Source organism: Centroberyx gerrardi, chromosome 17 (genome assembly GCF_048128805.1).
Source record: "Centroberyx gerrardi isolate f3 chromosome 17, fCenGer3.hap1.cur.20231027, whole genome shotgun sequence".
In the NCBI taxonomy this organism is placed as follows: Eukaryota; Metazoa; Chordata; class Actinopteri; order Beryciformes; family Berycidae; genus Centroberyx; species Centroberyx gerrardi.
In genome coordinates, this window is record NC_136013.1 from 17,901,185 (window position 1) to 17,973,273 (window position 72,089).

At 41.0% G+C, this 72,089-nt stretch overlaps 1 protein-coding gene and 1 long non-coding RNA gene across 4 annotated transcripts; one reads left to right on the plus strand and one right to left on the minus strand.

Moving 5' to 3' along the window:
• Positions 1-8,074: 8,074 nt before the first annotated feature.
• On the minus strand, positions 8,075-15,972 carry LOC139911905 (uncharacterized). Of its 2 annotated transcripts, XR_013507291.1 has the most exons (4): positions 15,865-15,892; positions 14,881-15,159; positions 14,640-14,727; positions 8,075-8,290 (listed from the first exon to the last, which is right to left on the minus strand). It is a non-coding gene; the product is annotated as an uncharacterized LOC139911905 (long non-coding RNA). The 2 variants fall into 2 exon arrangements; XR_011784647.2 differs by lacking the exon at positions 14,881-15,159 and having other exon boundaries at positions 15,865-15,972.
• Positions 15,973-16,081: 109 nt separating this feature from the next.
• On the plus strand, positions 16,082-21,219 carry pax1a (paired box 1a). 2 transcript variants are annotated; one of them, XM_071899513.2, is made up of 5 exons: positions 16,082-16,327; positions 17,075-17,701; positions 18,752-18,885; positions 19,523-19,679; positions 20,562-21,219. In XM_071899513.2, the coding sequence occupies exons 1-5, from the start codon at positions 16,324-16,326 to the stop codon at positions 20,660-20,662; spliced, it is 1,023 nt and encodes a 340-aa protein (XP_071755614.1). In that variant the 5' UTR covers positions 16,082-16,323; the 3' UTR covers positions 20,663-21,219. The 2 variants fall into 2 exon arrangements, with proteins under 2 accessions (XP_071755614.1, XP_071755604.1); XM_071899503.2 differs by having other exon boundaries at positions 16,092-16,327; positions 19,466-19,679.
• The last annotated feature ends 50,870 nt before the right edge of the window (positions 21,220-72,089 follow it).

Consider the following 72,089-nt stretch of genomic DNA (forward strand, 5'->3'; position numbering starts at 1 on the left):
CATTTAGGAATGTGAGTTAGGCTTGTAGGTCACTCTAGCTGCATTTACACAGGAACATACACAAAAACGTGAGAATCTCTTTGTGAAAACCCTTTCTGGCACAGATATGATCTTTTCATGGCTGTTGAAATGAGAAAGCCATGAAAATTTCAGCTGGAAGCCAAAAGACTTGACAAATATGATCTTTTGAGCCTGTGCAAATCCAGCCTCTGCAGCACATCATTGTTGATATGGAGGTAGTTTATTGCCAATTCATACTGATAAAAAAATTCACGAACCTATTGCTGTCATAGGGAAGAGGGCAAAATTAGGTTTTAGTGTGTTGCCGCAGTTCAAAGAAAAGATTTCATAAATCTATATTTGATCTGATCATTTGAAGGTAATCACTTTTCATCAAGTATGCCAATGACGAAGAAATAAGGTTTTTTTTTAGAGAGCATTTCAAGTCCAAGTCTGCCTGAAAAATTCCATTGTTTGCATATTGGCCAGGAGTCTATTTATTTACCCCTACTGGCCCGTATTTCCACCTGCATGTTGGAGGTGTTTATATGTAAACTACCCCAAAAGAGAGGCGGTTCACTCCGAGGTCTCTGTTCTGTCAATCTGGGAATAAAGCTCGGTCATGCTCTCTTTCCCCCTCTTTGCCCCCCATCCACCTATCTCTGTCTCTCTCTTTCTGTCCCGCTTCGTGCCTCATCATCTATCTGTGTGTGGTGTGTGAAGAGATAGCTCAGGCAGGAATGTTCCGGAAAATGAAAACAAACTGTTCAGAGTCTTCCAATGGGACCATTTAAAACAGCATTGCAATGCACATTTGTGGCAATCACTTTTTGTGATTTTTGTGTGGAAGCATAAATCCTCAACTCTTATCTAATATAAAAAAGTCTACCATAAAATCTAAATACACGTCTCCTATAGGAGGTCTATAGAGTTAAACTGGAATCCTGTACTTTTTTCCAGTAATAAACAGTTATTTTATCCATCTGGACCATAGTCAGGTTACACAATACCAGTTGGCAGTATTACCATGGTTGGAGACGCTCTCCATAGACCGCTGTTGAAATTTTTGACTGGCTAGGACCAAAGTCTGTTAACTATCCAACTAAAGTTATCTGCCAAGTGCTGCTACCTACTTAGCATACTGGCCTACCCAAAGAGCTTACACTGAAAATAATTCTTGGCCAACCTGAGTGATATGCTAGCAGCACACACTGTAGGCTGCTGTTACTGTCAAGTCACAATATTTACACCATCATGAGCAATGTTGTTGCCTAATTTCATTACAAAAGTTACAATCATTGAAAGTCAAATTAATGGGTAGGAAATATACTGGTAAACTGATGCCACATGAGCGAGACTGGCTGCTACACCTTTGATGATATAATACTTCCGTGGTTGTTTTGTTACTTTCACTGCCAGGGGAGAGGGAGAGAGGGGGAGACAAAGCGGGGAAATCCTGGATTTCAGATTGAAATGGTCATTTTGTACTCTCCCGTTATTGAAAAGGGCCTTTTCTGTTGGTGTATGCTCTATAGGTCTAAACTGTTTGTCTGTGTAGGCTTTCAGTGTGAAGAATGAACAAGGAAGAATGGGTAATTTTTGAATTCATAGTTGAAGTTTTGGCAAACAGGAGTTAAACCTCAGTGGGCGGAGTCAAAGAACCAGTTTTTTGGAGCTCAAGTTAGCTAACTGGGAAACGTGAATGGCAAAGAAGGAACTCTGGTTATAAATAAAATAAAAACATGGCAATGACTTTTTTTTTTTTTTCATTTATTCATGACCATGGCATTCATGATCTTGAAAAGTCAGCAGGCTAGCTAACTAGCTTACCTATATAGCTATAGGCTAGTTTGAACTTGGAAGGTCAGCTAGTGTAACTGTAACTTAGTAGGCTATGGCTTGATTGCATTTTTTCAGTTAGTAGCAAAAGCACTAGGCGTCATAACATTAGCTAGCTCCTCTCTTACCTCTTTCCTTTTTCACTGGACTTCAGTCTGTTACATAGCCAGAAAAACTGTTGTTCTTTGGCTCCATTCATTGTGGTTTAACTCAACCAATGAAATTATTTCTGCCTGAAATGTTCGTATAACTAAAACTTCTATCTGTGTTTTGCAGTTTTGTTGATAGAAAAAAAGGCCAAACTCAAGCTGCGCCTCTCCAATGCTCAACGAAGACGCCACATGACCTTCCAACGACGTGTTCTCAGTCACCCGTGGCCCACGGCTCGTTAGACAGGCTGATTCTGCAATCGTGTCATCACTTTGCACCGTCTTATCGACGCTATCGCAGCTATCTGCATTCTCCCTGAGAACTTGATATGACCCAGAGTGCAATGAAGTGAAGAAAAAGTGGGGAGGTACGTTTGTCAAGTTGCAGAGACTTAAAGGCACAGTTCAAAGGGCTTTTGGGTTTCACCGCTGGTTCTACCTTCACTGTGCACAGCAGCCCAGTAAAAGCCATAAGCCGCTGGGTTTAAAGGTGCCCCACCTCTGTAAAGATATACCATGGTGTACTTGTAAGCCATTACAATTATGCCACCATTTTTTTCTTAAAACTGAAGTCAGGATATTTGAAATTCCAAAGCAACATTGTGAACGGCTCTACAAAAATCCAGGCCTCTTAATTTCCAAAAGACAATTTTTGCTTTCAAGACAGCTTGAAAAAATATTTCTTTTTTTCTAGTGTGTCAGCAGAGAAAAGAAAACTATTAAAAGTAGCCCATCAAACCTGTCCTCCAGGACTTGCTTGCACTTGTCTCGGCTCAAGTTCAGAAAAAGAGAAAGAGGGGAGAAAATGGCTAGAATGAATCATCTGAAGACAAAGAGACAGTGACAAATCCATTTTTAGCTTTAACTCAAACATCTTAGCTCCAGAATGCTAATAATGTCACGCTTGATTTAGGCAAACGGTCTCTGAAGAGTGTGTATCACTTTCAGCCGGTTCCCTCTTTGCTGACAGGTCACAGCACCACTGGAAGAAATACTACTGACGCACTATTTTAACTCCCCCAGTATTTAAACTGAAATGTAGTAGTAGAAAGTAAAGGTGTAGAAGGTGTAGTGTATGAGAGGCCGTGTAGAACCCATTTCAAACTTTGCTTGCACATACACATGTGAAACACTCATATCCTTGTGGTTGTGTTCAGTTGTACATTGTGCAGTTCATGGTGATCTGATTATCTGTGAGTTAATCTATGGAAAAGTCACTGGTAATTTTCATTGACATGAAAAAGGTTTCAATACATGATACTACTTTGTTATCAACATGTATCACATGTGCATCACAGCAGTAAGTTGAAGAACCCACTTACCTTTCTAAACTTTTTGGTACTACTTCCTGGTGTGTATAGCAACAAAGACCTCTGTTTGTTTACATTGCTGGTTATGGTGTATTGTGATTCATCTGTAGTTATAGTCCCAAAGGCAGGGTATATGGGAGAGTAGAAGGTCTGGTCTTGGCTTCACTCTGAGGTTGTGGGCTCATTTCTATGGGGAATCGGGGGTCTATTTGGGTCTGGCATCCATTCAAGCTTTTCTGGCGAGGATCCTCCTCTAATGTTCCCTTCCAAAACCATGCATTCCTTTATGTTATTGATGTTAGATCTGGTCCACTGGAGGAACCCGAGTTAACCTAGCTTTTCTTATTTTCAGCCAGATTGACCAGTTCCACACAATTTCACTGAGATCTGTAAATCTCAAGTCATCCAGTGTGAGATTCCCAACCCCCAAATGGTTGAATTTGTCAAAGTATATCTCCATCAGCAACACAAGAGTTCTGTTAAGAACTGATGTCACTAATCTGGCATGTCCAACAAAAAGTACATACACTCCATTGAATCGTTGCATTTCCAAATACCAGGGAAGAGGGAGTAACAAGTATTATCATCATTATAGCAATCATCTTCATTACAATGATAAAGAACAGGAATGCCTAGGTTTTCAGTCCACCAGCGGCTTTATACACCTATCCTTGGGTGAGTATCCTGAGTGTGCACTATGTCATAGGGAAGTCCTCGCCATTTCTTTGAGTGAAGGCGGCTCTGGGCCAGTATTCCTGCATCTACTGCCAAGGAAAGACTCAAGCCTGTGATCCTGGGAAGTGTGCCTCAGTCTTTCTATTTGATGTCGTAATTGTTTCTCCGTCTTGGACAGGAGGTCTGGGACAAGTTCCTCTGTAGGAGGAAACACTTGAGCAGGGAGTTCCATCTCTGTAGATGTTTTGGAGATGTGGCAGCAGGTTGTGGTCTGCAGCATATGGGCTCACTTTAAAACCTCCACAAAAGCCTCTCCTCTGAGATAATTGTACCATGAATTAGACGGGGAGGCTTTGATTTATCAACACAATTGTTGACAACAACTTTCCAATCCTTCAGACTTTCCATTGGCAAATCTCCCTTTATAACAGTGAGCTGTTACTATATAGCTGAATAGCATAAAATGACACTTAATTGATCACCCTGGACAAATTGTCTTTGCTGTAATGAGCTAATGGAAGGATAGTAATAGGTGTTGGCAGAATAATTTCCTCATGTTGCAAATTTCAGCAGAGGGTGTGAACCTCGTCTAATTATACCGGATGAAGGTAAGCTGTCCTTGACATCTCATAACACTACAAGCTTTCTCGCATGCTCACTGAAACCTTTGACAAACCCATAATTAGCTGTAATATTGGGGTACAGACTTCAAATGGGGAAGAGGTGGTTACATCAACACTGACATTGGGCAATCTTGGTTTGTTGTTTTACATTTTCCAAGTTGATCCAACAAAAATCTCATGTCATGTCTAAAATCACTCCACATCTGGGCTCCAACACTTATCTTTAAAAGATCTACAACTGAGTAATATTTGACATGAATAATACGCTTGCCTGTAATTGCTACCACAAATAATTAGGAGTGCCACCACAAACTGTTCATTAGTGTCAGTTTTCCATTGTCCTTCCACAGTATAGTACAGTAACAGAACAAAAGCCAAAAATGTCTGGCACACACATTGGGATGCTCTCTGGGATGTCATTCCTTAAATGATAACTCATGTCATTTGATGTGACATATTGGAACAACCAAAATGAAAATGAGACTATATTTACCAGTTTCAATAACGCTCAAAGTCCCACAACTGATGAGTGAATATGTACAGACCAAATATATGTCCTTCAACAAATGATTCAATACTTTCTTTCAGAACACACAACATAAGTTAGTACTTTTGGATAGACTGTGTGTGTATGAAGAACACATGGATAAATAAAATACTATTTCTTGACTGCATTCAAGGAAACTAGACAATAATAGTGACAATAAAGACAGAAAATGACAGAAAAAGATTTTGTATTGCGATTTTTTTTATTATTGTTTAATTTCAAGTCCACTTTTTCAGTTTTATCACACATATTGTCATGTGCTCTCTGTTTGGCCCCAGCCTACCTTCCCCGTCCTTTCACTTCCACTACTTTCCCCTCTCTCTAGTCTACATACAATGCACCTTCTGGTTGCTGCTTTCATAGGTGGTTTCTATTTCTTACTCTTTTACAATTATTATTATAAATATAATAACAAAAACAATGGAAAGTAGACCTTTTGGTATGTTTACTGACCTTTTACCGACTGTTGAAATGAAAAACAAAAATGTTGAAATAAGAAAAAATTAAAGTAAAAGTCACTTTACATAGTTACATTCACACACTCGCTCATTATTGTGGACTCTGTGAATGAGAGGTTAAGCAGCACATTTATTCAGGAAGGGGCATGCTAGGGAAAATGGGGGAGCTATGAGGGGCTTTTTCTTGGCCAGCAAGTCCAGGCTTGGTTGCAGTCCTGTCTGTCCCTACTCAGCGCAAACATGTCAGACATTTCAGCACCAGTATGAGTGAGCTAAGGTCCCCCATTCCTTTGCTGAAGGTCGGAGTGATGTCTCTCTCAACCTCACACTGTAAGCGTAAATTGTACTCAACATGTGTAATTTGTTAATTCTACATAATCACCTTTTAAACGGGATATGCTTATTCTTTCTAAATATGGAAAGCCGATGAGAGAAATGTCGGATTCCTGAAATGTCTGCAAACTGTAAAACACACATGCATATTTTGAAAGCTGAAAGGCAATGTGTCCAGACGTAACCAAAAAATAATCATGCGGCTAAAGTTTCTGACATCGGTCGACACGGGTTTAACTGCTCACTTAACCAGAGTTTGGATTCAGTTTTGAGGTCTAGACTGTTGAATCTGTGCTTACACAGTATGGCACTACAATTCACGGAGGAGAGACGTCCAGTTGATTAATCCATGTGTGTCGGGACAAACAAGTCTCCATTATGCAGACACTGGACTCACGTTATGCACCTTTCAACAGATCACCGCCATGACAGACGACCACAGGCAGGAATACATATGCATTTCAGGAAGCCAGCGGCCCTCTTATGAGAAACGTGAAAGTGTGGCTCTGGCTGGAATATATTGAGAACACCCAAAACAAACCCACTTCCCGGCCCAACTGGCATCCACACAAGGGTAGAAATAAGGGAATGTATTTATGAGCGTCTGGCAGTGGTTCAGTGAGGTCAGCACACTGATAGAGTACAAGGATGGATGCCTTTGCGTAGTTCATATCGAGAATCAGATGCTAGAGCCTGTGTGGCCTAGATCACATCACATGTGGTCTTTTACTTAGTTAATGATTGTTAAAAATTGCTGTAGATAAAGTATTTGTGATGGGTAGTTTAGAGGAGTTAATTTGTTAAATCATGAATATGAGAGATTTGTGTGAAACAGCCTCATGGTCAGGTTAGTCGCCTTGCTTTCTGTCCCTGGAGTAAGAAATACAATATGGTTACCAAACCCCCCCCCCCCCCCCCCCCCCCCCCCATGACCCACCCCCACACACATACACATACACACATTGTGATACTGCTGTGTTGTGACATCAATATTCAATCTGTCTTTGGGATTCCTTTGTCAGGACAGCACTATTATGCTGGTAACATTGACTGATATCGAGCTTGGCTTTCGGAGGAAGACACACGGTTTTCATAAGCCCATTAATCTTAAAAGGAGCAACTGTCAGAAAACATACAGTACCCCTATCCCTGACATAGAAAAGGCTTGTCCAAGGCCTTGATTTCTGGTTTGGCGGAAAACGATATCACACTGCCTCCGATAGAAGGCCTTGAGTGTCTCTTTGCAGACTTTTCCATTGTGGATCTGGCATTCTTATGCGTAGAAGCAGAGAATTACACCACAACTGCAACACAAAACAATTCAAGACACACGACTGGGAGTACAGCTCAAACAGGGTCATTCAAGGAATCGGAGCCTCTTATTATCACAGGTGCAAAGTCTCAAAGCTTTATCTAATTAAAGAAACTAATTGAAGGGCAAGTAAGGTTGCATCTGAGAGGCAACACAATTATTAAGTGGAACAAAAAGTACAAAACTAAAAATCAGAAGTTAATTATAAACATTACAGCGGCATTGTATATTGAAAAAAAGCAAGGTTAATGTCAGTTTCCACATGTGACCCAGTGTTTTCTGCTCCCTGGGCTGATATCCAAGTAGGGCAAACACGAATCAGCAGCAGCCATGTATGGAGTCTGAAGTGCTCCAAAAGTAATTAAGGTTCCTCCTCTTAATTGACAACAGACTCAGCTATGTTCCACTGCCAAACAACAACCAACCATGGAATTCCAACAACATCACAGGATGTAAAATGCTGCTCGTATTGATGCCCAGAACAGATTTCTGGCTGAAAAGACAACAAATTATAGTAATTTATGTGTTTACATACCCAAACCTGACAAATTTTCACACTCAAACTTTACTGGATATAACTATGGGCATGACCAGTGTTAATGATCGTGTGCTAATGGGACAAAAGGGATGCTATTCAGTCCAGTTAGAAAGTAAACTGTAAATCATATAAAAATGCAACCGGGGATAAATGGAGGTATAAACCATGTTTACACCTTCTTGACACTTTCAGAATTGTTCTTAAACGGTGGGACATTCAGAGATATTTTCACATTTGCTTATTACTGTCAATTTCTCCACTACTAAAGCATTACCTTAAGAAGCTGGACAGAAATTATTATTAGTTTATTAAATGCATGGTAATCATTGAAAACGCACTTTTTTACTGATTGAAATGTATAACAGTTGTCTCCCTGGGTTTTCCTCTCACTGACAGCCCCATGTGAGAATATTCTGCTCACGGCCGTAGAGGGAGCTCTTCACCATCCTTTATACGGCTTCATGATCCGGCAGCACTGGAACTGACCATGGCCTTGACCGTGTCTCCTTCACAAGTTCAAAGCAGAACAAAAACATCAGAGTAAGTAGTTATGCTTTATTACAAACTGTGATATGAATACAGTTTTATGTCAAGTGTACAAAGAGTCTAATCAGGTCCTACAGTACGATACAGTTACAGTCACTTATTATAATTCTGAATTCTTTGTGAAAAGGTGAAAATATGAAATAAATCAGAAAAAAAAACAGCCACATTTCATATTACATTGTTCCTACACTGATGTATCTGTAGAGGAAGTCATTTTACAGTATCAGTTTTCAATTTCTGTGTGATGTGCATCACAGATTGACCATTTGATCACTAGATAGTGATGGTGAATTAAAGCCATGCCTGATATGGGGATTGGTCACACCTTGAACCTTTGTCATGCAGACTCAAGTCAGATATCAGATGCTCCAACATGTGCATGTGCTTATCTCTAATACTGGTTTGAAGTTATCTTTCCATTAAGAACAGATCGGTCACTCTACTGCTCCACAGAACTGAATTCATGGTTTCTGCTTCATTTAGAAGTACTGCTTTTATCTTAATAGAGTTTATCCGTATAAGCACAAGCTCTTGTTTCAATCAGAAAATATCACTATTGTGCATAAAGGAGCATTGTAGCAGAGAGGATGGTAATTAGACTTTTAATAAACATCTAGGATGCAAGAGTGTGAGTCTTGCAGTTTGACCCATATTCCCATAAGTGTGATCCATGTACTCTCTACACTGGGTGTGAATGCTAGAACTCACTCTGCCACCAAAATGGACCGTGCATTTCAGGTGTCACTTCTTGGAGCATCTAATTAAAAATAATTTGATATTTCTCCATCCTCCCTTCATCAGATATTAATCTATTTAAAGACCCCTTTGCTTTGTTTCAGTGGTGTTTCTCTTTTTTAAATGGAGCATCAGACTGAACTTATGGATGCCAACAACACTTAGCCAGAGATACTGCATGGTGCATGTTACATATAGGATCAGCCAGGAGGACTGGATGATGTCATCCAGGGGGCTGATATGCTGTATAAACTGGTCCAGTATGCTTTTGATAGAAACAAACAAACCTATTCACTGTTTGGGTTTATTTGTGCTTCAAAGACATGTCACTTTGTTAGAACACTTTCACTTTTTAGCACACATATTTCTACAGGAGTTCATGAACAGTTAGTGACCAGTACTGGTCCCTCTGGGCTCCCATAGTCACCACTCCACAATGACTTTGGTTTTGAAAACCATGTCTAAAAATCATTCTTCTAACACATAAAGAAACACAGTGAAGCAGAGCCAGGTAATATAATTTCATTCTGTGTCCTTAGTCACACTTTTCAAGAAGTTATTTTGCCTGTTTGCAATTATTGATTTAGAAAGCTGGCAGGAAAGCCTGAATGCCAGTGGTGACAGCGGATCCTCGACTGTTTGCTACTGATCCCCTATGGAGGTGTGCACTAAAAAGTGAAAATGCTCAGCCAAAGTGAAATGTTGCTTTGAGTGTTTGTGAACGAGTGCGGAACAAACAAAAATATGTGCGCGCGCGTGTGTGTGCGTGTTATGGAAAAACCCGTGTTTCAGAGCTCTGCGAAGCTCCATCTTTAAAACATGGCAGCAGATGCCATAGTTCTACACCAGAGATCAAACTGAATATGCTAACACTCAAGCCTGTTCACGTTTGTTGATGACAGTTTTTTGAATCACAGCGGCACAGAGAAAAAATGCCCTTTATATTTTTCCTTAATATGTTTCCACTTTCAATGAAAGCCAGATTTGTCCCCAACACACAACAAAGTCGTCATGGATTCCAAGGGCAGCCAATGCTGTGAAATTCAAAACCAACTGATACCACCCATTTCAGCTGAAGGAGCATATAGAAGTAAATGTTTTTTGTGAACTGGCATACTTACAGTACGTGATGAGCACCTCATTTAATCTGATAACTTGGTTTTAAGTAGCACTAATGGAAAGATTTTGATACCCCAGCTATATTAGATGATTTATCTTTGAGATGTGAAGACTAACTGCAGGGGAGGTCAAGAGGGGTTCAAAGATTAACTTTGTTCGCACACAATCTAGCAAATACATACACAAATACACAGACTGCAGCCAAACCCCCCACCCCCCCACCCACCCCATCCTCTCTCTTTCTCACTTGCTGTCTCTATTTCTGTCTCCTTATCTCTCTCCAAAAACGAGCCAAAGAAATCTCATATTCTGCATAATCCCATGGCTACACAAGGCGTCTCCCCCCCTCCTGTAACAATTAGAAGTGTGCTCAGAACTTGAAACGTGTTTAGTAAAGGTCACAAGCAATTACCCAGCCTGGTAAAAGCTGGCATGTCTCGCATGGCACTGCTGCACGCCCTCATTAGGCGTGTTCTGCAACCCAGAGTGGGTCTCGTGGCTATAAAAGCCCCGTGCTCGCTGCCTTCCAAGCCTCCTTCTAATAGGACTGCACCAGCACTAGCACAAAGAAACTACACATCACCTCCTCTGGATCAGATAGGAGTGGACAAACCTTTTTTGTAGAGGAGGAGGGAGAAAGAGGAGGGGGGGGGGGGGCTGCTTGACCATAGGAATCAGGGGAGTTTCCCTCACAGGTTGGCTTGGTCGGTTTTCAACAGGAAAAACTTGGATTTTTTTTCCCCCATAATAAGCAGCAAGGGCTCACTGCTTTTTAGACACTGTCTTAAATGCTTAAATGTGAAGTTTATTATACTGAATTTAGCACTTACCAACAGTGATTTGGAGAAGACCAGTTTAGCTGCAACAAATGCTGAATTATTGCATGTGTTCCCACCAGAATAAACAGGGGAAAGTATTAAATAGAGAAGAGCAGCCTCTTGCTTTAGCCTGTATGATATATCCACCATGAGTGTTTGAGACCTTATGGAAATATTAGGGGTGGTAGGCCTTCTCCAGCACACTTTGTTTTATACTCATAGCCCCATGTTGGTCCTGGTGCGCTAAATGCACGCAATCTGGACCCGCTCTAATAATTTCCATACTGAGCAATGAGATCACAAAACTCACAAACACTAAATCAAAACCGTAGGCACAACGGCTCTTCAATAAAACACTATGGTTCGTCCAGTTGGGCAAAGAAAATTGAAACCATATCGGAAATAAACGGAGATTCTGCTTCACGTTGAAAGGCAAATGTGAAAGATATTGTATATTTATCTAAGCATTGATATGATGTTTACCTGATGCGAGAAAGGCTAATATAGGCCCAAAGGCTCCAGACTAATTACTTTTAATGAAAGTTGGTGCATCAAAACTATAGAAAAATTTGCAACATTTCTTTCTTTCTCCTCTACACACACACACACACACACACACACACACACACACACACACACACCTACACACACACACAAACATGCACGCTCCTATGCACACAGCTATACGCACAAGCACGCAAACACACACACGGAAACGCGAAGTTGATCGTAGCCCTTAACAATTACAAAGTAATTAATACAGCAATGTCATTTTAATTGCACTTAGAGAAAGAATCATTTAATTGAAATTTTGCTGTAACCCACTTACCCATCTTACGCATCTCCAACACACACACACACACACACACACACACACACACACACACACACACACACCCTTCAAGACAATGAGAAATAAAACGTTTTAAATTCGCCCCAAAAGACTTTAGAGACAATGCACACTTGAGGGGGAGAATCCTTTGATGACACTTAAAACCAACATCAATATTTACCGACTGGGGTCGTTGCACCTTGCGGGTGTCAGGTGTCGCGGATCCGGGCGAATCGGATGAGCTCAGCCCACAGTTTCGTTACAGGTAACTTCTGCCTAATCTAACTCGATTTGGGAGGAAAACCTACATTTTGAAGACGTGGGCCCATTTGTTTTAAAATGTCCGCAACGGAATGGAGACGTAAAGAAATTGGGATACATTGAATTTGATAAGTTCCTTTGAAAGATACTTTAGATTATATATTGGAATGTAGGCTAAAAACAAGCGGGACGATTGAAACGAAAAATAGGCCTAATCGAAATATATTTTTCTGATAGTGGATACTTGACACCGGCTGACCTATGATGTTTCCTTACTATTAAATATTATTTTAAGCTTTAAAAATATATATATATTGGCGCAGAGTGGTTGAATTAGACAACATTACACTATAAGATTACCCGTGGAAATACGTGTGCATACTAGAGCAGTCGGTGGGTTAATCTTAAAGACTCTGGGAGCACAGCTCATTCAAATTATGGAGGCAGAGAAAAAACACATCGATTTAGAAAATGACAATCATCTCTCATTAAAACAAGCTCCACAGCCTCAGGAGTCATGTGTAACTACAAAGGGAACACACAGTGATGTAATGGTAAATAAAAAGGTGGGCAAACTGTGACCTCCAGTCTGTGATCATTATATGGAAAACAACCACCAATATAAACAAAAATCAATTTTATTTTCAGAAGAAAAAAAAAGAATAATGTATGCTTTCCCCGCTTAAAAGATCCTACCGTCACATCAGATTGATATTTCTCAGTGATGTACACTATGATTTTAGGTCATAAAGATTTATGTCAGCCCTAAAAATGTGGGTATAAGCTGTACTCTGCAAATAAAAAGGTGGGTAGACTGAGTTTAGTTGGGTTTACCCTCCACTACATCCCTGATGAACTGCCAGCAGTCTCTTCCAACCCCAGTGCTGGCGCTGCGGCCCTGCGCCTCACACATACAAGGACTACAAATACAGGCCCAATGCCGTGTTTGGAAACGGCGCAGGCCTATTGGAAATGCACGCACCACCCACACTCAAATTTAAAATTAAATATGAATGACTTTGCATTTGGTCTCCGTGTTTAGAACATTTGTTTTTGTGCGCGGGCGTAAAGCGGCATGAATACACTTCGAGTCCTTGAAAGAGGTTGTTTTTGTTTGGTTTTGTCACATGACTTATGTAAAGCTACACTTGATAGGCTATATTATATATTTATAGCCTATATAGACTACAAAATATACCAGCAGTACCAACAGGTATAGTTTTTATTGAAACACTATTTTGGCACAAATTATGTAATTATTAGTGTATTTATTTTAGAGATACATTTTTTCATAATTGTCTATACAAGGAGGCCTAACGTTCATTCTACAGGGATAACCGCAACCACAATAGAAAGAAAAGGGTTTATATAGCAATATAGACCTACAAGTCTAATTCAATCTGCTTCTCATAATAAAAATAGACCATCGAAAAGCATGTTTTCCTCGTCCTGAGCATGTTCTATTTTGAACTGACTTCAGCACAGTATTTTTATCCTACGTTGCCCACCTTTACACTCTGGACGGATCTGCTGCCGCGCATATTTGACCTTTGATGTTATTTCACCCATAACGTGAACTTAGACGAATATCAGCCAACAGAATTTCGATTGCGATTTTACATATTAAAAATTATCTTCATTCTTCTATCATATTAAATATGATCTGCATTCTATCTATCAACCCTACAAACTTGAATGACTACAATTAAAACGTGCAGTCTACTAAAATTAAAATGCAAATGGTATTGCAACTTATCTGTATATGCCTTTATATCCCAGGCTATCACATCTAAAAATTAGACTTCTCGTTCGTTGCATCCCATAATATCAGAAAACTTGTTAGTTACAGTAATAGCCTACATTTTCATAGCATTTACACAGCCAAAAATAATAGCTTAAAAACATTCGTATTCAAAAATACAATATCAATAATGTAAAAAAACGGCTGTATAAGTGACATTATATTCGGTGACCTGACACTTTTAACCAATAAAGCCAGGATCAATAAGGCAAAACCATTCAATCCCTATAATTATGTAATCAAAAATAAGAAGTGAATCAACGCGCCTCCTTTTTTGACATCCATATAGAATTTAAATATTTGTTTTGTTCTATATTCCCATTGAAACATGCCTAGATAGGCCACCTATACCAACAAATATGCCCAAATAAAAGACGCAAAGGAGAGTGTGCCGAAGCTCGATAAAGCCATGCAGTTCCTACGTTGTCCAGATGAGGGAAGTTTGGGGGCTTTGACATGAGACATGAGACATGAGACATGAGACATGAGACATGAGACATGAGACAGAGAGAGAGAGAGAGAGAGAGAGGGGGGGGGGTAGGAGGGGAGAATTAAACAGATTTCAACAAACAATTGCAAAAAAACACTTATACTCATTCAGCAGCAGCAGATGAAGCTGCCTCCAGTAGCCATACTGCGTCCTGTATCACCGCACTGCAACATGCATGCTAATGAGTGATCTTCATTCACATAATATCCAGGCAAAGTGAACGTCCAAAAAGTGTCCATCACTAATATCTTACTTTAAAGTGATCTTCGTCAGCGCCCCAGACTCTGCTCCTCTGACCCAACCTGATGCTTTCCATGTGTCTTCCAGGTCTGTATAGTGAACTGGCCAGGAGAGAGAGAGAGAGAGAGGGGGGGGAGGGGGAGGGGGGGGGGGGTGGAGGGGTTTGGGTGGGGGGATAGGGACACTGCACCTTGTTACCATCGGGTCGACTGTTAAGTTTTACAAGTAACATTTTGCGAGCTTATAAACGATACCTTCTAAACTTGCACAGGAAACTCCGAAAACATGCTGTGATAATGTATGCCTCTGGAATCCAGTCGATATCCCATAGTCTGGGAGCGCTGCGATCTACAGAGGTATCGATTACATGAGTCTCTTTCCATGTTTGATGCTCCAGGATTGGCTTATAAAAGAGACTTAGGCTGCCGGCTTGGGAGTCTCTGGTTTTTGCTCTATAAGGGAAATGACTCCATTCTGCATGCACATCACACCTTCACTATGTCCACTGCTACTCGGTCAGATGGTCTATATCTCTAAATTGACATGCAGAAAGAAAAAAAACATGAAATAAATACATGGCTGAAATATATTTGTGACTTAACAAAACGACCCTTATTAAAATTGCCACATATGGAAAATTTAAAAAATATTAATGTTATTTTGTGGGATGAGGAATGTAATTATCCACTATGCCAGTCTCATCCACAGGTAGACATTTTCAAACCTATAGATATATTTTTTAATGAATAAATCCATTGCCTTGTCAAAGCATGCGCATTAAACTTTTTTGCCTTGTTTAACCATGCTGCTTTTAAATTTCCCAAATTGCACATCTATACATTCATCATAGTTGGATGAACAACATGCCACAGACCGCAAGTTCCCTTGGGCTACATTTCATGTACGTCCAGTGACAGGCGGGTAAATAATGCCCTCTAGTCGGTGATCATCGTCAAGGCATCACAACCACCAATATAAACAAAAACAACAATTATACTTTTATAAAAACATGCATCTATGCTTTCCCCCCCTTTAAAATACCATGTCATCTTATAACTCACATCAATTTGATATTACTTCTTATGATGCACAGTATCAATTTACTTTATACAGATTTATGTCAGCTTCAAAAAGTGGGTGGACTTTATTCTGCAAATAAAGAAGTTTGCTAAACTGCTGAGATGTGTTTACCCTCCACTACCATCCCTGTATGTCTCCTATGATGTAGAAATCCTTACCAGAAGGCTGCATGTTGGATGAAACGTTTCCCCTTCTGTCACTTCCCCTATGCAAAATATTCAAGGAGGTTGCATGGCTCCAACCGGATGGGGTTTGCATTGGCTGACAGCGTTTCCAGCGCAGGACGACCAATGAAACCAAAGCAGCGCCTCGGCGTATAACTGCAAAGATTGACGTGGAGGACGCGTCAAATTAATCCCAGCAAACTCCAGACTCCCCGGGATCACTCCAATTTGCTTTTATCGGATGAAGATCACTTTGGTGCCATTGTACCTTGCAGTCACTCGCTTCCAAAAAAGAGGGGGGCACGCGGCACTCGGAGGAGATTTTAAGAGGTCTATTTTTCCTCTTCTGTCGCTCATTCCTCCCTTTCCCTTCCCTTCCTTCCCTTCGCTCGGACGCATTCAGCCATTTGAAGGGGCACCTATATTTCCGAGCATCTCGAAACATATAGGCAAATGGGTAAGCCTGCGTTACCATCTGCATGCTTCAGTGGCAGAGAGCTTATGGAAGCATATCCAGGCTCACCACGCCTGCATAACGACAGAAAGAGCCATCGGGTTTATCTCCAAGTTCAGATAACGTGCAAATCATGTTGCTAAATTCACTTTAGAGGGGGGACTTTACGCGACAGATGTGGGGTTTGTTCCATAGATTATTTTTTTTCCAGCTTTATTCAACCAATGTTGTAGCCTATTTAATGCGTTAAATCCCACATTTAGTCGCACCACCAATTATCGAATATGTTTGTTTGAAGAGCTCTGGGGTGTCAATTCCCAAAGCTCGCCATTTTTTGTGTTGGATTTTGTTGTGCGCGCAGTGGAGGGTAAACCCACCGAGACAGTTTACCCACTTTTTTTATTTGCAGAATAGAGGATACCAACCATTTTAGGCTGACATACACTTTATAACCTAAATTCACAGTGTAGGCCTACATCACAGTAAGTAGTATCAAACTGATGTAGGCTAAGTTAGATTGAAGATAGGGTTTCTTATGGAAAAATACAAAATTGCTGGTTTTCTGAAAGCACAATTGATTTTTGTTGTAATGGTTTACTGCATGTCTGGCATGTAATGATCACCGCCTGGAGGTCAGAGTTACTCACCTTTATATTTACCACCACATCTGTCTGCGCATGCATGCATGTATGTTTACTCGCCTTATGCATTGTAAATGGGTAACTTCTGTATTTCTATATGCCCCTGCAGAGCAAACCTATGGAGAGGTGAACCAGTTAGGCGGCGTGTTCGTCAATGGGCGACCCCTGCCCAACGCCATACGTTTAAGAATCGTGGAGCTGGCTCAGCTTGGGATCAGACCCTGCGACATCAGCCGGCAACTCCGAGTCTCCCACGGCTGCGTGAGCAAGATTTTAGCGAGGTACAACGAGACGGGCTCCATTTTACCCGGTGCCATCGGAGGGAGCAAACCGCGGGTCACGACGCCGAACGTGGTGAAAAACATCAGGGAATACAAACAAGGAGACCCCGGGATCTTTGCCTGGGAGATCCGGGACAGGCTTCTGGCGGATGGAGTTTGTGACAAGTACAATGTCCCGTCGGTTAGCTCGATCAGCCGGATTTTACGCAACAAGATTGGAAATCTTTCCCAGCCCAACCAGTACGAGAGCAGCAAGCAAGCCTCCGCACAGGCCGGGCTCTCTTACAACCACATATACCCCTATTCCTACCCCAACGCCATGTCGCCCACTGGCACCAAAATGGGCAGCCCTGGAGTACCGGTGACGGCCGGCCATGTGAGCATATCCAGGGCCTGGCCTTCTGCACACACCGTCAGCAACATCCTCGGTATTAGAGCCTTCATGGATCCTTCAGGTGGGGAATATTCAACCAGTTTGTGCTCTAGGAGATTTTGTAGGCCTCCACGCATCTGTGCCATGCATGCGTTAGCCTGTAGGCCTTACTGTTTTCAAATAAGAGAAGAATAAATCAGTGTGAAGGCGTTTTTATTATGTTATTCAGCATGATGACTTTACTCCGTATAACCTGTTCTGGCATCAGGCAGGACAATGTGTCCATTAGACGTTGTAGGCCTCGGCTTCATCATTCAGCCAGAAAGCAGTAAGGCCACTCTCAATAGGCCTTTTCATGGGATGATGCGTTTGCAAACACCTTGCTCACCTGCTATATCCTCTCTAATCCTTCACCTAGTCCTTACAGCCAATTTGTCTTTCCCTTTCTGGTCCTTTAGTTAGTGTTTTCCTCCATTGTTAGTCGCCCTGGCCCAGTGGATTTTTTGTGCCATAAGGGCCAACTTCATGCAAAAATTATATAGCCTATATATGTATATTTATATATATTGCAGATTTCTTCCTGAATTAAATGGTTTGACGCTGTAATCCCACTTCTGTGAATATATTGCTCATTTCACGCAAGGATTAAAATGTAGGCTTCATTGGCACATTAACGTATTTTAACTTAAACAATGAATCTTAAAAAATGATTAAAACAGGAAGTTATATTTATATTAAAAATATGTAGGCTATTTTATATTGTATGTTGCTCACTTTTTTCCTTTTTAACTCCCCTGTTTTGTTTTGTTTTTTCTCATATTATCCATGAGGTCCCGATTTTGTTATACACACTTATTACGACCAGTTACGCACATTTGGCTCAAGACATTAAGTCTTGAAGTCAGGCTTATCCAAAACAAATATATTAAAGATTATCAAAATTATTTTCGATATTGTAATAAAAAATAAATATATTTCTACAGCTTACACAATACGCCATTTCAAAGCTGGCTGTATGAAATTGGATAATTTATTCTGAGACTAAATAAGACAGCTTGTTTTGTTTTGTTTTTAAGAGAAGCAATTTTGTCTTTTACACACCCTTGACATGAAGTTACTGTTTCTAAATCAGCCATTGCTGGGACGGAGGGATATGCACCAAAAATGGAGGATTGGAGTAGCGTCAACAGAGCGGCTTTCCCCGCGGCTCATACAGTCAACGGGATTGACAAATCAGCCATTGATGCGGACATAAAATACGCACAGGTAAATCATCTGCACAGCCTGCAACTTTTCACTGAGACGAGACAAATGTGCACACTTTTAATCGCTGTAACCATGGCATTTCCCTTCCTCTATCCAGGCTAAATGCTTTGTGCAGAAATAGGCACAGGCCCTAAATGTGTTTTATTTCCTGGTACGGAGGCCTAGGCCAGATTCTCAAATGTTTTCATATCAAGGACCCCCGAGCTGAGTCACATCAGGCCACAGACCCTGTTTGACAGGATTTTACCCCAGGGAGCCCCAGATGGGAATATGTTTTATTACTGTTGATTTAAATTGTACGACTGCCCAAACTTTTAGTGCTGAGGTGGTGATGAGAGTGAAACCTATAAGAATAGCCATTCCTATACATTATGTAATTGGGCTAATTTCTGTTGAATTACAGTGAAATTAAACTATTCCTCCTTTTCCTGGGCGGCCCCATGGAAAACCCCTCAGTGACCCCAATTTGAGAACCACTGGTCTATAGCTTATGCCATGCCTGTATTTTGCAACATGCAATTAAATACAAATCATGTTTTTTTCCCCTTATTTTGCGGATGTTTTGTCTGTTTTCCTGCAGCCCTCCTCAACACTGTCCAGTTATGTCCCAGCGTGTGCTTACTCTCCCTCCAACCAGTACGGGGTTTACAGCGGGCCAACAGGCGGCTACGTGGCCCCGGGCCACCACCACTGGCAGCCGCAGAACCCGGCCCTGTCCCACCCAGGCGGCGGGATGACCATGCACGCAGGGGAGATCCACTCGCCGATGGCCTTCAAACATCCAGCCCGAGAAGGTATATAGGCCTACTGGACAGGCTGAGTTACACTGCAGCAGTTTGATCCATGAGGGATAACACGGCTCCTGATATTACTGTAATTTGAAAATTGGTGGCAGATGTCGCTGCCCAGAGAGAGGAAAATATATATTTTTTTCTGATGCAGTTGCATAGGCCTACATTGAAATAATGTGATTTTATTCTGGCTTTATTGAAAACTGAGCAATCGTGTTACAACGTATATCATCATTATTACTATATATTACTATACATTTGTATGTATAAATATTAATATTGTTATGATTATGATTATTATTTATATAATTATTATTATTATTTGCTTTCTTTCATCATTTATCACACAAACGTGCCATTACGCGACGCAAGTTCGTATACTTTCTCTCTCTCTCTCTCTCTCTCTCTCTCTCTCTCTCTCTCTCTCTCTCTCTCTCTCTCTCTCTCTCTCTCTCTCTCGCTCTCTCTCTCTCTCACACACACACACACACACACACACACACACGGTTTCGTAATAAAGCAATGAGTGCAATGAGTGTAAACATTTACCAAATCCCAAATGGAGCCTAATTATATGTCGATTATTAAATATTGACCTTCCAGACTTGGCCAGCGGCAGGCCTACCAGGTGGTCTGAGAACACTTTGCTATGCATAGCTACACAAAAAAAGGGGGGGAAATGAATTTTAAAACTTTCCAAGCCTATTTTTAAAAAACCCAGGTTGCTTGCTAATAATTATGCATTTCTCTAAGATGATAGTTTGAGACAGTTCAGACCTGTGCAAGTCGAATACCTCCTGTTAGATGCGTTTATCCTGTGATGTAAATAATAATTTGGTGAAGTAAAGACTCATTTCATGAATATTTCTTCTTCGTGTGGTGCAGGAGACAGAAAACCGCCCAGTCCGCTGAGCAAGCAGCAGCAGCAGCAGCATGGAGCCTTGAACAGTGTACATGGACTCAGTCTCCCTACCTCATCATCATAACCAGGACTTTAATCGCCATAATTACCAGACCCATTTAATTGAACGCATTTCAACAACTCCAACAGTAAGTGCGAGCACTATTGATGATTCCTTTCCCCGGGTGTTTGTGCCTTGCAGTCAAGGGAGTCCAAATAAAATCCTACTCAGATGCATTATGAATACAGTAGCCTTTAACCTTTATCGGTCTATGGCCATATGAATGTAAGCTTATATGGATGTTTTGGTGTCGGTTGGTTGGTAGTTTTATTTCCCCCCCATGTATAGCCTATATTCTGTTATAGAGACTACAGGATCAAAATACATTTTTTTGTCAGTCTGTCATTCATGTTTCATGCTAAAGTCTAAAGTCAAGGGCTCGCCCTGATGATGGGACTGTTCTGTAATCCGCCATAAATTATATTCTCTTGATTGGTAGCCATGATCTGGATTCTGCAATGACTCGACGATGTGAACAAAGAGATAAATTGTAAATGTAAAATATTTGCCAAAGCTTTAATTATATATTTTTATAAATTCACTGTAAATATTCAAAAATAAAGGCTTTCTTACATCCGAAATGTTCCCATGTGGATGTGGATATTATTTCACCAGAGTCATGGCAGTCCATGAGAGGTCGTTGAGTGCACTGGGTGCTTCCTGCACGGTAAAAATGTTTTTTCCTTGCTTGGCCTAATTCATGGATGTTCACCGATGATGAGGGGATTGATATTTGATAAGATTAAAGACAGTGACAAACCTGTCTGTGCATACGGGACATTTATGTGGGGAATGTCTCTGGTGAGGCTGGCTTTCCGTTTGTCTTGGGTTGCCACCAGTGTTTTAGTCAAGTCATTTATTATGCTACTCAGTAGGCTACTCGTTACTCATTTCTAAAGCAGGCTAATGTTAGTTTATTTATCTCTGTCTGGGAACAGAAATTCGTTACGCTCCTTGTTGATACTTTCCCGTTACACCCCCAAAATTCACAGCTGCGTCCTCTCTTACCTTCAAAAATCGTTATCAGTTAGCTAACTAAAATAGCCTAAGTTTAGTTAGGCCTATAGGTTAGACTACCTGTGAAAAATCTGAGAAACCAAGTATTGTTGATGTTCAGTGTCACTATCATCCTTTGCCTTGATAAAAATCTAATTTGTGGGAATGCCACCCAGAGAAAGTAAACTTTTCTGCCATTTCTCATGCTAGTTTAGTGTGAGGACGACCAAGTGATGAAAACAAATCGGGGGTGAACAGGCCTGTAATGATATTTAGAGCAACGACCTATTGCTTGGTGATTATATTAACACTGAAATTGAAATAGTAGTTCGTTGCACGACTCGTTACTGGGGAGAAGTAATTCCTTCGCTGTAGCGTGTCATTGGGTAACGTGTTACCTCCCGACACTTCCACACGGAGCTTTCCAGAGCCTGGGCGCCTCCACTGATGCTATCTGAGCTGCTAATGGATAGTTGCCACGATGGAAATCTGAGGACTAATCATGCACTTTAATGAACAGTGCGTGCAGTAGAGGGGCAGATAGTCAAAACGCACCCACATGCAGCCTTTAGGGATATGAGTATTTTCCTATAGCCCTGTATTACGCATAGATTCACTCTGTGGCCTATTTGGCCTGCATGCGCCTTAACGAAAAACCTTCCTATAACATTCCTAATTGCACTTAAATGTGTTTGTAGCACTGAATAGTGAGTTTAAAGCGACCGTACCGCAGGCTACGTGTAATCTCATATGTCATCACTGTAATATTCCCATGATAGGCCTATTCCTATATGGAATTACAGTGTCTGATAATCAACAGTGCCAACACCTTTTTTTGTTGTTGTTTTATCTCCTATCGTGTCACCATGTTGTTCCTAAAATATTCCTATAGGATATTATAAGTATATAGGCCTAGCTGTTTTGCAGTGATGTTATGTTATGCATAGTATCCTAAAATGTATTATGGGATTATTACTATTCGTGATGTAATGGGCGACTACAGTTTTCTTTTTTCATCAGTTTTGAAAACATTCGTTCCCCTGGCCCACATTCTTTATCATTATAAACTAGTAGGTCTGCTCTGTTTTAAACTTGGACCTTTCCTTTAACTGGCATGATTCGCTCTAATGCGTTTATTAATGTAGCCTACTATTTAAAATCTCAAAGATCTCTCTCAAAATAGTGTGACCTCTCCAATTCAGCCTACTGGCTTTTTGTTTTAGATTGAAAAAGCTCATTCGAAAATGTCGTGCACGTTTTACCTCATATAACAATATGTGTCACCGATTAATCTCGACAGCCCACAATGGCAAATTATAAATACGCCTTATTTGTCAAAAATAAAACCTAATACCTTCAGTATTTTATTTCTAAATGTAACCCTAAGGCGCACAGACATTATTTCACCATGCAAACCATGAAGGACGGATTATTTTTTTTAGGAAAGAAAAAAAAAAAAAAAAAGGCTATTTTAACTATATTTGATATAGTGATATTGTATTCTATATGATTATTGAAGATTTTGAATCTTTAAAATATGTTTGATACTTCAACTATCACAACTTCGATTCACTTTGTTAATTAAGCTGGATTCTCTGTCAGGCAGCCTGGCATCACTATACTGTTACAGTGGTGCTGGGACTTGGCTGCAGCATGGTGAGGTCAAGGGGAATGTGTGTAACACAGTTGAATTGGTGACCACCCCAGTTTAGTTCAACAGAATAAGCTTGAGCATGCCTGTGGTTCTTAATAACATCAATGTAACTGTAATCATGAAGGGTTGGTATTTATGATCATATTTTTCATGCCTTTGAACCTGGTGGAATGATTCTCAAAATAATGTATAATCCAAATGCAATTTCCCCTTTCTCATGTCAGTAGGTCCTAATAAATTATAGGTAATAGTGACCTATATTTCTAAAAAGATATAGTTTTTATACCAAATGTCAGAAATATTTTGATTGTTGAAACAGACAAGGCTCAGCTGGATTGTTTACTTTATGTGTTCCTTCAAAACAGCGATAAACCTGATCAGCAGAATCATCTTCAAGGTCTTTAAGGCCCTCTAAAAACTAGTGTGCTGGTTGATTGAATGATAGCTTGGCCTTTGAATTTTCAAATTTGTGCGATATTACAGTGATCTGAGAAAAACTGTAGCTTAGATGAGATTTAATGAAAGTATATGAGAATGGAGGGAGGGTGACTTTTGAGAGTGCCATTATAACTGCTGCATTGATCTTAAAGTTGAATATCTTTCTTTAATAATTCAAATGTGTTACTGTTTTGGCTCTCAGCCCAATAAGTGATTGTGAAACAACTTTATCCCAAAGCAAGAAACCAGCAAACCAAGACTCCAGTCTCTGTTATACCAATGTCACTGACAATCATTTGGATTCTGACTTTGTGGATTTACAGGATTCTTGTCTGAACTTGTGCACCCAAATGATCTCTAGTTATTATCTTATGATCTCCAGTTATTATAGTTATGGTATCAGTCCTAAAGATGCACCATTACCTCCAGATCCCACGTACTGTCGCAGTTACCTTTTCAGTCATTTCCAACTGATTCTGCACAGAGCTTTACAGCAGTGTGACATCACAGATTTGTAGTGGTTGGACAAACTCTTCTTTCTTAATTCTGGCTGTGGGAGACGGTTGGAAATGATCTTTAACCCAGACTGAACCGTCCCAGGACAAGGAAATAAACACTGAACTTCAGTGTTATTCCCATAGGTTAAAATTAAATGATAGATTTATCTTTCCAGAGATGCCAATACATGCTTGCTGAATAAATAAAAATTAGTCCAATTTTTTAGTCCTAAAATTTAAATAAATAGGTTTTCCCCACCACTGTTGGGAGATCCACATGCAGCCAGTGTGTCTATGCATATGTCACTTATTGTATTGTAAGGTCGGCCATGCTTATAGGGCAGCATGTGTCTTTCGAAGGTGAAAATGTCTGATATTATCCCGACTGATACGGAAAATAGAATATGCAGAGACAAAACAGGATCCCGGAAAAGAGGAAGTACTTCTGCAACAGCTCACGGGGCAACGCTGCTCTACTCTTGCAAGCAAGACATTTCTGGTGCAAAGCATAAAGCACTGAGGACGGAATCGTATTGATCAGTTTTATATCCCCTCATCTGCGTGTGTTTAAACCAAGTTTGGGGAAACACCCTGGAATTTGGGTGCCCTTTGAGCTCTGTTTTGCAGGCGTCGACTCCTTCCTCCTTCACAGCGAAACCCCAACTGACTCACTATATCCAAACATTAAGATGGCCTCTGAGTGCACATGCTCCCTGGCCGGAGTCACTCTTGTTTTCCCGGATACCACTTGGGGTTCAGAAAACACTCCTTCATGGTGGTGGGGTTACTTCCTGCGGGACCTGTGCTCATCAATCAGGGGCAGCAAGTGATGCCCCCCACCGCGGCTCCAGCAGAGCCTCTGTGCTGGAAGGCCAACAGGTGGGGTCGTTTTTAGATGGATGTTTCCTACCGATACAGAGCACGAAAATATAATCACTCTAATATTTCTTTAGTATTTAGTGTATAGTGTGAGATGGATGCACCGTGGCACAGTGACATAGTAACATAATGCTTTTGGGTCCATAAAAGAGGTTTTTGTTACATAACCCCAGAATCACCAACAGGACATCTTTACCTTTTTGTGTGTTTTCTAAAATTTTCTAAATGGTGTTCTTTGTCATTTCACAAGGTAAAAACCCTTTAAGAAAGTAGAAAGGCTTTATATCTACAGGTGTTCCACCAAAAATATTTGATCGGCACTACAAAATGGTTTGTTAACCTTTGTATTGCTTGCAAATTTTGATGTAAAATGGATGTGTATTTTGGGTTATGGTTGAATCTGTGGGTTAGGTGCATCAGTCCTGCTTTGGAAGAATCCTTGAACATATATTTGAAATGCCTTAAATAAGTTGTATTGGGGTTGTAACCCCAAAAAATTGTCAAATAAGCCTTCTGATATTAACTTATGCTCATCTATCAAAATTCTACTGAGAAACACAACACTGCTGGCAGTTGAAGGAGGCATTATAATTGTTATTTGTAATGTAATTTGCAGGGCTTTCTTCACTATTGTAAGATGCCAAATTTTCAATAAAACGACTAAGACGCATGTGTGCGGATGCCCAGACTTAAACACCGAACAGCGCTCTGAACTCCAAGATCTTGAGAGTTGTACCTCTGCAACTTAAACTTGAAAGGATTCTCAAATGCCCCAAGCTTAAACAGATACTTGGAGAGATGGATAGGAGACTTTGCCTCCTTGATCCTAATGGGTCTGAAATTGAGCGCTATTAATAATCCAGGCACCAGAGAACTGGTGACGGAGATTCCTTCAAAAGCAAGAACAGGCGCTCCTATCTCCAACTGTAATGATTCATCAATGTCTGCAGTGTGTACAGGAGGGATTGAGTGTTCTTCATAGACCAAAGTTCAGTTTATGCATTTGACACTTTGCTGGGTATGATTTAAGACGTTTTACATTATCTCCACTTTTTTTTTTGGAGGGGGAAACTACCCTGGGCTCGCCAGGAGTCACTCACTCAGTGCGCTGCCTTTGCATGACTCAAAATCAACAAGAGAGCATCTCAGGACAGGCGACATAGCGAGGCAGACAGGTCTTGGAAAAAGCAAAGAAAGATACATGAGAAACCTTTTAAAAAGAGAGTGGCAACTTGGCAGCCGGTCAAATTCTGAAAAGAAGGCCGGTGTCAGCAGTCCTGATGTCTGAAATTTCAAATGAATTGACTTACCATGGAAACACGGATCATGCAAACATGAAATGCGCGGTGCTGGAACATGTGCTCGTCACAGTCTCTGACAAGCAGGATATACTTTTTTGACAGGCATGTGAAAGCCTCTGTTAGTCATAAATTAATATTCTGGTCATAGTTGCAGGTATAATGTTTACATTGTGTTACATAATTGGATGTATGGAGGGAGCAGGCATTTGGATGCATAGGACAAAGGAAAACAGGGCAGAGTTTTACAGACAATAACAAGTTTGAAAACATCCTGCATTCATTATGACATTTTTATAAACAGATTAGCAGTATCAACAATGATACTCTAGGAATTTGCAAGTGATGCATTCATATTTTTACCACCCAAAAGAAAAATACCAAAGCAATGAGTCCCTAACGATGTCATCCTTGTAATGCAATCACCATTGACTTTTTTTTTTCCACTGACTGTCCACAGGATTTCCAAGCAGGCAGAGTTACAGCTCTGTAGTCTAGAGGATGATAAATGTCTCCCTCCCATGTTCTTACTTGCTCTGCCAGCTCACCACATCAACCAGATGCTCTAAAAGCAAAGGGACAGAGACATGATGATGACATTTGGCTTTCCAAATGAAAACGTATCATTTCACATTTGCTCTCGCTGGCTCTCAGGAGATTCCGGGGCTGTTTTTGGTCCTTGGAGGACAGGCAATACAGCAATAAAGAGAATAACCACAGGATCACATTGAATTGCAGAGCCCAACTTTGATTATTACATACAGATGACTAAAGGAGCATGAAATTATGTTTGCATACACAATTAAAATTGCTCTCTTTTAAAGGACTGCCATGAAAGCAGGGGCATGTTTTTTTTTCAAACTTGAAGAATACTTAACATTTCTGTGTATTGTCAGCAATGGATATGCAAATATTAACACACAGACACGCACCATGCAGTGCAGTGGGATGCAGTCCTTCACTGGAGAATTCATCCCAAGTGAAAATGCAGACCTTCATTATGGAAATTTGTCAGCAGTTTTTCGCTGGAAGTCTATTTCAGTGAAGCTCTGGGCACGGCTAGACAGACAATCCTCAGTCCAGGAGGATCCTCTCTAATTTGCGGAGACTATAGAATTAATGTTCTGCCCGACTGCCCATCTGTGACTTATTTAAAGTGTGCTGAAACATATACTGTGTTTAATGTTGCCACGTACATGCCAAATGTTACCAGCAAGCTGTGTGGCATTAGATTTAAGGACTGCCTTCGACTTAATTTTTGGCTCAAATACTTATGAGGTGATAATAAGACGATGACTCCTCTCACAAAAATGTATGTGTGGTTAGCCACTGTACTGTCTGTTGGTTTGGGCAGGAAAATACTCCTCTGAAACTGAGCTGGAGCTGTGTACTTTCTTGGACATTATCTGTTGTTGACTTTCATGTCAGTTTAGAGAAAACAATCAGAAATCAATGCAACATGCTACTATGGCTGAGGGTATTCTTAGTTGGAAGTTATACCTGACACACTGCAATGTGTTCAAATGTTATGTGCTAAAAGAAGTCATGTATTAATATTAAGTATACAGTATACAGGTATGTGCAAAGTTCACAGGCATTCACAGAGATTGCCCTCTTCTGTTTTGACACAAATAGCATTGAGATAGACCAAAGAAAAAGGACTTGCTAAAGCACAATTAATGAATGCCTTGGACAATCACTGAAAACACAACAGCTTCTCTGAGTTATAACAAATATCATAATGACATACCGTATAGAACTCTCAGTTGAGGATCCCTTTAAATTAGAGGTCAGAAATGTATATTCTAGTTTTAGATTTCTGACTGTCAGAAGATAATAGTAACAAAGGCCTTCTCAAAACATGAAGGTCTATGTATAACTGCAAACAAATAGGCTTTCTTTATGAACTGGCAATTATATCCTAAAATGGAACCAGAAAAACATGGTCTACAACTGTTCATTCAAAGGCCTAGGCCTAAATATTAAGGCCGACATATGTTATGTAGCTGCACCAATGTAATAGACTTGCACAACTTCTCGACCGTGGCACTTCTTTTATACTGTAAGCTCAATATAAATCTTTTACTAGCAGCCTTTTAGGTGAAAGCATGTTTTAAAGAGCAAACTGAGAAATAAAGCATATAACATAAGAATGTGTTGTACCACAAGAGAACGACTCCAGGCATACAACAGTTTATTGTCGCTGTCAGGTGAAAACCTCGGATCTCCAAAATATCAACTTTTCAGGAGCTAAGAAAAGCAGCCCCATTTTTAGCGAGTATTTGACCACCATGCATTTTTGAGTTCATCCAAAAGGGTTTGAAAGCGTTTTATGAGCCCAAGAACGGCAGAGTTTTCTCAACCCTTAGAAGACCGTGTAATCATTCAATTGAGGTGAAAACATGAAAATCACCAAAACTGGAGTTACGAAGTTTATGTTGGAAACTCGTGTAGCCTACCGCACTGCCCTGATGCTCACAGTCATACAAGCGGTTCAGGTTCAGTATGAGTGAATGTTAGGTAACCCGGTGTGTGAGCGGTGCGCGGGCATCACCCTGAGTCGAAGGGTGTCAGAGCAGACAGCAGGAAGGACGCCGGTCTGGGCAACAAGGCTGAGGCATGCGGAACCTGTTGCTCTGTAGCTGAACACTGGGCACAATGGGACCAGGAATGAATCCTGTCACCATGGAGCCATTTTGAGAGATAATGCAACAAAAGGTGAAAGATAAACAAAGCTGACTGTCATTAATCAGCCTTTTGACCATGCCCTGCTCCTGCCACTCCCTAGGCGTTTGTGACAACGGCGCCAGTTAGAGCTGCCAGCCCCTATCAGTTGTACGTTTCTAAAGAAGTCGTTGGCTGATAACCAAGACAGGCTCATGTCTGAATCAACACAAAAGTACATTAACCTATTGACTTTAGCAACATCCGGGATACAAAATAAAACATATGCATTACTGTCCACCCCTTTCCTCTATTGACAGTGGCATCAGGCTCAAATGGGCAATATTTCTGCTTGGACGCTGCATGATCTGGTTCAGGATGCCTGTTCTGTCGCACAATTGACACCAACTGCAAACTTGCAGAGAGCGCCGAGTGCAGCTAGTTGTGGAGAAGCATGCATGTCGCTCTCATTGGTGTTTTTCACTCAGACAAACCCGCCTCTCCCATCTCAGCACTCACACACAGCGTTGACCCAGAGGGCGGCTGTCAATTTGGCATGGCGAAAACATGGGTGAAAATAGGATGAGGGGACTGATGCTGCTGCTCCACCGGACAGCACCACACCCAGGCCGAGGCGACTGATATGATACTATGGAAATAACTGAAGGATGATATGAAAGTAGTTTGCATGCACGAGGAAGAGGAATTAAAAGGGGAAAGAAAAAGTCTGTCAACTGAAGTTTAAATTTGCTCAGTATAGTGACACAGGAGAATATTTCATGATTTAATTCCACTACCAGCCCTATAGACGCACCATCAAAATGCAAAGCTGACCTCCATCTCAACAGAAAGTAGAATAGTGCTGTCTGAATTTTGTAGATGAGCTATTTTCATATGAGGAATGTAAAAAGATGTAAACTGTCTGACCAGCCTGCTAATGTGGGCTTTGTGTTTGTGTCATGCATAGCTGGAGATTTTGCCCCAACTGCTCATTTTTATACAGAAATAACAACAAAATTATATTGTTCTGCATATTACAACAATAAAGCCACTCTGCTGTGTACTGCAGAGGCACTGTGTGGAGTATTGTTTAGTGCTAATATGGAACTGAAAATGCAAGGCACATACTGTATATGCACTTACAATTATTTTCATTTTTGGTTCTTCTGTCAATCTGATTTTTTTTCCGCTACAAGGTAGATTGCTTCATGAAATGAACAAAATATTAAACAAATACAACAAAAAGTTTATTTGTATGATAAAGTATCACATGGAAGACCTACAATGACTGAGTTGGTTTTTTTTCTAAATGAACCAACCAACTTCTCCTTTAATATTATTAATAATGAATTAATAACTAATGCCTCTTAAACATTATATTTGGTAATTTACAGAATCATTTTTGTCATTTTCATTTTAGAACTTTTTTTTTTTTTTCTAAGAAAAAAATGCATTTTTCTCAGCATACATGTAACAACAAAAGCAATATTTTAACAAATGATTCATCAACCAAAAAGATAAAGGTTTTCTAATGTGCAAGTTCTTTTTTTTTTTTTTTTTTTTTTTACAAGATATTGCTTCATTTGCATACATTTTGAAAAATTATCAAAGGGCATTTTATTTTATTTTTAATTGGTGCCTGCCCTAAAAGGGAAACACTGTATTTCCATGTATTCTTTGTAAAGTGCTCAGATCGTTTTGTCTCTTCATGTTTGGAAAGGAATGCTGAGAGGAGCGAGAGCAATATTGCCAAAGTTTTGATAGCTAGAATTCATTCAAAGTCAAGTGGACTACTTCATGAGACACATCGTCTCCTACACAGGTAATGAGAAGAGTAATGGTACAAATATGTTTGGTTAAAAGAAGACACTGTATTACTGAAGTGTACCAATGAATACACTGAAAGGAATCGGCTTGAAGAAATCTATTAACGGCGAGACAAAAAAAAAAGAATCCACATTTCCACATTCCTCTTTTCGGCCATATTTTCTCCATGAAATGTATGGGACTCCTCGAAGGACAAGATACTGAGCTACGTGGGTGGTTCCTCTCTACTGGAGATCCTCTCAGTCATCACCCACCAGCGCACACTGAGCCAACCACCAGTCACACTTCCCAGCCACAATAGCAAGGTGGGCCTCTGCAGAAATGCTTAAACTGCATTCAATTGTCTGGTGAGCCCTCTGTCTTTCAGCTGCAGTACTATGTCTGTCATGGTGTGAAGCCCTAATGAGAAACACAATGATTTTTTGTTCTCAGGTTGAGGAGTATACTTCACTATGGAAATTTGTTTTAGTAGCTCAGTAAAGAAAGCGTGTATGTTTTGGCAAAATGCGTAGAATGCGGCTACAAGTGCTCCTTTATGTTTGAGTTGAAGTTTTATCCAAACAATTATTTCCATGCTTGCAAATGCCTTAGTGTCCAGCTAGACATTTAACATAGACTAATACCTTGTACTGTAACAAATACTCACTGGATTGGGGTTAATATCACTTAACTTTGATTCATTTTGCCAAAGTAAATAAAAAAAACTGTCAAAATATATGCATGCATTCATGTTTGCAAGCATGCTTCTATAATCTGTACTTAAGTTGCTTATGTAATATCAAATTACGGCAGTGACAAAATTGTAGCTGACATCTTGCTGTTTTAGGTTCAAGGCCTTTTACACTGAAATGGAAATTGTTTCTATTGACAGTTCAGTGACCATTTAATTATTCTACATTAACAGTGATATATATAATGTAACTTGACAGCAGGGTTATGTGTATCCCTTAGTAACATCAAGGCAAAATATTTCCTTTTTCATGTTAGTTCATGGGAAATGGCAAAGACAGCCCATTAAGCCACCTCCACTAGACAGAGAGCGGCTCTCGGTGCCGTACCGCGTGAGGAAGACAAAAGGTGGGTGTCAGAGTGATAGAGGAAGTGCTTGTCTTCTCTTCCTGCTCTGCAGTGGCACAAGAATGGGGAGGATGTCTCTGTGTACACCAGGGCTATCCATTACCGAGCAACAAGGTCTCAGGTACTCTGTAAGTGAAATCCAAGGCTGTCTGTCACACCGAAGAAAAAACAAATAAACACGCACATGAATTCGTCAAGGCTTCACTTAGGGTCAGCATGTGCCAAAGAATGCTGAGGCTTTGTCCATTAAAAACACGACACTGTATGGATATACCATTATGCCATCTTGGGTCCACCTGCGAATGAAAACAGAGGAATTCTTGGCGGAAGGCTTACATTTCCCCCTACAGAAAGGCTTGTCCCTGCCAGACTGACTGGCCGACCCAACGAAAACACAGTGGAAAACGCAAGGTGAAGCGCTTCTGTGCGGCTCTGTTAGACTCTAAATCCACGGAGTGGCAGGGTGAAAATCTAAACAGCAGAGTCCGCTTATATACAACTTACTTCAAATCAACACTATACAGCTTGTGCGCATGCATATGGACAGACAGATGATAACATGATTACTGAGAATTCCCCTGACACTTATAAAAATGTGAATCCCTCCAATGCACATTTGTTGTTATAATTGACAGGGAGTTCTGCACATGTAGTGAAGTGAGACACAGGGTGAGAAAATCAGCATGATCCTAACTCTAACCCTAATCCTAACCCTAGCCTTGACACCCATTCTCACCAATCTGCACTTGGCAACATTATCAAAACAGTCATTTTTGCATCATTACAACACAACATTATAAACTACAATTACGAATTTGAGTCCATGTCTCCCAATGATATTGAATAGGGAAAGGGGATTTTTCCAACCTTTATTTGACTAATAAGACATTCATGAAAAAATGTACACGCATACATTGCAAACATCCTGTACATGCTTTGCATTGCATGTATCATCACTGAAATTACTGAAATTCTGTACATAAAATTGATGTGTAATATATCACTTTTGTTCACTAGTTGTACTGTATGTCTGAATATTGGTCAAATAAAGTTCTTCTGGAAATGTAAATGGTCAAAATGAGGGGAAATGAAAGTTCTAAAAATGAGCAAATAATCCAAATTAGAGTCTATAAAACATTAAGGGACTTTTCATTTGGTTTTTTTCACGTTGTGCTTTTTCCTTTGTATTCCTGGCTGCAAAGGTTCAGGTCCGGGGTTCTCCCTACATCCATCCTTCCTCCTGGCTCCGGCAGTAAAGCAGTTGTCTCCACTTTCATCACATGAAACTAACAGCGAGGTCAGGAGAATCCAGTTTCTCTATTTGGTGTTGATAGGGGGGATAAAGGAAGATTGATTCCCTCAGTCTCATCATCGCAGGTGTTTGCTTTTATGACCGGCGTCCTCCACAAGCAGTTTCTCATTACACTCTGGTGAGCAGGAGGACCTTCAAGTCTCCTGCATTCCGACAATGCTCTGAAGAGTGTGTAATTTTGGAGACTAAATTTAGGGGGAAGGCAAATCAGTTTTTATTCAAAGCAGACCTGACTCAAACAGAGATTCACCACACTGTGGTCAGACTTCAAACCGACTCGTTACTTGCCTTTTTCATGTTCAGACTGCTGCAAATCTCCAATCCCTCTGAACACAGCTGAAAAAAAAAACAGAAACAGACTGTTGTTGATTTTGTTTCCATCTTTGTGGGAGACTGTCTCCTTAATAATCTGCACATTTATGGTGAAGAAGCAGCTGATCAATAATTTGTCAGCGCCGATCTTGTTTTAACCTAGGTTATTCTTGGACTTTATTCGAGAACATTAACTTAAAAATGTCTTTTGAAATCACTACCAACACGTGGAACCCAGGTCATTTTCGTTGTTAGGTGCCTTGCGTTGAATTGGTGATTTCACCTCAAGCACATGTAAGTGATTGATGCACAGCAAGCTCAGAAGTGACGTCTTTAAAGATGAAACTGAGATGAAGATGAAGATAGGTTCAATTTCGTCATTAGAGTTAATCCATCAACAATGCCACAGCACTGAATAAAGCCAGGGGTAAATGAGTGTGTTTGCTCTTTCTTGGAGTAAATATTAGTTTGTCCAGATAATGCTATAGGCTGCTGAGGGTTTCCACACTGCTTAAGTTACACAGATGTCTGCTCTTTTCGACCAGGGGAATTGTTCCCTAGTCTTTATTCTTCTTTCAAGCCAAACATCAGTAGCAGTCTCAAGTGGCTGAAAGTTTTAGTTGATAATCCGGTCTGTCGCTCAGACCCACAGAGAGATTAATGGGAGGGAAACTCCTCCCTGGCAAACTTCCCATTCAATCAAAACACATGACTTGGCTTGAGAAAGATTTCTGAAATATGGAATTAAAGTATAAATTCTTGTTTTACTTTGTATTAGTGTAAGTATAAGGGATATATCAGGGGAGTTTGTCGTTCAGAAGAAAGGAAAAAAATACTATTCACTAAGAGTACATAATACTATTTTAAGAACATTCAAACATGCAGTATCAATTTGTATTGTTACTGTTCATTGTATCTATAGTGTTCAAGTTGTAGATGAGGTTGTGAAAATAGCATGTGTTTTATCATCGTTAGGCCGGGTTACATTTACATTACAAAAACAAACTGTCAACCACCAATCTCATTCAAAAGGTTCAAACCCCAAATCTGACTGTTTTACACACAATTTCTTTTACTACAATTACCAGCTTTGATAATGAACGTGTCTTTTCTGCTCTGAGGAGTATTAGTCTGAGTGATATCTCTTCACTGGAAGTCATCAGCTGTGAAATAAGGAGGTGGAGCTCAGAGGGAAAGGGAGCCCTCTACTGCTGAGTCCTGCCACCAGTCAGCTCTGCTCTGAACACACAACTCTGCACTCACAGTATGACTGATCCAGTCTCTCCTCTGTCTGTCTGATGAACCAGGAAGTGTTTCCTGCTTCATTAGGACAGAAAGGGCGTGTGTGCTACTCTAGCAGACCGATCAGAGATTGCACAGAAAGAGAAATGTTGAATTCGTCCTCAAAATATAAGCAGACGTGACAGTGACAGTGACAGAATGGTAATCTGTTCGTACTTTCATTAAAATCTCATTACCGCAAAATAAATGAGCCTGCTTTCTAACTTAAACATGCGATCGCTCGACTGTGAAAATAGCCAACAAAGCTGAGATCCAGCTAAACCGCACTGACGCATGAACTGTTGTATGATCAAATCTTGCAGATTTCCAGCTGCAAGATAGGCAGACTGCTCAGTAATGGAAAAATATAGTGTCTAGATATGACATTCACAGAGATAATAGCAGCTTTATGCTAGACTGCGTCCAAAGGGAGTTGAGCATGTCTAATTCCTCGCAGCGCTGCCTTGATCTTTTGTTGCGTCTGTGAGGTATTTTGTGTTTATTTGTTATGGGACGTTGGGCAATTTTGTATCCCCGTGAACATGATTGATGACTGCAAAGGCCATAGTCTCTAATTTCTCTCAATGACATCTAAGGAGCTAAAAGGATACCTGTGTGGCTGTTTGAAGTTCTCTTAATTGCAAAGGAACAATATAGAACGACGGAGAGCAAAGCCAATCCTAGATGCTACCCAATGATCTCGCCTCGTTGACTGCCCTTGAAAACCCTGCTCTCGCCTCCGTCCCGCCGATAACCATCTTTAATGAATAGCTGTGTGCTTCAAGGAGCGCTGGCTGATAGGGATCGTTTCGGGAACGGTGGGGTTCAGGTCTCAATAACAATCAGGGAATTCCATCTTAACCATTTGGATGTCCTCCATCATGCCACACACTCGGGGAGATTGCTCTTGCAATGGACCTACACCAAAATAAAACTTGGCACAGCGGAGGCATTCTTGCCCAACTCAAAATAGTCCGAGTCTGAACAACCCCCGGACTCCCTCCCGGCCCCGGCATCTATCTGCTGCCAATGTGAACGCTGACTCTTTGTTGCTGCGCTCTGATCTCAGGTGGAGATACTGCAGAGCCGCGGTGGTGATTGCCTAGTAAAAAAGGCGGGATGGCGACCGGGGGTACAAGCACAGCTCCCTGTGAGTGCGTCTGAAAGGCCCAAATTGAGCCATTTTGCCCCGTCCTCCAGGGAGAGCCCTTATCGTCGGCAGGATCCAGAGACTGTGTATAATTTGCAAAATACTATGCTGATACTGCAAATGAAGTTTAATAGCTGTTGAGGCCCAGTTAAGCTTCATAATGTGTGTTTGTGGTCTTTTGATAACCAGTAGCAGAGACGTTTGCTTGTTGAGCAAAAAAAAAAAGAAAGAAAGAAAGAAAGTCGAAAAGTTAAAGCATCAATCAGCGGGTGTCTGCTGTCATACTTGGCTGATGTTTGCGGGATGGCTCATCTTGTCATGTCAAAGTAATTAGACATGATGAACAAAGGGAAACTGCTCTGTACTGTCTACTTTCCCTCGGGGCAGACGAGCGCTATAATTACTCAAGTCTCACTTTGACAAGCTGCCATTCATTTGATTTATGTTTCTTTAATACTGTGTTTTGTAACACCCAAGGCACTGTTTGCTAATTTCGGTGTAAAAAAGGGTTGTAATGAATTGAGACACATGGACCTATTACTGTAATCATGGCTGGTGCTGTCATCGCAATGATTAATCTTCCCAGCAACACTTAAGAGCTTCTTATCTGAACAGAAAACACATCTGCCCAATTAATGAAGCTGAATCACAGAAAATGACTCTGCAAGGATATTTTGTTTGTAATTCTCAGCAAAAACATTTTAATGAAAAGATTTTATGAAACATTACATACACATATAATGATTACTGTGCTTTACTCCATTCATTCCATTCAGAAATCCAGTTTAACTATCTCTCACACACTTTGTCAATGCCTTTTTTGATGTCTCCTAATAGGTTTCTCATATATCCATTACAGACCGGGTTATCTGAGCAGATAAAGCAGATGAGACTCTGCTGAGAGAGGAGCTTTACAGGGTGTGACGGGTGCTGACCTGCCCTCAACAGGTAAGGAGCAGATAGATGTCTCACTTTAACCTGCAGAGCTCATGAGGCCAAACTCTGATCTAATGATCCTAGTTTATCTGATGACCCTCAGTTCAACAGAGATACCATATAAAGTTTGCTGATTACGACTAATTGAAAATCAAATGTCTCCCTGATGCCAGTGGATTATAGAGGTGAAAAGATGGTGGAAGATACTAGCAGCGATAGATGATCCACTCAAGATGAAGCACCTTGGGCCTGCACGCGGCCGGAGACGGGCCTGTGCAAACACAGTGGGCACCGATCATATTGCAAAGGACTTTACTTCCCATTCCCATCCGCTAGTGAAAATGGATATGTTGTTGACCTGTCCGGCCACACAAAAGCCATTCCCAATACTCAGGTGAGGTAACCCTCCTCCAGCCCGAATCCCTTAACCAAATATTGTGAGTGTCCCTCTTTATATCCGAGAGTCTGTGTGTTTACCCTCAGATCCGAGGGATTAGCAGATCAACACTGCACACAGCTGGGGGGGACTGCCAGCTCCCAGGTAGACAGGGAATTGCAAGGGGAAATACCAGTATCATTAAGTGTTTCACTCTTTTATTGTTAACACTTTCTGACTTTTTGACCATAAGAAGCCCATGAGCTTTCACAATATGTAAATTAAAGGGATCTTACCCCAAACAGCAAACCTATAAAATGAAAATAAGATATGTAATATAGAGACACAGTTAAGAAAATGGGCAAAAAAGTTAAACAGTGAAATGGATAACTAGTCCTTAGTATTTTCATCTATTTTTTAGTTTATTAATGTTATGTGTAATTCATGTACTGAGATGTTATTAATTATCTGCTAAAAATAATTATTGTGAAATTATCTTTATTTTCAACATTTTGCTAGAATATTTATCTTGTAATTTATGTAGTCAAAATGTGTAATCTAACACAAAAGAAGTCTCACAAAGTCGTTTATAAATATGTAATCATTTAACAATCCCACTAATTTAATCTAAATCCTTGTGCAACATAACTGAGCCAGCCTCCTGAATCCAATTAAATGCTTTACCCCAATATTACCCATTCAGCAATTACTGTTGTGACTTGGATTTAGTTCTGTAATGACCCAACCGAGTTGGCCTGCATTTCAATACTGCACAGCAAGCCAGATGGGAGCGAAGATCCTCCTCTGCGGCTAGAGGAACGGAGCACCAGCCAAAACGAGAATTAGAATAAACTTCAACATGTCAGCACATCCTCATATCATTTATTTTCCACTGGTTTGGATGGATGTGGCTAAGATGATTGCTTATGATTTTAGAAAAGTCCTACGCACATCCCCACGATCTTGTATAACATGATCTCTCATGTGCTCAGCTAGTTTTTTTGGAACAGCTGTGAGTGACTGGATTATCATCTCAGATATTTAAACATTCCTGCCCCATCTATGTGATATGAACTGTAAAGCCATACCACATATTCACTGGTATTCTTACTCTACTGTCTTTTCATATTTTTATTTATATTCTTTTCAAGGGTGATCATCAGCAATTCCGTGAAACAATTTGAAAAGACACTTTGCATATCAATTAAAAACAACACCAGAAAAATGACAACCATGCAAGAGCGTACTTTATTCCTATAGTTCCCCTTATCATCAGTCTTCTACTCAGCCAATGAAAAACTGCCTTGAAGAGTGTGCTTTCTCCAATCTCAACACATCTGAATAGGCTGTGGCTGAACTGATTGTGCAGGGTTTTCCTAAATGGGGGCACATTGACTGTGTGCAGTGGAGGGAGGTATCTCAATCTATGAGACATCCACATGGGTGGTATACAGAGAGAGACGCAGTGGAAATGGTATCTCAATCAGTGCCACACTCATTCTCTGCATGCTGAAAGGCAAATAGACTGACTCATAAGAAAAAAAAAGGTTCCATGTACAACACAAAAAATGATTTCTGTTCAGCACATGAATCAGATATATTTCCTGGTTCATCACGGTTCCTTTCATCCTTCATCCCGTGTCCAAACCTTCATCTCACCGCCACAATACTCAATCATCCCTGTGATTGGTTCAGGACTTAGATCCAGTCCCACCAGCTGCTGACAATGCAGCTCTACCTTAGCACTGAACTTGACATCTGTCTTCATAGGGAAGCACAATAGTCTGCCTATTTCCAGCCGCTGACCCCTGCTGCTGGCCCAATGCAGATGGAAAGCGTCTGCGTCTAACAGCTGCCCTGCAGAGGTGAATACAGACTCTTTACCTGGCATCGGCCTCTTTACTCCAGCAAAGGATTTTAAACCTGCGCTAGGCAACTCTGCATGATGGCAGCGAAAGGCAACTGTTCATCATTTACAGTGACGTCAGTAAACTGCACACAGCACGCTCATGTTTACCAACCCAGCCAGTCTGTGATCCTTTATACCAAGATACTGAAGGGAAAAAGATCTAATGTTGGTGAGTCCAGCTTTCTCTGGACAGAACGCTCAATACAGTTTAGGAGAAAAGTTTTGTATTTCGCTCTTATGTTTTGATTTGTTACTTCCTGTGTCCATGACACCAGAATTTCATTTGGGCAAATAGGGCAAATCTATGGTATCTAAATTAGGGAGGATGGGACGCTGTTTTCTATTGCAGCCCCACTTTGTGATTTCGGCTAAGACGAGTGCGTTTTTACATACAAAATCTTGCCTAGCGCAGCTTTAAAACAGACTTTAGCTGTCTAAAATTTGGGGAATACTATGTGGGAAAATGGCACATGATTAATATTATTATCTACATTCACGCCGTTTTGCAATCCAAGACTCTTGAGCTAATCTTGAACATGAGGTCCGACTGTGTACTGTACCAGTGTAATTGTGTCAGCACTTATTTAATATGATTGCTAATCCATGTAAAGAGTCAACTGAATGTGCTTGTTCTATAGTGTTGCATGCAAGATGAGATGACCAAACTTGGTACTGATATCTGTTGGAACACACCAAGCGGTCAGTGTTGTGCTGTAAATTTTTTCCTTTACTCTTGTGGTGAGCTCTTTTTTTCCAAGGACATTTAGCCTAATCCGCTTCAGCTGCCTTCATTCAGAGTTGGTAAAAGACGCCCCGGCACTGACTCTGTTGGTGAAACTGGGAGACTGGTTTTCATAAAACATAAATATCTGTTAAGAGTCTGGGTATGATCCACTTTTATGAAATGATGAGTAACATTTCCTTATTGTCGCTCGTGCCCCATGCCCCCGCTGTGAGACATTGTTGCCGCAGATACGACTGTCATTAGGTTTTGCGACAGAAGGATAGCAGTGCGCATTGAAGTCCTCATGAGAAAAGCCCACCATCTCCATTTTCACAATAGCAAAATTTCCACTGCCTTTCGAAATACAAACCATGCAGTGCAACTGAATCTCCCTCTTAATAAAACAAATATTTCATTTGTTCTCAACAATTAAATATGAAGTGTTGCATGATTTAGAAAGTAAAAACAAAACAGATGATATTCCAAATCTTTCCAAAGTTTTTATTATTGAGTTATGTAAAACATTTATACAGAAATGAAATATATTGAGTATTTGTCTACCGTATATGCGTGACAGCTGGATGGACAGAAGGTTTGAGGCAGTGTGTAGAACCTCAAATATTTATTTCCAATATTAATGTGAAAAACGTTTGTGGTAACAGCATAGAGTTCTTTATGTTTTACATGGAAACGTTCCAGTCTTTACACTTTGCGTGTTTTGTCATCATTTTTCATTTTGAAAGTGTTAAATATACACATCTATCGAGGCAAGCACTTCCTTTTCAAAATAACCAAATGATGCGGCATCTTCATCATCTGGGATTTGGACATTTGGACAGCTCATTCCTTTGTGCTTCCTTCTTGCTGCAGGCTTTCTCTTTCGGATGCAAACTGCAGAGAACTGGGTGCAACACTGCTGGGTATTCTACCAGATGGATACTCAGTATGAATCAGGGCTAAGTCTCAGCCAAGGCCTGAATGTGTGTGTTGGACTCCACATTGCATATCTGGAGACCACACAGGTTCCACAAGCATGTCTAAATCTCTCTGCTGCCCTCTATCTTAGTCTGAACATCTCCCTCTGGGATCGGGGTCACAAGTTCAATACCAGCGGGGAACCTGCGCCATGACTAACACATGCCGTTGTGCTGCTAATTACCCTTCAACATCTCCTCAGCCTCTACTGAAACAACTGTGACCAATAGAATTTGTTTCTTTTTTATCACAAATGAGGAAAACTTCTTTCAGCTGCATAAATGCGATTGGAAGAAAATTTGCACCAGTCAAATCGTCCAAATTCTGAGAGAAAGTGGTTAAAGATATTCATACCAGTGACTGACCCACCATTCATACAGGAGTTTAAAGACGCAGTGTTTTACATCAGCGCTGCTTTCAGCTCCTGACCGACGTCCGTTGTCGACAACATGTGTTCCCAACCTGCCGCCTCTCCCATATTATCTCAATAGTGTTTATCGACTGCGGGAGAAGAAACTCAGCAGTGTGTGAAATGGCCCCCAAGCCAGCGATTGCACACCAACAACAGTGATCCCCAGTCCATCGTATTCCTGCGCAAATATACAGACAAACAGATGATTTCATTACCTATGGAGCTCGGTGTCTGGGCAGCGAGGGAGAGGGAGGAAGGCATAAGTGATCTCATCCAACGTGCTGAAGCCTCGCCGTTATAAATGAGTTTGTCATACCACCATGGTTGGCCATAAATGACCTCACCAGACGTGCTGCTGTAATAAACTAAACTAATAAGAATGTGCAGGAAGAAAAACACTGCCTGCAGTGAGCGCGGCTACTAAGGACCCGAGACCTGGCCGCTAGAAACATAAATCTTGCCCTGATAAATCTCGATGGACGGCTGTCACTTGACGTGCGCGGCGACACGCATGTGGTAAGAAGGGGGTCAGAGTGAGACGCACACCCTGGACATCCGCAGTCATGGAGGAAAAGCCCCCTCTACTGTGAAAAGAGACTTCCATATGTACTTGTACCTTCTGTGGCCCTTTAACCTAGAACAGATGTCATCAATAAATACCCCTGACCCATGGAGGCATTTCCAGCGTGCAATCGAGGCCTTTTCTTTTTTTTTTTTTTTGTAGCGTTCAGGACTGGCTTGTAGGATTCTGGCTGGTCAACACCTGACCAAACTGCGAGCTTTACAATACAGATGTATAAAGCTTCTTTTCGTGTAATCTTGGGCACAGGCGTTTGAGAAACAGCGACACATTAAAAACTCATTGGGTAAAGTAACAGCTTAGCTTACATACACTGCCAGCTCCCGTGGGAGCAGTGTGAGAGCCGCTACAATCTGCCTCCTGTTACAAGGTCTGGTACTAAGTTATGACCTATCGACTTGCCGTTATAATCTTTCCACAAACATCTGTAAGGAGAGATTTACATGTCCTCTTGTGATTTATTGCTATGTGTCTTTGGTTTTCCTCTGGCTTTGAAACTGGGACTGGTACCCATAAAATGTGGCATCTCCATGTTAGTGTGCGGTGTGTCGGAGTAAATTGATGATGTTACCTTTGTCTGTTGTCAGATATGCAGGGCCTGATATGCACTATGCTGATTAGATCTGGGGTGCTGAGAGTAATACTAACTTTCAGACTAGTAGCTAACCACATAGTATCATCACTAAAAGTTGGACTGTGATGCTCACTGAGCTGCTGCATCTGATAGTCGTCACAAATGGTGCATTTCAAAGGACACAAACTTCCCCGTGAAGCGACTTCCACTCTCTGTCTAAGGGTGGTCTCTCTGGATTGCTCATGCGAGGAGGCTAAAGACACGTTCACATGCTATCACACAATATCCAGGTCAGATAAGTATGATAATCGATTCAATATGTAAAATGTTTATTTTGTGGAGGAACCTCAAACAAACTGAACCAATATTTACAGAGAAACTGCAGCCAAATATTCTGCCTCTTTCCCAGACATTACAGCTCCCTCATTTATCTTCTATTCTCCTGAGCAAAATGTAGACAAGGAAAGTAATGCCTCTGAAGACTTGAGGGTCTTGAACAGTTTCTCTGTATTATTTTTAAGTTTTTCACAGACTCTCTGACATTTTCCCCAAAAGTATTAGCCTCTCTTAGAATACAGTATGTCAACGGTCAACAGAATATGCATAATGTGCTACAATTTGTAATAATGCTAATCATCATCACCATCGTTGCCATCATCATAAACGTATAGTGATATATTTAGTCATTTAATTTCCTTTCATATAAATATACAACTATATTACTATGTATATTACCAGTAATGGTTCTGCAAATAGCAGTGAAGAATCAATTAGCGGTTAAAGTGATTCTTCAAAGGTCTCCTTCTTCAAAAGGCTTTAAAGTAGCAGGGTATTTTTAGAGCATATGATATCATCAATGAATGAAGTGAAGGCATTCCCTTGTCATCAGACTGTACTGAGCACCAATCCACTATGCTAATCTAGTTGCCATAAACTGTACTGCAGCTGTATTACCTGTAAAGGAGGAGTATCCTTTGGAGGATCTTGGCATCTCTGGTGACTGAGAACACGCTGAACTTCGGAAATTGCTCCTAACCCTCTTCCTTCTGTGACAGCGCATCCTAACATCGCATGCTAAAGGCGGAAACCTTGGTGGTCCGTTGTTGGTCACTATTAAAGCTGCATTATTTTTCTTCCTCTTGACCCTTGGAAATGTCTACAACACCAAGATGCCCTCTCTTGGAAATAGCAGCTGTGTGTAGTTACATAACAGGAAACAGCTGTCAGAGGCAATCCCAATGTCTGGCTCTTTAGGTCTGGGCCTGGACTCCTGTGCAGGTTGTGGTGTTTGTTTTGAGAACATGCTTGGTTCTTGCTGAGGCGTCCTGGAGTCAATGGGCTGGAGGAAGACCAGGGTTCACAGAGAGACGCTGCGTGTCTGGGAGTCAGATAGCAATATGATCCATGAATACGTTGCACCTCTGCTGAAATGACATCACTCTCCTTAACATTAATGTTTCTTCTCTTTCACCGAGGGAGGTAACTGCTGGTATTTTACTTTTTATTAGCATGTTCACAGATGGCTCGCTAGACGGTTGCAGAACCAATGAGTTCTCCAAAGCTCTTGCAGTGACTCATTGAATTTTCATTCCAAAGCTTAAAGTACCTGTCCCAACAAGCTCCAGGAGGGCAATATCGTTTCGGCTTCCTTCACTTACATGGAGAGGTATGTAGGTATGCATGATATAGTTGGGAAGGTTCAACATATATCCAAAACAAAAAATGATAGCATGAAATGTTAAACTAGGCTTCACATAACTTTGCACGATGGCGGCTCCAAATGGCAGCGACAGGTAACTGTTTAAACAAGCAATAGTTGCAACCACGTACGCGCATGCATACATGCATGGGGAAATTTTTGTGGACCAACCAACCAACAGACCAACCGACCGACAGAGCAAGCTATAGAGCTGCTGGTTGCAGCTAAAAATTTTAACTTCAATACCCAGAAATCATGTGACATGATGTCAGTAAACTGCACACAGCACGCAGGTTAACCAACCAGGTTGTGATCACTTTATACTAAAGAATACCATAGGAATGAGAGAGGCAATAGATCTAACATTGGTGAGTCCAGCTTTCTCTGGACAGAAAGCTCGCTCTCTGCTGTTTAGGATACAGTTTGGATTTCACTCTTATGTTTTGATTCATCACTTGCTGTGGGTGGAGAAATGTTCAGACCTGCCACCAGAATTTCATTTGGGCAAATAGGGCAAAATTAAGGCATCTCAGTTGGGGGGCATGGACTGTTCTCTGTTGCAGCTCCATTTTCTGATTTAAGCTGATAAGACGTGTGTATAGTTACATCCCTAACCCTAACACTAATCCTAAACCTAACCCTATACCCTAACTGTACCCCAACCCCTATTCCAGCTCTAACCCTAACCTAAGCAGAGGAACAAAATGTGATAGTGTAATAGAGTGAAAGGTTTGCCTTTAAAATGTATTCTTTCTCAACAACAATATAGAGGATAAATAAAGATATAACAAAAAATGGCAGCCAGCCCGATTAGTGTGACAGTAACACAATTTCCCACAGTGTATGTTCAACACCCCAGAATTTATGATGCAAATAACACGCAACCAGTCAGTACCTTTCCCCACTTTAGTTGGACCTCAAAGAAACCAAATCACTCCTCTAGACTCTTCTCTCACGACTCAGGCAGCCGTTATGTGTGATGGAGAATTCCTAATGAGAGGCGAAAATCAAACCGTTGTGTAATCGGACACTGTACTGTACACAGTAAAGATTCTCTGACTCGCTCGCCCCCAAACAGCTTCAGCACCTGATCAAAAGTCTGCTGAAGGCAATAAAAATTCCTCACCTACAGTTAAATTTATGGCAGCACTCATTAGGTGAAATAAAACAGATTAATGCAAGTGCAATTAAATGTGACCTATAGGTTTAATAATGAAGTGGAGTCTACTTAAGCATGTCTTTTCCATTCTCTCCAGCCATCCTGGAGTCCACATAAAAGTGTTTTTAATGAAGGTGTACACTGGAAAAGGTGGTCAAGGAGACTGTTGAGGAGATCTTAACTGCCCTGTGGTTCAGTTTGCAACCTTTAAATAGAGCAGCTCAGATGAGGGCACCAGTGAAAAAAGTGCATAAGCCTCATATGTTGTTTGGTTATTCTTTTTTTTGTACATTTATTTATACTTGTTTTCTACATCTGTGCTATAGTTCAGTTCAAATCAAAACAACTGGAGTTGTTCACAGTTTTTATTTCAGTTTGAAATGTTCTTCAAACCCCAAGGCTCTAAGTGTCAGTGTGAGATTTTTCTGTTGATCTTGAGTGTTAGTCCACATCATGTTCTCCCACAGGGACGGGGTATTAGTTCAGAGAAAAGGAAGCCACTACCTCATTATGCTGCTAATTTTAGGCACCAGGAAAAGATGTTTGGAAAGTCTTGGCCCGGGATCCAAAATGCTGGAGTGGTACCCGCTCTGCTCGCTATTCCCAGCGGTGAACCAGGGGTGATTTTGGTACTTGAGTGGGCTCAAAGAAACAATTTACAACATATACACTGGAACTTCAAAAGTGTCTTATCAGAGGCAGGCATCAAACATGAATGATTCCATATGAAATAGCAACTTTGTGTTTACCGTAATTAGGGGAATATTTTTCCATTAGGGAAGTAAAAATAAATTAACATGGCTTTGGTTGAGAAGCTGACGTGTAACGACATGTTTTTTCTCCTCAGTAACAAACAACGTGATGCATTAGATTGTCAATTTTGTGAATATAAGATGAATAATGAAATAGTTTAACAATATAATTATCTCAATAGATTATATATTTCAAACTCCTTCCACCTTCCTATAGTATATCTACTGTAATTTAGATAAATGTACAATGACTGTATCTTTGCTAAAGAATCAGATGTTGCTCTTCTCAGCCATCTATTTATGGAGTGTTACAGGGGAATAAAAACTTGAAAAGCATGTTGAGTGGCAGAACTCTCTTAAATCCTGGCGTCGGCTCTGCGCTGACCGTAAACCTGGCAGGAGCTGTGGGGAGGGATGGAGGTAAACCTAACAAACTCATATTAAACATGATGGTTGATTAATTGCAGATGAAACAAATGAAAAGGACACTCGGACATTGGGTTCCAAGTAAATGGTCTGAAGGAGCAGAGCTGACTCGAGAGATGTGGCGCCGGGCAACTCATAAAAGCCTGCGATGGTTATTAAGTCCTGACCAATGAAAATGTATCACGGTATCTTCAGAGGACATCCTGCAGGTTGGCACAAGGGAGGAAAAATGAGCTTTCTGCAAAATAAGTTTTGCCTGCAAGTCTAGGTCAAAGTTAGGAAAGTTTGTGCGCAGAGAAAAGAATTGTGGTTGTAACATGAATTGTTATAATAACGCTTCAAAATGCTCCAATTACAGCTAATCAAAGCGCTATCAGACTTTCCAGTGAGAAAAAAGCTGCATCTGAAAAATAAAATAAAAAGATTTTGCACAAAGATATGATTTCAAATATTTATTTTGATCTCCATATATGGAGACACAAAGGAGTATCTGTGGGAAATCGCTGGACTAACCTCTTTGAAGGATCAAGCAAGTCGGAACCAGCGTGTAAATACACAACATGACCTAATGTGGTACTTCCATGGGACGGTGAAAAGAGAAGTGTTTGTTGTTCCGTCGAAACATCCATTTACAACACTGTACATCAGGATACCCTCCCTGCCCAGCCTCGGACCACCCACCCACACAGTGTTGAAACACAGTCAAGGAACGGTCATTAAACTGTTTCCCCAGGTCAGTCAAATCAGACTTGTTAAAGCTGTGAACTGGGGGAAAGAGACTCTGCTGGAGGCCGTCCAACCAGCTCCAGCCTCAACACACTGACCCTGATTGATAATATTCCTGTTCGCTCCGACTACAAAAGCTCCAGCTGCATCGGCCCTCGTCATTCTGTCATCTGCCTCGTGTTGTGATGTCTTTAAATGTAGCGATTGTTTATATGTCTGATGTTGTAATGTCTGATACGTCTTTATTGTCCGAAAATAGTGTGTGTGGGCGTGTGTGCGTGTCTGTGCATGTGTGTTTCAGTAACCATAATAACAGTTGTTGTTCCAATATGTAATTTAATGCTAAACATGCCGAGATCCTTCACTCTAGAAGGTTCTGATGAGCACTTTGAATAGGATTAGACAGCAGAAAGACTTCTTTGTACAAGTAGTACAAGTATTTAGCAGATATATGTCAGAGAAGACATCATGTCAACATGTCAGGCCATAGAACCACCTTGTTAAAGTAATAATCAGCAACATTTTCATATAAATAAGTAGATGTTTGGCTACTGTCTGTGGCGTATTGCTTAGTGATTCAATTCATTCCTAGTTGATGAAAGCTTTTATATTTACTGTTCTAAACATTTGGTGTCAGGTTGGTCTTTCCTGGGAAAAATCGTCTGCCACACAGGAAGTGATACGTTTTACGTTTCAGGTTTGTTTGGAATAAGTAGAAGAAGAAGTGAGTAGTTAGCATGAGCAGCGATAGCCACCATGGCTGAACAGACAAAGAAAACCTACAGAAACTCAAACTTCATCAACAGAAAACCCAAGGAAAAAGACGTTGCAGTACTGGACACACAGTTTAATTGACAGGTGATCTGTGGGAAGTGCAGTGCAGAAATACCACAGATACAAAAAAACAAGGAAACTTGCAGATCACCACTTTAACTGATTTCTCATGTGGCCTCCCATGTCAAACCCTGAGATCCTCATGTGTGCAGGTTGTCGCCTGCACCGTCCAGATTTCCAGAGTTGGGGCTGCGAAGCGAGAGTGGTCACCAACAAAGTCCATAAATCTCATGTGAGCTAAACAGAGCTTTGACTTACAGCGGCCCCGGGACATGGCTTTTGCCGGAAGAAAATGACATGTAAAAATAGGCCGGAGTGTCCGTCTCAGAAACACTTCTACATCCATAGCAACAGCAAACAGGTCAGTGAATATGCTCCGCTGCCATGTTGCAATAACCTTCTCTAGACAGCCATAATACATTTTCTTACCCTCAAAAACAACAAATGACTCCCAGCACTCTGCAAAGCTAAGCAGTAAAGGCTTGATTATGATTGGATAAATGACTATAATAACAACGTGGCTGCCAAAATCAAGCTGTGGATATTCACAGCTTCAACAATGGCCGCCATGATTGGCTCAGAGGATCATAAATAACAAGGTGGTTGGATATCACAACGGTATTCAAAGCTTACCCTGACACAGGGAGGAATCTGTCCTGTGTTTTGGCTTTGTACCTGCTGAATAGAAGTCATTTTGACTATTGCCCTGATTTTCACACAGATAAAGTGAGAATGTTTGCATACTTGGAGAAACCAGTGAGACGATTAGTTAATTGGGATCAAAGCAGGTATGGCAAGGGCCACCAAATCTGTCTTTGCATGAGCAGCAGTGCGCGCAGGTGAAGTGGAGTTCATGACGTCACCTTGTCAGCTTCCCTCGCCAATGAGGAGTTCACACGACACAAGATGAGACTCAGCATTCACATACTGTACATATCTGAAGCTCATTGTCTCATTCAGGGAGGGAATTAACTGAAATTTGGCGTGTATTACTTCAGCAAATGAAAACGTGCCATTGCATAGGGGAAGGCCTCGATGTGAAGGAAAATTGAAAATAAATATGGCATGGATTTAAAGTTAAAAGGGAAGTCAAAAGCATAAGCGGTGAAACCAATCCAAGCAAAGTGTGTTACCAAATCATAGTCTTGTTGCTTCTGTTTTAAAGCCAATGGCTTTGGAATGATGGATGAGCTACACGTTCAATGGGCTTTTTTCGCTGTTGGAGGAATTTCTATCTGGCAGTAGCAAAATCCATAAATAGGTGCCGGTTTGAGATTGGTTTCTCTCTACGTGGTGAAGTGTGGGTGGCTTTTTGGAACTATACTTTAGTTTAAGCACACAAAAAAGGCAATGAAGAAAATCTTGTGCGGCCACATTTTTGGTTTTCATTTTTTTCTCTTTGTAAATGCTGTGTGATATTTTTCAATTTGATATATAACAAACATGTGTAGGATATCCCTTTTAATGCCTGAGCACAGTGCCCTTTCAGTGCTGTTTAACCAAAACAGGCAGACTGACAAGAACATGGGCAGAACATTGGTAGATGGTTTCCTTGGTTGTCTCTCTCTCTCTTTGATTTTTGTATATTATATGTTAACATGCATTCCTACAAGGATTCCATTGGACTGAGTCTCATTACTCTGTGGTGAGTAGATCTGAAATGTAGTCGACATCTTGCAAATGTTAACGTTTAAAAGTAATCTATCGAGAAATTGAAGAAAATCTGCTACAACCACAGTAACAAATAGCTGTTAATAGTTTTTATTGAAATAAAACTGTGACCACAGCATTGCTGCCTTTATCGAACTCCGTGCTAATTTGTGAATATGGTCACTGATTTCATAAGTTAAACTCAGGTAATGCAAATGAAACATATACTGTAGTCATGTGTTCTCTGTTTATTAGGCTCAGTTCAGTCTTTGGTTAACATACATGTGAGCCAAATTCTGATAAATATGCATTACCAAAAGTCAAGAAATTTCCTTTAAAGCATTTTCAAGCTATTCTAAAAAGTCAGCTTTGCAGAACACTGGCGCCGCACTATAATTGCACTTACTGTACCTGTGTGTGTAATAGTGTTTTGTTAATGTTGAAGCAAGGGGTGGAGGCTTTTTCTCAGATGCTGTTATGATAGCATTGTGCTATGAAAACATTTGCATTGCACGAAGATGAATAGCTAGCCTGGTGCATTTTTGCTGAGATCATAAAGATACTTCATATCCTGTAAAGAGTAGACTTAGGGATTTATAGTTCAGGTTAATGCACTGTGGCAGTGCAGATTATTTTTGCATTTATTTCTGTGCAAAATCCTCGTTGTGACATTGTTGGAAGATTGTTCGAAAATCCTATTGAACTTTAACACTAATCACTTTTAAGACAACAGTAAGAGCTGCTGTGATATACAACGTGCTATACTGTCAGAAAGCAGCAGTGTCCGTGTGGACGGCTCAGTGAGTCAGACTTATACCTCTACAGCATATTGATATAAAAATGTATCAACTGACTAGTAGAAAAATGATTTGATTTGAATGAACAAGGATTGCAAAACCATGGAATTCCCAGAATCTATTCCCATCAAAGCTGCGTGGGCAGAGTTTATTTTAATGTAAAGGGGGATGATTTATGAAGACTTGTGAATAAATTCCTTGGCCTTTGCATCACTATGCAGGTGATCGCTCTGCCAAGACATTCAGTGCAAGAAACAGCCCGCAATATGGGCCAAAGATAAAGCGATTTTTTTCTTCTTCTTTTTTTTGCTCCAACTTCAGCCGAAGGTGAGAAAACTAGCTACCAGCATTCCTCTTGTATTTGTAAGCAGAGTTCTTTAGGAGAGATACGAGGTCTGCAGAAGCTGGGGGTTGTTATAAATTACCTGGTGATGAAAGTGATAATCCTTGTCAAAACAGCTCCCTGCTGGCATGGGCAGAATCCACATCGCTGCCCATCTTTCCCTGCAAAGCTTTGTCACATTTGATTAGATCGTGATCTGGATGTGGTTGACTTGGGGGCAAAAGACTGCAGTCACATAGGATGAATATTAGTTAGCACATGCAACACCTAGCTGCTGTGTGTCCCTGCCGCCTCCGTCCCGCCAGAGGGAGAGACACTGTGTACCGGGAAGAACAAAATGTCGCTCTTTTGATCGTGGTGGTGAAGGGTTTTCAGCAGTGCCATGTCATCTCAGGCAACTTATTTGGCATTACATTCGATTTTTGATTAAAAATGTTAACATACAGCCAGGAGTTTATTAATCTGTGTTTCCAAAATATGTTTTACAAAGATAATGGATAATCTGCCTATTTGCCAAGTTTTAAGACACCAGTAACTATTGACTTTCCCGGGTCAAAGCACAGTCTGTTTATTTTAGAGACTTCCATAGTCCCTTAATTGTACAGTAATGTAAATGGTTGTCACAAGTAAGGATTACAGTGCAACATATCTTTTAAGGACTAATTACCTTGTTTAATATAATGTACCCCTAAAGCATTTGTAAACCACTATACCCAAACACATTAAAGGCTAGGTTGTACATTTCCCAAATCCAAACATCCAAAGATTTTTTTTTTTTTTTTTTTCAAATAGCCAGACAGTTAACCACGTAACGACCATGATAAGTCCACTTTATCAGGCCACAGAAAGAGCTTTGAGGATAAGGCTCTGCAGATAATAATTAAGATGATACAGTCAGTCGGAGCTTGCAGAGGGCAACTTCATGTTTAATTGCTTAAATCAACATGATAAGATGCTCTTTAAATGTCTGTGCTGCCCTGACAAAGCACGCTGACATTGTGAACAGGCATTTGCTGTTTACTTATTCAGGCCCTCCATTACAAAGATCAGATCAACTACTAGAATCAAGATGTAGAACAATGTGCACGTAGGATTTGTTCGATAAACGTAAAAACGCTGAAATAAATGTTGCATAAAATATTAGATTTGATTGCACTTATCTGTATCATTGTTTATTGCCTATGAGGCTGCAACAAAATAAATTACAAGTTTATTCAAAATGAGGATGAAATCAGAACTAAAACAGTCATCTCATTCCAGTCAAGCTTTCCTCCTACTCATCAGACTAGACTGCTCAGCACAAACACAATCTCATAATCATTACCATTACAGATGAAAGCCAAGGCCCAATTAGAGTGGCTCCAATTGCTGCAATTAAATAAGTGTGGTTGAATGATAATATCTTTTCCCCCCAGAAATAAAAGAAAAAGACGGCAGCATTAAATAATCATACAATCAAAAACAATCAAGTCTGACTTTGAAGTCGCTGTACTACCAAATCTTAGGAATACATCTGGTGTAGAAATGGTGTTTCGGGCTCAGCCGACAGGCGCCGTTGGACCACTGTGTCGCGGGCCATGGGGTCGGGCCGATTTATTCCAGTACCATAGGGTTCCTTTTAGGTTGCTGAGGACACTGGTGTGTGTTCCCACCCACAGAGCATTGCAGCAGACCGCCAGAGTCCACAGCCCTTTCACAGCCGTCCAAGACTTGTCCCATGATCCCATCCCTGCATCAAAACCAGCTGAGTGTATGTGTGGCGTGGTAAGCACTCGTGCTCAGACATAATTTGCAGAGGACTCCTACTCTTGCAACCAATTGATCACTATGTAAACAAACATGAATGGAAAAAAAAATGTATTACTTCACTCAAAGAGAATTAGCCACTCTATATATATCCAAAAGGCAACGTTTAAATAAAATACATACACTTTCAGTAATTTATATAACTTTCACGTTTTGGATTGTGTATCTGCCTTGTCACTTCATCTGTGTCAGTTGAGTTAGTAATGTCGTACGCAGACAGACTGTCCATTTCACAGCTGAAGAGCTGCTCACAGGACAGTTTTCCAGCTGGGCTGAGATCCAGTGTAGTTCCCCTTCACCCAGTGGACTTCAGAAGCACCGATGCGTGCCAAACAGAATACACCCTGATTACTCCGGACTGGGGCGGCAGATATTTCTTCAGTTGTTAGACATTACTGGAGCAAATAAACAAGGCAATGGATTTACCATCTTACATCAACAAAATGCAGAGGTGGACCTATCTCAATAGGACTAATTATCATTAGGATGTTGTGCAGCTGCAGGAAATGATACAGCAGACATTTTTGGTGCAGGACTGATGTAGATATTCTTTCTTTTTGATCTTTTTGGGACTTTGCAGTGCCACTTCAGGGACAGATAGAGAAAATGATATACAGTAGGGCAGGGGAAGCACAGTACAAACTTGGTTTAATCATTATAGTGAGCTTACTCTCTCTTGATAAAGCTTTCATTGGGCATTTAATCTTAACAAAAAAAAAGAAAAGTTGAGTAAATCCTATACTGATATTTGCGGGCTGATGTGTACTGTTATTCATAGAGGTGAACAGCGCAACGGCCACAGCATGTTATCTCTTGTTACTTCCCTAACTGGATAACCTTGCATGGCACCTTCCTCTAAATGAACCATAAATAATAAACTATCGCTCATACAGAAACTGAGCACACTGAATCATTATCCATGTAAGCATTAAACTGACTTCAGTATCAAAACGAATTCATTGTGAAAATAAATGAAAAACCTCCTTGCAAATAAATGTCATTATTGAAACATTAGTAATAGGGGATCAAGGCAGGAAATCTAGACTTTTTGCACAATAGCTGTGAAGGCAAAACATCAAAGAGATAATATTAAGACAAGTTGGTTTGTCCAACTGTCTCATACTATGAATAGCTGGCAAAACCAGCGGCAGAAGAAGCACAGACTACTCAACTAGAGCACTTGAAGGGCATTAAAGGACAGTCGGGAGCTTTTGAGCTGAATCTGGTCCAGCAAGATGAGATTCGATGTCAGATTAAGAAGACCAGAAGTTGAAGTTTATTATTCCAAAGGTTGAGTGGGTCTAATCATAGGCTCCAGTACTTAGGGATTTGCTGCTGCTACTGTAGAGAGTCCAGGCTAAGCAGCTATTTTCACTGTGTTTACATAAACTAGCCAGTTACTTGCACAGTTTACTTTAGTACCAACATGTGGGTCACAGTGATTTAATAATGTAGTCCACTTAATTGCGTAATTGAGTTATTTAAAAGATTTGTTTATTTTAACCGCGGCCATATCCAAAGAGACAGAAATTGTCATGGTTTAAATCACAGAACATCAAGTTTTAATGGACACTTACAGATATAAAAGGAATAGCAGAAATAGTTTATATATCAGGTTGTCTGGTTAGAGACTCAAACAGAGAGGCGATTAAAGTTGAAGACTTCCAGATAATCTTTTGAATTATGATCCAGAATTTACACAATGACCTAGATACAAATACTTCAAAATCAGTGTTGAAACCTTCAATAAGCAAAAAGATATTATGAAAATGTAAAACTCAATAATGATTCGTTGAACTGCAACTGAGTCATACCATAACCTGTATGAACTAGGTGAGATATACGACATTCTATATTGATAACAGTGGGGAGCATATTAACGCACACTTTACGCAAAATTTGATTTAGCTGTTACTGTTCCTTCAAGTCCTTCCTTGGAGTGAACACTCAAGTCAATACGGGGGATAATCTATCACATATTATGAACTTTGACAGAAGTGTGAAGGAAATACATCAAATTGCCTCGGGGGGAACTCATGGCCAACTTAACCACAAACAGACCGTGCCCGAGTTCTCACAACAGGTATTTGTAGAGCCAATAGCACAACTGAGAGGTGAAAGTTTAGGTTAAGTTACTTCAAATGAGAAAGTGCTGTCACGAGCCTTTCATGTCCTCGACTCAGGCGCTCTGTGTCGCTCTGCGTGGTGATAGCCGTGAAAAACTGTTTTGATGATGATGTCACTACAGCCTAATCTGATTGCTCTTTTTTCGCTTTGCTACAGGGCACTTCTCCTACATCCTGTCAGAAACACAATTCAATATGTAAACATGCACCCACAAACCAGCACGCACTACGCTAAGGTTGGTTATACATGAGTTGATCCAGCTACAGTATAAATAGCATAAGCCCTCACTGTACCTGCTTTGCAAGTCAAACTAGCATGCTAATGTCTCAGACACTCTGTCTGGTCGTTACTATGAATTAAACTCCACTGCCTGATGTAAATCAAACTGCCGACTATATAATATGATAATTCTTTTACATTAAAATATACTGACCAAGAGGCCTTATGCATCACCAAAAAATCAATTCTCTTGGCATAATATTTCCGGAATAAAGAAGAGGTGGTTGGAGGCAGTAACAAATAATCTGTAACCATACTGATTCTACATTTTACCACGTCTTAATAGAATGCGCCAAGTTTTTGGGAGATGAGAACATGGGCACCAAAATCATCCACATGTCCCCGGTAGATCATTCTCTCTGTTTCTCCATGCTAACATTTTAGCATACACTGTGTTGAGTGATAGTAGGCGACTAGCATTATGTCAAAAGTGAGAAAATTATAAGTTGTAGCAGCTCCAAAGCTAAATAAGTAATTTTAAATGATATGCGACCAAGTCTGGCAGTTCTGTTGTTTGGTCACATTCACATTAATTATGATATAAAAATGATGTACTGTTTTGAGCTACCAGGGACTACTTCCCCTCTTTCCAAAGGAAGTGAAGGTGGTGAGCGATGGGAGACTGTGTGCCACTAAAAATCACTGCACAGCGCATGAATACATGGTTGCTCACCTGAAATAGTTCCAAAAATTAGTTAACGATTATTTTATTTTTTATGAATCTACCGGCCATAAAAGCTAAACCACTAACAACTTTTTATTACTAAAAAGTCAGTCTTATGACTTTGGAAAAAGCTAGTCTCCTATCATTCAGCGTAGTGCATGCTAATGTGTTAGCATGGAGCACAGGAGCAGACGATCTACCAGGGACACATGGATGATTTTGGTGTCTATGTTTTCATCACTTAACGGGTAATTTGACCAATGGCCCAATCCCCCCAAAACTTGGTGTGTTCCTTTAACAGTGAAGTGTGTTTGAGCTGGCAACACTGTTGGGAGCTTTCAGCACCTCCTCCAGTGCCATGGACACTACTGAGCCTCTGACTCATTCGGTTTCACATAGACTTTGGTATTTTTAGAGAGATTTAGGGTCATTACATCCAGACACAAGCATGGCACTTCTGTTCAGTTAAAAAAGAAATAACCCCAAAGACACCAAACCCAACAAAACATTCCTCCTGCAATATTTTGCCTTCAACTTCCTCAAGTCTAACAGTTTCCTGCCACCCCTATAGAGAGTCAATTTTCTTTGATTGTTTATGTCTTTTTTGATTATTCCTAACCTGCTTTCCCCGGTGGTAAGGTACTTCCTTCCTGACCCCAAGCAAAGTGTTTCTGTGTGTAACTGTCTTCAGGGTTATTTCTGAATGCGGCCCTCTTCAATGCTGAAAATTTCATTACTGCCTTGGCAGGGAAACATTTGAAAGCGGAGTGTTGTCTTGACTCAGTTTACAGTTTTTGTTGCAAAAAGGTAACCCAATCTTTCATCCTTAACGAGGACATATTTCATGGTAAATGCATGATCACTTAAACAGTTCACCTCGCCTTATTCAAATCACATTTTGCCTGATTGGGACAACTGATACCCACACATTTCAAATGTATAGAGATGTTTGAAGGCCAAAGGCTTAACATGATATATGGTATAAGAGGAAATAATAAGAGTGTGGTGTAGCTGACATACTGAGAGCATATTCACTTCTGAGGTTTGCTTTGGAGGGAGCTGGCCTGGACTGACACTGTAAATGTGACTGAGGCATATGGAATCTGTCTTCTTGGCTCCATTCCATTTTCACATACTCTTCTTCCACGCTAACAAGGTGCGGCGTTGGCTAAATTTAGCCCATCATTTCTATGTCTTTTAGTAGCACACGCAGAGGAAGAAAAAAAAAACATACACCCCGGCTGCATCATGATCTGGTATTCATTTGATAGTTTTGAACATGATATGGGCAGCACACCTGGTTTTGATTTTGCAGCTTGCATGCTGGTCAGAGTTGGCTTGTTTTATTGGAAACCTTGTTCATATATTCCCCGCCCAGTCCTTTTTGACCTCTGACAGCTCCCATGGGGCTCATGGGTACATCCAGGAAGCACTGCGCCGCTGGGCTCTCTCCACACTGGCAGTATGATTACATAGATGATACTCGGGAGATTATTCAACAGTTCGGGTTGCATTTGCATAGGCTTCCTACGTACTCACTCTTGGTTCCATAGAAGAGGGAGGGCATGCTGACTTGTCGTTGAACCATAACAAACAGTTTGACTGTGTTCCTGAAGATAGGTGTGGCTGTTGCGTCACATGCTAAGATTACTAAATATTATTATGCAAAGCACCACGGTGTTGAATGTGTTAGGTATACATAGGTACATAATCCTGTGTGCTAGCTACAAAATGGGACATTTCTCCAATGGTCTCCACTGTAGGTGTATCATATATTAATGTAGATACACAGTAGAGATTTTATGGGTCATATTATGTGGCTTGGATTGCTTGAGGGTTTAAATGTTCTTAAAAATATTCAATATTATCTATATTATGAGAGACTGTGTGGAGGTTGCTGTGATGCAATTTGTGATCACACACACTCACTATTTTATTTTACCATACTGTTATGGTGTTGTGCTTGCACTAAATTCACAGAAAGCACATCCTTTTTTTGTCCCAATGTCTAATGTTGTCTGAAGACTGGTATTCAGATGAATCTGATTTTTAAATCTGAACAATAACTAATAAGGAGAAACAACCAAAGACAAAAGTATTCTTTGATTATCTCACTTTCTTTCATTATAGTTTGATTTTTAGAATCAAGTCTAAAGCTTTTTTCTTCACTAAATACCACAGATACGTTTTCAAAGGCATTCAGGATTATTTGCATGGAACTGCAATGAAGTAAAAATCCTTTTCAGTAAAGTTCTGTGCCAGCCAAACGAATAGTGTTACAGCTTAGAAAATAAAACTTCTGAAAGTTTTTACCTTTTCAGTCTTTTGAGGTTCTACAAAGACAAATGCTGAAGTGAAAGTGAGCTCAGATTTTAAACAGATCTTTTAAAGAGGGAGGAAACCTAAATCTCCTGTTGTTGCCTCCCTGTGCTGCTGCATAGCAAGAGAGCAGAGGTAGTAAACGCTCTGCAGACATATTGAAAATGACACTGTGTACTTTAGATAAGGCCCACAAATCCCATATGATTACACTGATAGCTATTAAACCTTAGAGATATTTTTGGGGGTGGAAAGGGAGGGCAGCTATAAAATGCATCTTATTACATACAGAATGACTTCGTAGAGAAAAATGTAGATTATGGCATCGTCTTCTCTATAAGTTTGGTTTGTTTGGTGGTATAATTTCTTGTTTTATATGTGGCAGATAAAAGTTACCAAGGCTGAAGTTTGGTACCGTTTTTATACTATATTGCTATTTTTCATCTTACAGTGTAGCACACAATTCTATAATATAGGTAATATATGTTATATTTGAAATATAGAAAAATATTCTTTTGCCACAAAAATGACTGTATGATTTATTAACCATCACTGCAGTTCTTCGACTAGAGCTTGGCCAGTTCGATGTTTTTGCCGAGGATGAAACATACTAAATCATTTGAGGGCCTGCAAAACTCCATCGTGCAATGCTTTCGCAGAACCCCACACAAATCCATCTGAAAAGTGAAATAGTAAATAATAGCCTTGGACTTAGTTAGGATAGACCCTGACATTGGGTCGTTGGTTTGCTTCAAACATGAAGTTTCTTTTCCTTGACATGGATCACTATCCTGATGTAAAGCTGGCATTCTGTTTTGATTTAGACTAATAATTTATTGCATCTGGCATCAGGGTCTGCACAACAAGACCAAAGGCATAGCACAAGCTTTCAAAAAGAACCTGATATTTCTGCACCCTAATCAGTTTAAGATGACCCTCTTCTTTGTAAAAAGCACTATTTGCTAGATCTAGCAGACAAAACATCTTTCTAGACTTACAGAGCCATTAATATAGATATAATCATAGGTCTCTTCCAGAGGATTTTGCCCTCAGAGGCAATTCCTCTCTAGTGAGTGCCTGACTCCCTTCAAAGCCAAAGTGTGACTTACAAATGACTTGCTGAGAATGAGTGACGGAGGACATGAAAGACGGCTGACATTCCCCCGATGCGTGGAATATTAATTATACTCCAAAGGTTTCACGAGACATGAGCACATGCACTGAACATACCCACACACCATAGTGCAATATAGAAAAACTCTCTTTTTCAATTAAGACCGAGCCTGAAGTTCATATTCTTGACAGAAATGGTGGCTTGTGATGGCTGTCGATATAAAAATGCTCATATCATCCCTACAAGTGGATGTTAACAGCATTTGCATAAGCAAACTTGAAGCAATCTTCTTTCAACTTAAGTTATCATCATTGTTGCATGAATTTCAAAACTTTGTATTGAAATATTATGCATCACATCCTCACTTTATACCTTTATACATTTACAGTTTACATTACATTAAAAGCATTAATTACATTTTTAATAGCTGATTAAATTGTAAATGCAAAGTAAATTTAAGCAGCTTTACTACTTTTGACTAAACATATCATGTCCTGGTCACCTGACAACCAGCTTCTCCCCTCCTGCACAAATTCAGCAGATCAAAATGAAGAGAGACACATCAGAATGACACAGTCAGACGTGGACCAGCTTCCCGGCCCTCGAAGCAAGTTCAGAGCTGCCTTTTGAAAAACAATGGCGCAACAGCTAATGTGGCTCATTGACACGCTTGGCTGGCCGTGAATGGCCACATTTCCCCATGTTAAAAGACAACTTTAGAGCCAAGCTTAGTGGAGGTGAGACTGTGTCACTTCTACTGGCGCCTGGCCTCACCTGGCTGCGTAACTTCGCCAATGTCTTGCCAACAACCTCCAAATACACACTCCTACTGTATATGTCTGAGTGCTGCCAAATAGACACACACACACACTAATACTTTCCATTTATTCGCCGGCCTGATGGTTTACTGTGATACCAAATTCCCTAGAAACATAAATGCTTTGGGGGAATATATGTGTATATGCTATATGTTCAGTATTTTTGTAAAATTAGGATAAATACAATTGCATATAACATGTTTCATTTTCATTGTCATAGCTGACGTGTCTATTATTAAAGAGGCATGTCGTATGTGGGGCTTTTATTTTATCCACCTATTTTACACAGGATTACGTAGAAAATGCAAGGACATTGTAGACATGGCTTATTAAATTTGTATATGCTTATTTGTTTCATTCAAATATTTCTGTGTGGGTGGGTGAGGGGTCGTGGGTGCGTATGTGAGTATGAATGGATCTGTGTGTGCATGTTTAAATGCGCGTGCATGTGTGCGTGTGTGTGTGTGTGTGTGTGAGATACAACAGGGAGTGTGCTGGCCCTTGGTAACCCACAAAGAGAGGGAGCGGTGGGCCGTGGGCCACAGACGTTGGGCGGCACTTGGCTGAATTATACAGCTTGGTGAGATCCACTGAGTGCGACCCCACTTGCTGAAAGGAAACACACAAATAAGATCTGGTGTCTGTGTGCCAGGAGGACCGAGACTGTCTGAAAGTGAGCCTATATGAACATTTACAGTTCAGGAAGCTCTTAATTCGATTTCACTGAATTTACCCCTCCCTTCCAGGTATACTGTATTATTACATGTAATACAATGTGCAGCCGAATAGCGTAAAGAGTAAAAACTTAATCCAGTTGCATTACATATGTTATGTTATATGTTAGATTTAAAATAATCAGTTTGGCTGGGTTACTGCAATTTTAATTTGATACAATTATTTTTTTAGTGTTCGGTGGAAAGGGAAATGGTGGGAAATTAAAGATATTTTTCTGTAGCTGTATGTAGGATTCGAAGGAAAATCATTCAAGCGTTATATTTTCCACTGCCTTTTATTATATTGACCTATTTTAAATTAATTGTTCTATTTCAGAAAACCCCTGCTCCACCAGAGCTGCACACCGGATGCAAACTTCCAACATGCCTTGGAAAAAATGTTTTAATTGGTGTTTGTATATTTACCTAGCTGCAAATGAAGCATTGAAATGAAATAATGTCTTCCACTTGTGCCCCAGAACAACCCATAATGTGGGCAATTAAGCTATTAACTTGAAAGAAGCAAAAACCAGGGGTGAAGTGGAAAAAAGGGGAATGTATTAGGCAAAGCAATAATAATCTTTACATGTACCTGTTGGTGTTTTGAACTCACAACACATTAAGATTTGGATTCACACGAAAGACAGTTTTCACACTTATTGCAGTTTTTAATTCAAGACATTAAAGGGGTAATTAAAGCAAATTCACCTTGGTTGAATTGTGAACGATATGAAATATTAAGCAGTTATTGTGCCGCATTAATGACTATCCTACCCCAAATACAGGGTACTGTACCCTCTTCATTGCATTTGTTACAGTCCTGCAACTGGCGGTACTACTAAACCAGCATCAATACTCCCACCTGCTGGCCAGTGTCTGTCAGTGTGCGGCCCTGCAGTCCTGTTGCCCCGTCCCCACCCCCCACCCCCAACCCCCCCACCTCCAGGCTTCCCTTCCTGCTGCAGGAATGGTAAAGTGATCTGTCGCTCCCTAAGTGCTTTTTGCTGTCAGTGGTGTTGACGTGGGATGCAATAGAAACCCGACTGAGGCCACCTTGATGGCGGAGAGGCAGAGAGACCTGTTGGACTCCACACACAGCATCAAGTTGTTCTGTTGCAAAGATACAAGCAAGTCAGTTGATTACATTTCTAGATGTGCGACCAAATAATTGATACTGTGAACAGAAGTGGCATTCCTCCTGTGTGTTGTCCAAATCAAGTCACCAGCTTGACAGCGAATGCACTTTCCATCAACTTGATAACATCGCAGTATCAACTGCAATGCATAAATAAAGATGTTAATATTCTGGCATGTATTGTAAATGTGTGTTTTTGTTTCCGTCAACCTCCATCCTGAAAAACAGACATATTTCAGGGCCCCTTCGGAGCGATGGACTGTATGGGAAAATCCCCCCCAACTGGAGGAGGAAGCCGCGGACACAAACAGAGGAGAGTTGGGGGCTACCTGCTGTTTAAACAGATAGCAGGCCTGTGTGGCCGCGTCCGCGAAGGCCCCCCGAACTTCGCTCCACTTCAGATGTTTAAGAGTCCCAGCGAGGGCATTGGAGTTCTCCTGAGAAATAAGCAACTACTTGTCCAGAACAGCCTTTGGATCCCAGCGTGGACCGCCAGCAGCGATGCAGAACCTCTGCTGATTGGTTAACGGACATGCAGAGCGTCCTCCAGGGAGCTGATGCTTGGGTGGTTCAGGAGATTGCCAGGCCGCTGCGCAATTAACTCAAATAAGCTTGTGGCGAATTAGCTAATGTGTGTCAGACCCTCGCTGAGTATACACATTAGGGGGAATATGGACTGCGACAGTCGTTGCAGGAGATATGAGAGTTACAGTAGTGTACTGGATGGACCAAAATAAACTGTACAATAAATAAAAAATACATCAGCTTCACAGTCTCTTGCTACTGTTTTTCTTCCGCTGCGTTTCTGTCTGTTTCACATGAGAAGCGACAGGTAAACGATGGGAATAAGGATAAGGAGATAAACGTGTTGCTGAGTGACGGTATAGAAGGAACCCTCTCACTTCAGAGGGAGGCTGCACCAGCAAAACACCTGCAGCCCCGACAGGGGAGGCCCTGAACTTTGTACGCTGTGTGGGGGCCGGGGCCATGACTCCTTCCACACATAGCCAATGACTGGCCAGGGACCCAAAAAAGCAGTTGTAAAAATAGATGCAAAAACAATACCTGCCCGGCCATCTCAGAGGTCTCCCATGCGGAGAGAGAGGTGGCTGGAGATGAATTGATACGCTATGGAGAAAACGTATCAATGCAGATGAACTCGTTTGCAGTTTGGCCCACTGGGTAGATAAATAACGAATTCCTAATCTCTGAGTTATATCCTCATTTTGATATGATTCTATACAAAATTAATGGTGGACTTGAGAGTTTCATCTAGCATTAAGTTACTATAGGAGTTTCTCTGTTCAAAAAACAGATGTGCATAAACCCTGCATCCAAATTGGCTTAACAGCCCCCTCTAGCCTGCTCAAGCCTGAAAGACAAGTCTTTCTTTATGAGGAGTTCACAACTTTGAGGTGAATAGAAAAATAGCGTATTATTGATTTGCGGCCACCTCGTAGCTATGGCCACCAAGGCTCATTTTATTACACCCATTTCTGATTCATGGGAAATCTGTATTTATTTAGAGACACATGAATGTGTCAATAAGCAAAAGTATTAATTGGGAGGCACCCAACCTCCCCTAGCCAGTAAATGGGTGTTATTGCAGGAGCCCTACCCTGCATTTCCTCTCACTGACCGTGGTACTGAGCTAATCATAATATATTAACTGACCATACAGGAAACCTCGTCCTACTGTGCAGCTTTAGTTACCATGTATGCCCTTTGGTTTTTAAAGGCCCTTTAAGGTCATGTCAGTTTAGATGAGCATTTCCACTAGTCCATTTGTTTGTGGATGCCAGACGCCCACGCCATCCACCCCCACTGTTGAACAGAGACGCTTTCACCCTCAAACTCCACCTCTAAAAGAAACAATTTCATAGAGACGCGGTGACATCATTTACACGAATATGTTGTTTAAAATCCAGGAACGTCCCGTTGTATATTTGATTTGGCCGCGGCCACGCTAGCCGACCAATACATCACATGTCCTGGGCTACGACTATTTAATGTAGAATCTCCAAAACTCACAAATGCAGTATGACCAAATGTTCCAGTGATGTACCAGTATACTAAACAGGCCATATATCTCGCTCCGCTCTCCAAACAGAAATAGATTTCGCTGAATTGTTTGATAAATTTGGCCCAGGTTTTCCAGCCATGCTTATTGGAGCTCCTACTGTTTTTCTGGCTGTTGGTGGCCTAAGCCCTAATCACCCTCAGTTCCCTCAGAGGCCATAAATTACTCCGATGAGATGGTGCTTTGTGTTCCTACTGCTGGGGAGCGGGGCGAATTCACAGCGCCATATTTTGACAACCCGTACTTTAAATCATTGTTTTATGACAGATGGGAAAACTTCTGCACTTTCACCGGCCTGATTTATGTTCATTTGGGTCTGGAGGACACTATAATTTGCAAGTAATGTGAAAACAGATGGATAGAGAGATACCAAAGGGTAACACTGACCTATACATTCTCAGTGCAGCTTACAAATGGCATCCATATGCCTCGAGAACTCTTCCAGTTACATCTCCATTACTGTGTGTGTGCGTGTGTGTGTGTGTATGTGTGTGTGTGTGTGTGTGTGTGTGCGCGCTCTCTGCAAAAAAAGATGAAGGAAAATAGAGAAAAAAGCCTGTGAAAATTTAGCGGAGGAGCAGGTTTTTGTCGATGGGAGTTTAATATGCCAACAAATCATTTGCAGCATTTATCAACAGCAAAATCAATATTGTAATATATTATGTTACTTTTACACAGCCTTGTTTTATTGTGGCTACTCTGCATCTATGCAAGTGACAGCAACTCATTTGGATATTTTTAACATTTAAGAGCAAATACTTTATTTAATTATTTGACCTAGATTTATAGTCCAGCTTCCCATCTCAAATGAGGCATGAAAAATGGAAGTGAAATCATCTAAGCCATACAGGACTGGATTTCCTCTCTGGTCAAATGTCAATTCAGAGAAATTACAAAGTTGGTCTGCTTCATTTCCAGCGCCTCAGGTCACAGAGCAAGGTCATACACAGATCGCTTAACAAAGCTGATTTTCTGTTCTTTTCCAAACATCAAGATCACATCGGACACACTTTGTGGGGCAGGTTTGGGTTTCATCACCAGCCTCCGGGCTCAGGCGGCAGCAAACTGGAGAACTATCACCCTCCTAGCTGCTAAAGTGGACCTGAAAGATTGTTTCCTTCAGAAAAAAAAAATGTCCCACTGGGCTTCACAAAACATCAGGGCTAGGATGTAAAAATGTTGTTATTTTTATGGAAGATACCAAGCAGTTATTACTGAGCTATGATACTGTCAAAAGCCCAGTTTGTCAGATCACATGTTCTTGCACAACACATATATCTTGGAAAAAGATAAAATTTCATCGAGTCTATTTGCAGACAACAAAACAAAACAAACCTATGGCAATCTACGAGGAAACAGAAACCTCAGAATATATCACGCACGGCTTGTGAGCCCTGGATGACTCGTGTTTTATGGCTTTTCCAATGAGGCAGGACAGTATGTGAGTGAACAGTGTCTGGCGGAATCATTGTATTCCAGCGAGGAGGAGCGGGGGGGGAGAGGGTGGGAGGGGGGGGGGGGGGACCACCCACACGAAGTCGGCGATGAAGTAAATACTGTTGCATGTCGGCGTCCCCTCCCCTTTACTCACAGAGTAAACTGTGGTGGAGCTGCGCGGGCCTCTGATATCTCAGCTTGCCTCCAGATCGCGGAGCAGCGGCTGCAGGCGGAGGAGACAGTCACGTCAGCCTGGTCCTGCTGTGGATCCCCTGCTATCTGCACCACACCCCACCCCCACCCCCACCCCCACCCCCTCCCCCTCCCCATCCTGGTCAGGCAGCCAGCTAATAGTAGTCGATGTCACTATAGGCTGCCGGGTTGAACTTGGCAGATCCCCGATCCTTTCAATCAGAAGACAAACCGCTCACGCCCCTCTGGAGCCGAAGGCGAAGCGAGGCCCCAGAGGGAATGAGGTGCCTACTGACGCCCCGTGTCACAGGATGACGCCCTCGGTTTTCTTCCCTCTAATACCAGACATGAGGTGGAGTGCATCATGGGAGGGTGCTGCACGCTCAGTCAGTACCAGTGGACTTATTGGTAACCTTCTTACCAAAAGTGGAACTATTCGTAACTTTGTTTGTGACTTTTTCTTAGCTGCCAAAATGAAACGATATGTGCAAACCATGCTGCTGAGCACAGTCATTTCTAATATCGAGAATGCAGCCTTGATATTATCTCTGGACATATGCATGGAAAATCAACTTTCCACTGAGCAGTAAGCAGATGAAATAAACCTGATTTGAATTGAACTAGCGCCAACCAAATCCCCACTGTATCCCGCATATCAAACCCCCTTAATCATGTTCTCTCTTCATTTATTTGGGCTGTTTGGACATCAAACTTTTCATAGGGGAATAATACCCCAGGGGCATGGAAAAGAGCAAGCCAATTGGCCTCTTTGAGGAGGTCTTTGAAGACCACATTTGTGTTCTACTAACAGAAACAGGCTATTTCCATTTTGACAACATGTAAGGCTGATTACTACCATACAGTGTCAACCATCAGGATTACAGCTCCCCATTCGTTAAGATCCAATTTATCATCTCCTTGCCTGCTTCCTGTGGGAACAGACTGGACCTCCGCGCTCTCAAGCGTCCCCCCGGCAAATCGCTGTCAATCGGCTCCACACCACAAGGGTGAATCTGATTAAAGAGACAAAAGGGGCTGCATTTCTCCATCTTTTATTGGGGAACTTTTCCAACCTCGCTGCACCTTTGTCCTCTCTCTGAAACCTCAGGATCCTGTGAAAGCGGGCTGAGAAATGTCTACTGACGTGACAGTTAGTGACAGTTATATGTGAGGAGGTTGTTCATACAAATGGGTGCTTTATTGGTCTTAGATGATAGCATCAACCACACTGTCTTTTGCTTTCATAATGATTTACTGCTGCCTGGTGGGATGAGCTCAGTGGATATGTGTGGTTGGCTGCCAATTGCACTTTTTCCCCTGTTTCTTTTTGGTCTTTGTGGGCCCTGGAGGTTTCTTAACGGTTATAGAGCCATTTTGATTGGAGGCCAGGCAGTATAAAGCTGTATTTGGCGAAAGACCACACTGTGCCTCCAAAAATAAGAGAGAGCAGGGTGAGCATATTTGTCTGTGTGTGTGTGTGTGTGTGTGTGTGTGTGTGTAGGTGTGTGTGTGTGTGTGTGTGTGTGTGTGTGTGTGCGTGAGAGAGAGAGAGAGAGAGACAGAGGGAGAGAGAGTGTGGGAGGAGGGGGAGGGGGCTACTTACTGTACTTTTACAAAGTTTTGATAAGGATTAGGTTAAGTATTTTGCATGCCTCGTGTATGTATTGTATAATAAAACCAATCAAAGCAATTTAAAACTCACAACTCACATAATATTTTCCAGGAATATCTAAAAATACCAATGGATTCCAGGTTCCAGTTTACCGGAACATACAAGTTGGACTAGAGTGTCAAATCCTCTCATTAAGCTTTTATATTCACCATATAAGCTGTAATTTGTATATATAGCCATGCCTTTTTAAATATCAAGAGAGGAGAAACTGCAAACATTTCAGAACGTTTACGTCTCAGCGTTAACGTTTCTGCACCAGCTCTGCTCTTTCTACCTGCAGCTGTTACTGCTGTCTGGTAGCCATCTTGAGGAAATGTCTTGGCAAAAAACGAAGCCCTGACCCAGCCACTGCTGTTATTTTAAAGGGAGAGAGGTGAGGACCTTCCTCCTGAGGGAGCAGCGGTCTGACCTGAGGACCAATGGTCAGGGACGTGACCCACAAAGATCAGGCGGGGGGCCGTGGTCTTTATAGGAGGCTTCTACAGAAGGGGAGGAGGCAACATGTGGCTACAGGTGAAAGCACTGGATTCTTCCCAGAAGAGGAGAAATTACACATGCAATCACAGCATCCATTCATATTTAATAATCAAGGCAGTACATTTGATTGTACCCTTGTGATGTAGCCTATATAATCCATTCTATCCTTTGAGTCTGTAATCCTTTGGCATAGGATTGCAATTTTAGCATTGTGCGCATAGAAATAAAGCATGGATCATCCAAGGTAACCCTGAAAGGAGTACAGTCTGCCTGCTGCACAGTGATCATGTCGTCAGTGGCGTGGCTGTTGTGACCTCTAGTGGTCCCTCCATGTATTCTACATTACTGTGCCATATGGAACTGGTTTACATCAGTGGTGAAATATGTTGCACCACACAACATTGGGCATGTTGGGCAGAAGATGTGCCAACCCCTAGCTACAAATCTCATGAATTAACATTTGTTGCACTTAGCCAACTTAAGTTTGTTAGCTTATGGTAGGGAGTTGTGTCAATCTTGTAGCAAGGGAATTGAAATGAAGCCATTTCTAAACATTACATTTATTACAGTCATATTCAAGCTGCTCTGTATTTTCCTGGAATAGGTCATTCTTATGACAAAAGTTCCAAATGCATAAATTAGATACATAAATGTTCTATTTTGCTCCAAAATGACATAATGACTACTGTACAGTAGGTGTGTTAGATAGTACTTATGCAGCATGCTGCAATTACTTTAACTTGACATATGTCTCCTCCTCCCCACACCACACTGACTGCCCCTATACTCAGTCAGCATGAAGAAAGCCGCAAAGCCGCTCTTTATCCCTCACCTCAGACAATTTTATTATTAATGTCCGAACACAGTGAGTCTGCCCAGGCTGAGCCAGCCAGGCCGGGCAGCAGACAAACAGAGTCCTGTTCATCTCTGTTTTCTCTGGCCACCCTCAAACACAGTGCTGTTACATCACCCATGATTTTCTCTTTCAACAGGAAAGTGCCATTTATGCTGCGTTTGCCCCCCCTTGCAGCCCAACAGATAGTGATCACATCATGTAAAGCCATTTGTTTGGAGACTTTGTGTTGGTGGCCACCCATGTTTAAGCGGGGCCCTGGACCGAAGCCTGATGATGAGTTTTCCAACCCTCCCTCATAGGCTGGCAGGCAGAGCAGAGCAGAGCAGAGCAGGCGGCCCCGGCCCCAGACCTCAGGCAGGGCCCAGCCTCCCGGTTCCCAGCGTTCATGTTTGTTCTTCTTCACCTTGATTCCTGTAAGAGTCAACCATCTGATGTACAGGTCAAAGGGAAAGGAAATGGCAATCCCAGCTGAGGACGAGGATATAACCTATTAACTTTCTTGTCTGTGGGAGGGAAGAATGGATCACTCAGTTAGTCTTCCCTTTCTGGGAGGCAGCTTCCCTTTCCAAAGCCAATCGAAGGTTGGATCTGGGAGTCCAGAAGCTCTGCGGTCTGTGTTTGTGTGTGCGCGCGCACACGTGCGTGTGTTTCTGGTAAACAAGGCAATTAGATCATGTTAAACAATGCAATCACATAGCTGAGTCAATCTTTTCAATCCAATAATACAGTAGTCTACTCTTGACTGTTTTATTGTACACTCCTCTCTGATACCCTCGACACTAAATCCAGTAAATCCTAATCCTTTTTATTTGAAAGGAGATAATTAGATTTTTCTGTCTCACTGTAGGTTTCCTGCAGCAGCTCTGCAGCTAGTGCCTTCCAAATAAAAGCAGGAATTCAGTGGTGATTTATGACTATTTAGACAAGTGGTTAACAGAGAGATGTAGGATTATGGAAATAGTGCTTTCATATGAAATACACAGAACACGTCATGTGGGCTTTAGTGACCACTTAATCTGTTGGCAGGCCGACCCCCCCGCCCAGTCAGATGCACAGGGCTCCTTTTCACTGCTCACACTGAATATTTTACTTCCACATGAACTTGACAGTTATTGCTAGTCGCAAGTCCTGAGGCCGCGCTGGAATGACATGATACCCTCTATTTCTGCTGAGGAGAGAAATGTGGATAAACACGGAGACTGTTTATTGTTGTGTCAGATGCAAAAACACAGCCGCTTCAGCCGCTGACCGGACCACCTTGGTTATCAATTAACGTCAAAGCACCACAAAAAATAGAGCCCGAATTCTTATAAATGGCATAAGATTGATGCTCATTGCTGAAGATTGGAATAACACACAGTCATGTAAGTGATGGACTTTTCAGAGGCGAATGTGGATTTAGGGAGTAAAACAGTCAATCATCATTCAACACAGTAAATAACATAGAATATGAGGATGACACCATTCATTTAAAGCACAAATGCAAAAAACATTCTGGAAACAATACTCTTATTTTATTTTAAAACAAAATAAGAAAAAACACATAAATAAGTAAATAAATAATTCAAGAAAATAAACAAACAGATAGATAGATAGATAGATAGATAGATAGATAGATAGATAGATAGATAAATGAATAAATATTTCCTTTTTTGATTCATTTTGTAACATCATTGCTGGCTCCTGGAAAACAATGAAGCATTAGATAAATAAACCATGTTAAGGACTAATTTTGAAATAAAGTATGATGGTTCTTCTCAGTTTTTTCCACGGTCCATGTCTATAATACCTGTCCACTTGCACCTTTAAAGCGTAAAGAGAAGGTGTACTTGGCTGACAGCGGCTGTCCTCATTTCTGATGTGGTGAAAAGGGGTAATGGAGAGCGGGAGAGGATGTCACAGGCTGCAGAGAGATGGCCGTCTGGCCCGCCTCCTCTCTAACCCCCATCACTCAACAACACTGAGGGGCTTTTCTCATCCCGGAGGTGGGAGAGCCAGACGATGACCAAGGGTCAGACTGACACGCAGACATGAATTTTTCACCGGCATATTTTCTTTGGGTAAATAATCAAGCTGAACATTGCCCTATGGCAGATGGCAGCTTATAAATCTTGGATCGGAAAATAAATAAAGGGACTTTTGAAAACGAAACATGGCTTTGGGGGGGGTTTCCCCTCCCAAAAAAAGCAATTTGTTTACTTTTTGGGGGATTTCTCCAACCTGAGAAAGACAATTTCTATCTTAAAATTCAGCTCTGAAAAAGGTGAAAGAGTATTTTGTACACGTGTTTCAGAGTTTCATTCATTTTCTATTATAATCTATAGCATCTGAATCATATCCATAAGTGATGCAGTATAGTGCATTGGTCAAGAACGAAATGATTATTTTCAGTTATTCAGCCAAGATCACTAGCAAAAGCCTATGAAATGTTGAAAGCAAAGTGCAGTAGCATACTTGGCCTTCATGAGGTCTTTTATACAGGTATCCCTGCCTTTGATGATGTATCTGCACCCTGTCAGGGAACCGCGGGGCTGCGCCAGTGTCTCAGTGGGTGTGAGGGAAAGTCATGCCACTTGTAATGAGTTCCACTAGTCAGACAGAAGGACATCCCATGAGCACACCCAGAAACGCTTTCATTTCTGCTGAGTTGTCCCCACGATATCTTCTGTAAAGAAATGTAGCTCCTATTTCTGAAGTTTACAGCTCCTTTTAAAAACATGCTTGAAGCTAATAACCTCCTGAAATCATGCTGAAATCATATTTGGATGTTTTGGCAGGACATCATACACATTCCTACTGTGATATACTCTGCTGTTATATTTATTAGTCTCCCAACTTACAGTAAATGTCAAACTTTCAAGGAGTCCTGCAGGGCTCAGCTGTGTAACGTATACAAACCAGAGCACATGAGACGATTTTTTAGACTACATAAAGGTTTAGCTAATATAAGGTGTGATGTTATTTCTATTTCAGTCAGTGACTCACCTCTTACCTCTACTTTGTTCAAGAGCAGGCCTGGGTCTCATTCCAAATATCACTTTTCTCAAAAATTCCCCATTCCTTTCATTTCATTTCATGAGCAAACACTCGGGCTTGGAGGAGCCATGTGTTTTTGATGACTATTTTCCATTTTAGAAACTCTGAAACATCCCTTGTTTGCTTGAAAAGGATAATCACCTAACCCATGAAATGTTGATGAGCAAAATGAGCAGAGCCATATTTACCATACAGAGAGGCTCATTAGAGAGCCAATCCCAGTGACGAGTTGTATGAGGTGGCAAGCACCTGCCTTCTGTCTGAGGCATGCCGCTCTTATTGCACTCGCTTTTATTTACTCACTCTCAAATTATTTTTGGCCCTTAGTTGACAAAGATAAATGGGGGGATTAATATATATTGGACTAATCTGGAAGCTTGCAGGGGGGGTCGGGCAGAGCCTGGATAGTATTTCCCTCAGGTAACCAAATGCAGGCCCACTGGATTAAGAGCCATTTGCAGTAAGGCTT

Bases quoted from the DNA above. Each gene is read 5' to 3' on its own strand.
- pax1a (XM_071899503.2), top strand. The intron at 18,886-19,465 runs GTAAATCATCTG...GTTTTCCTGCAG, and splicing joins CGGACATAAAATACGCACAG to CCCTCCTCAACACTGTCCAG. The intron at 19,680-20,561 runs GTATATAGGCCT...CGTGTGGTGCAG, and splicing joins CAAACATCCAGCCCGAGAAG to GAGACAGAAAACCGCCCAGT.